The sequence below is a fragment of the Scyliorhinus torazame genome, chromosome 3 (genome assembly GCF_047496885.1).
Source record: "Scyliorhinus torazame isolate Kashiwa2021f chromosome 3, sScyTor2.1, whole genome shotgun sequence".
In the NCBI taxonomy this organism is placed as follows: domain Eukaryota; kingdom Metazoa; phylum Chordata; class Chondrichthyes; order Carcharhiniformes; family Scyliorhinidae; genus Scyliorhinus; species Scyliorhinus torazame.
The window spans coordinates 97,026,550-97,098,638 of NC_092709.1; the positions used below are offsets into that span (position 1 = coordinate 97,026,550).

At 49.8% G+C, this 72,089-nt stretch overlaps 1 protein-coding gene and 1 non-coding gene across 2 annotated transcripts; both read right to left on the minus strand.

Moving 5' to 3' along the window:
- Positions 1-24,292: 24,292 nt before the first annotated feature.
- On the minus strand, positions 24,293-56,089 carry LOC140408598 (toll-like receptor 2 type-2). Its single transcript, XM_072496014.1, has 2 exons — positions 55,970-56,089; positions 24,293-27,502 (listed from the first exon to the last, which is right to left on the minus strand). Exon 2 carries the CDS (start codon positions 27,481-27,483, stop codon positions 25,111-25,113), a length of 2,373 nt encoding a protein of 790 aa, XP_072352115.1. The 5' UTR covers positions 27,484-27,502; positions 55,970-56,089; the 3' UTR covers positions 24,293-25,110.
- LOC140409700 (U6 spliceosomal RNA) lies at positions 40,324-40,428 on the minus strand. The gene has a single exon (XR_011940487.1). It is a non-coding gene; the product is annotated as a U6 spliceosomal RNA (small nuclear RNA).
- Positions 56,090-72,089: the final 16,000 nt, after the last annotated feature.

Sequence of the window (72,089 nt, forward strand, 5' to 3'; positions counted from 1 at the left end):
CTTCCCTTGCTACCAATGGTAAGTAGGCAGGTTATAACAGGCAGCACCACCCTTCTCCATCTCAAGTGACCACCTCATGCTTCAATGTATTCGTGCACAAGTGTGCGGTGGGTGCTCTGCTTCAGGAAAAAGTTCCAGTACCCGAGATGTGATTGACCTGGAACCAGAGACCAAGTCTGTGGGGCCATATGTTTTGACAGGTTGAATCCTGGTGATGCAGTCCATCCTGGCCAATACTCTCACCCTCCCATAATATGAAAAAATTCTTCAACAAGCTGGAGAGTTACATTGTTGATTCTGAGACTAGCATCCTGAATCTAACTTAAGGAAATCAAGACATAAGGCGCAAGTTGGCTATGATTGATTGAGGAGCATTACTTAAAGGGATGACAGAGGATATGCAATGGCAAACATTTAAATAGCACATGAGTAAACTGCAACAATTGTTCATTCCTATCTGGTGCAAAAAAAACCAAGATGGGCAAATCATGCTCACAAGGGAAATTAGAGATTGTATTAAATCCAAGGAAGAGGCATACAAATTGGCCAGAAAAAAATAAAAGAACTTAAGAACTAGGAGCAGCAGTGGGCAATTCAGCCCCTCGAACCTGCTGCACCATTCAATATGATCATGTGATCATGGCTGATCCCCTCTCAGCCTCAACCCTACCTTCCTGTACCTTCTCCATAACCCTTCAACCCATTACTAATTTAAAAATCTGTCTATCTGCTCCTTAAATTTACTCAATGGCCCGGCATCCACCGTACTCTGGGATAGTGAATTACACAGATTCAAGACCCTTTGAGAAAAGTAGGGCTGGATTCTCCGATTGCTAAAGCCAAAATTGCATTCGGCGATTGGCCGGAGAATCCGTTTTGACGTCTAAATCGGGGGCGGCGCTGTTTTTCGGAATCTCCACCATCTCAAAAACGGTGTCATCTCTGAGTACGCCGCACACCGTTGGAACGGCCTCAGGACGTCACCTGAGACCCTCCTCCGATGCCCTGCCCCCGATGGGCCGACTTCCCGATGGCGTGGGACATGTGTGCTCACAGTTCTTGGGGACCTCGCGTGGCGGCGACGGACTGTGTTCAGGGCCGCCACAGTCGGGAGGGGGGTGCGGGGGGCGTTCCGCTGGCTGCGGGGGGGGGGGGGCTTTGGCGGGGGACTGGTGGGTGGTGGTCCAGGGGTGGCAAGGGATGTTACAGGGGGGCACTATCTGGTAGGTCGGGTCCGGGCGTGGCCAGCACCTTGTTGTACAGCGCGACCGCTGCAGATTGCTGCATCGCACATGCGCAACCATGGACCTGGCAATTGTCCTTCTGTATCTGCAGGTACTGCCGGGGGCTTCATGTGGCGCAGCTGCTAGCCCACCGCCGGGCGGAGCATCGGTGCAGGGGCGGCACCGACGTTTTGCTCGTAAGACTAGACACATGCTCCAGACATAGCCTCAAAATCGGAGAATCGAGCCCATAATTTCTCCTCACCTCTGCTTTGAATCTGCTACCCTTTATCTTAAATCTATGACCTCTCATGCTAGATTCCCCCACAAGAGGAAGCATCCACTCTACGTCTACTTTGTCAATACCTTTTATCACCTTATATACCTCAATTAGATCATTGTTCTAAACTTGAGAGAATATATGCCGAAGCTGCTCAACCAGCCTTCGTAAGACAAACCTCTTGATCGGGATTCTCCATCCCCAGGACACCCAGAATGCGTACTCCGACGGGGCGGAGAATTGGGCGTCAGAGCAAAATCGGGATCAGCGCCCATGCTCCAATCTCTCGCTGCCGGCGTGAATAAGTTCCACGCCGCATGCCACGGGAGCATGGAAATAAATGCAAATGGGACATAATGATCCATTTGCATCTATTTAGCGGACTCAGGGCCCTATGCTCCGCCCTCCCATGATCCTCCAGTTCCCGCGGCCGGGAATCACCTGGGCGAGGTTCATTTGTGGTCTCAGCAATCGTGAACCTGACATGGTGGACCTCACAGTGGGCCAAGGGGGCAACTATTGCCCCCTTGACCCACCGCAAGGTTCACCATGCCAGGGCCACCATTGTAGAGACCGTCCGAGGTCATCGCCCCGCACCACACAGCAACCCCCACCAGCCGTATTGCCTCAACACCACACCCCAAGTGTGAGGGTGACCCTCCCTGTCCCCCACAGGGACCCCTGTAATAGGGGGTCCCCCATAGCGATCACTGTAATAGGGGGACCCTCTGCCTAAAGGAACCCCCTTACACAAACCCCCCCCTCACACAGACCTCCCACACACAGATCCCCCCATACACATTGCCCACATCAAAGAGATGGCAATTGCCCTAAGTACATTCCAATCACTCAAGCGAGTGGTTTTATTGCACTTTCCTCTCTTTGATGTGAGCAATGTTTACAAACATTGGGGATTCACCACTTAGGCCACTGCAGGTGAAAGGATATGAATGGATCAAAGCTGCAGATGGATTTTACGAGTTTCCAATCAGACCATTACTCAGAAGCCATGAATGGATTACAGGCAGTGAATCTGTGTGAACCAATGGCAGGCACAGCTGCTTATCTTCGAGCAATGGACACTGCAAGGTAAGTAGTACAGCTACAATGCTTCCCACAGAACCTGTGTGGACTGCTCGCTAGCTTCCAGACAGGGGTATTTTTTTCTGGGGGCGGGGGGGTCTTTGTAGAGGTGTGTGTGTGTGTTGGGGGGGGGGTGTTGGTTGGGGGATTCTGTGTATGGGGGGGCCCGCGTGTGGGGGTTCCTTCAGGTACGGGTCACTATGGGGAGTCCCCCTATTACAGAGGCCCTGTGGGGATCCCCCTATTACAGAGGCCCTGTGGGGATCTCCCTATTACAGGGGTCTCTGTGCGGGTCCCCCTATTACAGAGGCCCTGTGGGGATCTCCCTATTACAGGGGTCTCTGTGCGGGTCCCCCTATTACAGAGGCCCTGTGGGGATCCCCATATTACAGGGGTCTCTGTGCGGGTCCCCCTATTACAGAGGCCCTGTGGGGATCCCTCTATTACAGGGGTACCTGTGAGGATCCCCCTATTACAGGGGTCACTATGGGGAGTCACCCTATTACAGAGGCCCTGTGAGGATCCCCCCTATTACAGGAGTCTCTGTGAGGATCCCCCTATTACAGGGGTCCCTGTGAGGGTCCCCCTATTACAGGGGTCCCTGTGAGGATCCCCCTATTACAGAGGCCCTGTGGGGATCCCCCTATTACAGAGGCCCTGTGGGGATCTCCCTATTACAGGGGTCTCTGTGCGGGTCCCCCTATTACAGAGGCCCTGTGGGGATCCCCATATTACAGGGGTCTCTGTGCGGGTCCCCCTATTACAGAGACCCTGTGGGGATCCCTCTATTACAGGGGTACCTGTGAGGATCCCCCTATTACAGGGGTCACTATGGGGAGTCACCCTATTACAGAGGCCCTGTGAGGATCCCCCTATTACAGGAGTCTCTGTGAGGATCCCCCTATTACAGGGGTCCCTGTGAGGTTCCCCCTATTACAGGGGTCCCTGTGAGGATCCCCCTATTACAGGGGTCCCTGTGAGGGTCCCCCTATTACAGGGGTCCCTGTGAGGATTCCCCTATTACAGGGGTTTCTGTGCGGGTCCCCCTATTACAGGGGTCCCTGTGGGGATCCCCCTATTACAGGGGTCTCTGTGCAGGTCCCCCTATTACAGGGGTCTCTGTGCGGGTCCCCCTATTACAGGGGTCTCTGTGTGGGTCCCCTTTTACAGGAGTCTCTGTGCGGGTCCCCCTATTACAGGGGTTGCTGTGAGAATCCCCCTATTACAGGGGTCTCTGTGCGGGTCCCCCTATTACAGGGGTCTCTGTGTGGGTCCCCTTTTACAGGAGTCTCTGTGTGGGTCCCCCTATTACAGGGGTCCCTGTGAGGATCCCCCTATTACAGGGGTCTCTGTGCGGGTCCCTCTATTACAGGGGTTCCTGTGGCGACGCAGGTCGGGTCACCTCTGTACTTGTGGATGGAAGGGGCACCAAGGCAGTCCAGGGGTGGGGGGGGGGGGGGGGGGGGGGGGCGGTGCTGCCGTGCAGCGCGGGGAGGGACGTCATGGCCAGTCTGCAGTGCGGGAGGGCTTTGTGTCAGGTCAGCAGTGCAGGGGGTGCCAGCTATGGAAATCTGCAATCAGGCCGCCCGTGCAAAATGGCGGCCAGATGTCGGGATCCCCTGGGAATCTCCTTGTAATCCATGCCATGCATAAATTTGCATGCTGCTTTACAACCACAAATGAATCATAAAACTAGTAAAATTCATCTCCGGTAGGGGAACAGTCTCCCAAACAGAGTTGCCTGCCCCTCATCTCTGGAATCAATCTAGCGAACCTCCTCTGAACCATCTCGAGTGCAACTACATCCCTGCTCAAATAAGGGGACCTAAACTGTACACAGTACTCCAGGTGCAGTCTCACCAGTGCCTTGTACAATTGCAGCAACACTTTCCTACATGTATACTCTATTCCTTTAGTTATAAAGGCCAAAGTTCCATTTGCTTTCCTTGTTACTTGCTGTACCAGCATGTTGGTTTTCTGAAATTCATGCAGGAGGATACCCAGATCACTCTGCATCAAAGTAATCTGAAGTTTCTCTCCATTTAGATAATAAGCTGCCTTTCTATTTTTCCATCCAAAATGCATGACCTCACACTTATCCACTTTAAACTCCATCTGCCGAATTTTGGCCCATTCTCCTAACCTATCTCAATCTAGTTGTAAGTTTCTTATTTCCTCATTGCAACTTACTATGAGCCGCACATTATGCACGTCTGCACCTGATGCCCGGGTAGTATGCATGATGCCTTCATCCTGGCACACTCGACAGTTCTGCCCTCTTTGAGGTGGCCCCTCATCTGAGGGGTTGGCTCCTGGGTGACAGGGGTTATCCGCTGTAGTTGTGGCCGATGATGCCTATCCGGGGTGCCGGGGGCCACAGGACCGAAGCGGACACCCGCTACAATGCTGCCCATGCAGCGACCAGGGGTGTGATTGAGCGTTTCTTTGGCCTCCATGAAGATGCGGTTCAAGTGCCTGGACTGCTCTGGGAGGGGCTCTCTAGTATGACGCTGAGAGGGTTGCCCGCATCGTGGCGGCCTGCTGCATCCTCCACAACATCGCACAGCAGAGAGACGACATGCTGGAGGAGGAGGATGAACACCAGGCCTCGTCTGATGAGGAGGCTGCACGGGAGGGGGAGGATCGGCAAGATATGGGGCCCAGGTAGGCGAAAGAGGCCACACAACGTGTGCGCCAGAGCACAACCTGCACGGATGCTCTGATCGCCTCCAGTTTCATCAACGTGGTTACAGGGAAAGCAGGTCTGGAATTGAATATCCAAGGATTGGCAGTATTTTGGAATGATAGGGTGAAAGGAAAAGGAGGTGGCGCAGCCCTGCTGGTGAGGAAAGGGATCAGTGCTGGTAATGAGAAATGACATAAGCACTGGAGATCAAGATGTCGAGTCAGCCTGGGTAGAAATAAGAAATAACAAAAGGAAGAAATCCTTGGTAGGAGTAATCTATAGGTCCCCCAAACAGTAGTTCTACAGTGGGGCATAGTATAAACCAGGAAATACTGGGGGTTTGCAAGAAAGGTTACAGCAATAATAATGGATCATTTTAATATGCACATAGACTGGAAGAATCAAATTGGCAAGGGTAGCCTGGAGGCAGAGTTCATTGAACGTATTAGAGATTGTTTCCTGGAACAGTATGCTGGGGAACCAACCAGGGAGGAGGCTACTCTTGATTTGGTTTGTGTAATGGAGGAGGGATTAATCAATGACCTCATAGTTAAGGATCCACTCGGAGTAGTGACCACAGTATGGTAGAATTTAAGATTCAGTTTGGTGGAGATGCAAGTGGAGCCCCACGCTTGTGGTTCTGGAATTAAACAAAGGAAATGACATAGGCTTGAGGTCAGATTCGGCCCGTATGGACTGGGCAGGGAGGCTAAACGTCGGACAGCTGAAGAGCAGTGGCAGTTGTTTAAGGAGATACTTAATTCCTCACAACCTAAAATATATCCCAATGAGGAAGAAGGATGGGAAGAGGGGTAAAAAACATCCATGGCTAAAACAAGGATGTCAAGGACATTTTAAAGACAAAAACCAAGTTTTATCATAGTGCAAAGACAAGTGGCAGGACTGGAAGATTGGGAAACTTTCAAACGTAAACAAAGGGATATTAAAAAAGTAATAAAAAAGCTAAGGTAAATTACGGAAAAAACCTAGCACAGAAAATCAAAAAGGATAGCAAAAGTTTTCTACCAGGTACATAAAAGGGAAAAGAGTCGCTAAGGTGAATTGTTGGCCCTTGTTGGTGAAACTGGTGAGTTTATAGGGGGGTACACAGAAATGGCAGAGATGCTAAATCAGTATTTTGCCTCAGTTTTCACGGTGGAGGACACTAGTACCATTCCTATTGGAACAGGCAAATCAGAGATAATAGAAAGGATGGAACTTGGAACAATCAGCATCAATAGGGAAACGGTACTCAAACTGTTGGGATTGAGGATGGACAAGTCCCCAGGGCCTGATGGCCGATATCCTAGGGTGTTAAAGGAAGTGGCAGCAGAGATAGTGGATCCATTGGTTATGATATTTCAAAATTCATGGACCGGGGAAGGTTCCTGCGGATTGGGAAAATGCTAACGTAACACCCTTATTCAAAAAGGGAGGGATGCAGAATGTGGGAAATTACACACCAGTTAGTTTAACATCTGTGTTGGAAAATTGTTAGAATCAATTCTCAAAGATGTAATATCAGGACATTGGAAAGCCAAAGCACTATCCATCAGGAGTCAGCATGGTTTTATGAATGGCAAATCATTGTTTGACTAATTTGCTTGAGTTCTTTGAACATGTAACAAGCCATGTTGATAATGGGGATCCTGTAGATATAGTATAGCTGGACTTCCAGAAGGCGGTTGATAAGGTGCCGCACAGAGGTGAGGTCACATGGGATTAGGGGTAATTTATTAACTTTGGTAGAAGACTAGTGACGGACAGGAGACAGAGTGTCGGGATAAATGGGTCTTTTTCTGGATGGCACGATGTAACTTGGTGGGGGTAGCCGCCGGGTTCGGTCCTTGGGCCTCAGCTATTTACAATCTATATTAACGACTTGGATACAGGGATACAAGGTTCTCTAGCGAAATTTGCAGATGACACAAAAATAGGTGGGACAATAAGTTGCAATGAGGAAATAAGAACCTTACAAATGGATATAGATAGGTTAGGAAAGTGGACCCAAGATGTGGCAGATGGAGTTTAATGTGGATAAGTGTGAGGTCATGCATTTTGGTGAAGAAATGAAAAGGGCAACTTATTATCTAAATGGAGAGAGACTTTGTGGTGCTCCGATGCAGAGGGATCTGGGTGTTCCCGTGCAGGAGTCTCAGAAAACGAGCATTGCAGGTGCAGCAGATAATAAGGAAAGCAAATGAAATGTTGGCATTTATAGCAAAAGGAATTGAGTATAAAGGTAAGGAAATGTTTTTGTAACTATACAAGGCATTGGTAAGACCGCACCTGGAGTATTCTGCACTGTTTGGTCCCCCTATTTGAGGAAAGATGTCGTGGCATTGGAGGCAGTTCAGAGGAGGTTCACTAGATTGATTACAGAGATGGAGGGGCTTGTCGTATGAGGAGAGATTGAACAGTTTAGGCCTATACTCTCTAGAGTTTAGAAGAATGAGGGGAGATCTAATTGAGAAATACAAGGTAATAAAAGGTATGGATAAATAGATGTGGAGCTGTTGTTTCCTATTGTGGGGCATTGTAAATGAGAGGTCATAATCTTAGAATAAGATTTTGACTTCCAGCAGGGGAAGAGAGCGGCTGCGGGCAGCAGAGCACCTGAGGGGGGAACACAGTCGCATCCCGTTCCCCAGAGAGAACTTGAGCCGCTGCGCAGAAACTGGCCTGACTGCATGCCTCCCCCCCCCACCCCCCCCCCATTGGCGTGTGTTGCCTGCTAGTGCGGGTGACCCCCCCCCTCCCGGGGGTTACTGTCTCGCTTCTCCCTCGCCCGACCTCTACGGTTTTCTGCTCGCCCTTCCCCATCCTACACCACACTCCTCTCGCTTGCTCTCCCTTCTCCGCTACTCTCGTTCCCTTGTGCTGGGGCCTGGTCTCTCACCTGAAGCGGGTCCCTCGGGTAGTGGTTTGCTTTTTGTTTTGGATGAGCTCTCCGTGGGGGGGGGGGGGGGGGGGGGGGGGGGGAGGCCAGGTGTTGCCTCACCCCTCTCCCATCCCCCCCCCCCCCCCCCCCCCCCCCCCATTGGCGTGTTGTTGCCCTTTGCCAGGGGCCCCTTATCTCTACACTTGTTGTCGGTTTTCCAGCCCACATTCCTCGACAAACTTATTTGCTTCGGCGGGGGCTGTGAAGAAGTATTCTTTGTTCTGGTAGGTGACTCAGAGTTTCGCTGGTTACAGCATACCAAAACGTATGTCGCTCTTGTGAAGGGCTTCTTTTGCTCTATTAAATTTGGCCCGTCTCCTGGCTAGGTCTGCCCCAATGGGCGGAATTCTCTGACACGGATCGGGTCGGAGAATCGCCGGGGGGGGGGGGGGGGGCGCGATTCACGCGACGCTGCCCTGACGCCCGTCCGCCGATTCTCCGGTCACCCACCCAGGAGAGAAGGAGTTCTCCTTCTTCTCCCCAGTACACCAACGTAAATACCAGAATTGACTTCTTTGTGGTGGGGAAAACGGTGCTTCCGGGATTGGTCAAAGCAGAATACTCCGCAATTGTGATGTCCGACCACGCACCACACTACATGGACGTGAGGTTGGAGACGGGCAGGGCAACGCCCCCACATGGAGGTTGGACACTGCCCTACTAGCAGACAAGGCCTTCAATGAAAAGATATCGCAGGCCATACCAGAGTACACGGAGACCAACCAAAACAGGGAGGTCTCAACCTCCACATTCTGGGAAGCGCTAAAGGCCATAATAAGAGGACAAATTATCGCTTTCAAAGCACGAAGAGATAGGGAGGAAAGAGCGGCTAGGCAGCAGCTGGTCGAGTCCATTCTGGAGGTAAATCGTAAATACTCCGAGGCCCTGACCGTAGAGCTTCTAGCAGAGAGGAAAGAGCTACACAGGAACTTCGATCTGCTTTCCACTAGGAAAACAGTGCACCAACTGCGTCAGGCACGGGGGAGCCCTATACGAACATGGAGCTAAAGCTGAGAAAGAAGGCAGCCACCTGAGAAATTGCACAAATCAGGGATACCAGAAGCACATTAGATATATTATTTCTTATGTCCTAATAAAGCTCCAGTTGAAGTAAATGCTTTATTGAGTAAGTTTGTTCTCTCTCCAGAGCTTATACTAGAAGTTACTGGAGAGGTGCCTGTCTGTGTCCTGCTCACTAGCTGCCGTTCCTGTGAAGAGTGACTTCCTGGTTTTCATCTGCTTATTTATACATCTCTAGTGCTCCCTCTAGTGATTACTTAGTTGCAGTGTATTTACATTAACCCCTTGTGCATATACAGTGATGCAGATCACTACATCACCCCTTTTTTCTTTTTACATATTTTCTGTACTTTGTCAAAGAAAATTGTACAAAACAGGTAGATAAATGATGATATATACAAGTTGTGATGATATTGATGATTATACAAAGCCAATTAATATTTATGAGTCCAATCTTAATAAAAAAACTTCATGAATTTATTCGGTTGAGTTTCTTTCTTCTTCTGTTGTTAACGTGGTGATGTTGGTATTGTAAGTTCTTTGTGAACGTCATCAGTATTCTTGTGTTTAAGTAACCAATAAGTCATCATGTGGTGTTCGAATGTTCAAAATTACTTTTTTTGGCTGACCTGGACTTTTTCCTGTGCTTGCGGTAATGATTCTGTATGTCATCCGCCTTGTCTGACCTAGACTTTTTTCTGTGCTTGTGGTATTGATTCTGTATGTCATCTGCCGTGAAAACTGGTTTGCTTGTTTGTTGTGGAGCAGATATGAATTTGTAAGATTCGTTGTCATGCCATGTTATGTTTGTATTCTTGCCATTGTTTTGGACTGTGCTGTTACATTATCCTTGACGTGCAGAGTTGTACCATGTCATACAGGTCGTTGTTTCATTGCTGTTTTTATGTCGTTTCTGTTCATTGTTGTTCTTGTTGGTATTTTTGTTGTGCTTGTTGTCATTGTTTTTGTTCTTGTTCTTGTTGTTTTTGTCGTGCTTGTTGTTGTTGTTTTTGTCTTTTTAGTTGTTGTTCTTGTTTTTGTTGTGCTTCTTGTTGTTTTTGTCGTTTCTGTTGTTGTTCTTGTTTTTGTTGTGCTTCTTGTGGTTTTTGTTGTTGTTCTTGTTGCGCTCAATGACTATTCTGTGTGGATATTTTGAGTCATTCTCAAAGTTATTGGTGTCAGTGTCCTTTGTGGTATCTGAAGGTTGAGTATCTTTCATTGGGCGTTTCTTATTGAGAATTGTGAGAATGATCTGATGTTGCATTGATCCTGGTCACATCAGTCATTTGTGGTTGATGTGATTCCTCTTTGATTCCTTGGTGCTCCTCTTCTGGAGTCACTTCTGCTTGATTTGCTCCATCATTGGTCTCTTGGTGCTCCTCTTTTGGAGTCATTTGTGGTTGATTTGCTTCATCTTTGACCTCTTGGTGCTCCTCGTCTGGAGTCAACGTCGTCAAGATTTCAATTTCTTGTGGGTTGTCAAGAGTGGATGAGGTTTTTATTGATGCGGTCTCACTGGACTTGAGAGTAGTTTCACTTTGATTGTTGAGTGCTTCTGCACAGACGAGCTGAGATCTGTCAGTCTCGCTGTGATCTTGCACATAGTGTATGTTGATTGTGATCACTGTGTCACTATTCGTACATATAGTGGTTGGGCATGCATCGTCGTCTTGTTCATGTGTGCTGGGTAGACTTTCATAAACTTTTTGTTGTTCACGTAAGCTTGGTAGACTTTCATAGTCTGCTTCTGGTTGCTCAGATAAGGTAGATAGATCTTCATGGTCTTGTTCATGCATGGATTTCGCTATGGAGTCTTTAGTTGCATCCATGTTGGAGTCTGTCAACGAGCTCTCTGTAGAGGCTTGCGTCGTTCTGTGTGTGGAGTCTTTCATCGCTCTGTGTGTGGAGTCGTGCAGTGTTCTCTCTGTGGAGTCGATTTGTGCTCTCTCAGCGGAGTCGGTCAGTACTTGCTGTGTGTCGTCATTTTCTTCTTCGGTATTTGACAGATTGCTGTCATCCAATATATCGACAATCTGCCATTGCATCATGGTATTAGATTCATCTGCCAAGAGTAGAGTCGTGTTGAGCTTTTCGAACGTATCGCTGATGCTTTTATGCTCATATCCGAACAACTCAGCCATGTCTGAGTAGTATTCTTTGATACGCAAATCATCTTCTGTTGTTTCGGATTTGTTATTAAGCATTTAGCTTTTAATTAACAAATCATGTTCTTTGGCTTTGCATTTGTTATTGAGCTCTTCACTTTTTGTGCTGCAAATTGCTAGTTCCGGGGTGCGGCAGAAGTTATTTTCAACTGCTGGTAGAAGTTCAGGCAATTTTGTCTCTTCGGAGGTTAAATTGTTTGGTTTTGTGCCTTTAAGAGTCTTGTTTGTGATTTTCGGGCATTTCCCATTAAGTGGGCATGGTCTGAGTCTTCTGACGTCATAACGCTCGTGACGTCATGCGTAGCAATCGATTGCGCATGCGCAAATCGATTTTCCTTTAATGTGCAATTTTTCTTCAACTGCGCATGCGTAAGCCAAAGACTTGAGCACAAATTCGGTTTCCTGCGCATTCGCAGAACCAGATTTGCGTCTTTTGTTCCCCGGGCAGTTTAAAATGTGTTTGGACGGCATTTTGACTTCCCTAGACTCATGGAGAAGATTTTTCCCAGCGCCCTATCTCTGTGAAAACTTAAGGTACTGACTATTATATTTTTCTTGCGATATGCACTTTTCAATCGCGATATCTATCATTAAATCTTTCCATTTTAATGGTGAGTCCGTGATCATGGATTCCTTGTCCAATCTGGTCTCTGAGCATTAAATTTCTTAAAGCATCATTGTTACTGGTGTTACAGTGATCTTCAATTTTTTTGAGTATTACTTCTAATTTGGTGTTGTCTTCACCTTTCAAGCAATTAAAGCAGTTATAGATTTCTCTAGCTTGATGTCCTGCTAGTAGCAGTGCTATTTTTGTTTCTTCAGAGGCCGTATTCAAATCATTAGCTATGATATATATTTCGAACATTTGTTTAAAATTTTCCAGTTATGACTTAAATCACCGGTTGTTTCCAGTTGCGGTGAAGTTCCACCGAGTTCCATCGAATCAGCGAAGTCGCCCTACGTCGAATGTCCGGTACGAGTTTTCTTCTCATTTCGATCTTTCTTGCTGCATCTTGTGTAATTTGTCTAGTAAGCGTTATGAAGCCAGTTCTGGTACCATATATTATTTCTTATGTCCTAACAAAGCTCGTAGTCTTCCAGTTGAAGTAAATGCTTTATTGAGTAAGTTTTTTCTCTCTCCAGAGCTTATACTAGATGTTACATGAGAGCTGTCTATTTGTGTCCTGCTCACTCGCTGCCGTTCCTATGAAGAGTGACTTCCTGGCTTTCATCTGCTTATTTTTACATCTCTAGTGCTCCCTCTAGTGATTACTTAGTTGTAGTGTATTTACATTAACCCATTGTGTACCTCCAGTGATGCAGATCACTACATTAGAAACAGAAGCAGAAAAGATCAACAAAATCCTCAAGGCCTTCTACCAAGGGCTGTACACCGCAGAGCCCCCAACAGAGGAGTCCGGGATGAAACCGTTCCTTGATGGACTGGACATGCCAGTCGTGGGGAAGGGCAGTAAATGGGGCCTGGAAGCACCACTCGCACTGGGAGTGACAGCATTAGCTCCATGCAGACGGGGATGGCACTGGGACCAGACGGATTCCCGGCGGACTTCAACAAGATATTTACGACAGCACTGGCCCCACACCTGCGGGAGATGTTCACAGACTTGCTGGCTAGAGGCACACTGCCCCCTAGACCAGCACAGGCCTCAATCTCGCTGATACCTAAGAAGGATAAAGACCCAACGGAATGTGGGTCATACTGATCCATCTCACTGCTAAACGCAGGTGCCAGAATACTGGCCAAAATCCCAGCCAAAAGGCTAGAAGACTGCATAGCAGAGGTGGTCACAGAGGACCAGATGGGCTTTGTCAAAGGTAGACAGCTAACCTCGAACATCAGGCGCCTGCTGCACGTGATGATGACCCCATCCGGGGACAGAACACCAGAGGTGATTGTCTCCCTGGACGCAGAAAAGTCTTCGACAGGGTTGAATGGAAGTACCTCGTAGAGGTACTGGAGTGGTTCGGGCTTGGAACAGGGTTCACCCCCTGGGTAAAGCTCCTATACAACGCTCCCATGGTGAGCGTACGGACAAACAACACCAACTCCCGATTCTTCCAGCTACACAGGGGCACCAGACAAGGATTCCCACTGTCCGGGATGCTGTTCGCCCTCGCGATCGAACCATTAGCAATTGCTCTCAGAGCAGCAAAAAGCTGGAGGGGGATCGGAAGGGGGTGCAGAGAGCACAGAGTCTCACTCTATGCAGATGACCTGCTCCTCTACATTTCTGACCCACAAAGCAGCATGGACGGAATCATTGCGCTCCTGAAAGAGTTTGGTGCCTTCTCGGGCTACAAACTCAACATGAGCAAAAGCGAGATCTTCCCGGTACACCCACAAGGAGGGGGGGCAGCATTAACGGGACAGCTGTTTAAACAAGTCCGACACAAATTCCGCTACCTGGGGATCCAAATAGCCCATGACTGAGAAAGGGATCCACAAATTGAACCTCACCAGTCTGACAGAGGAAGTCAAAAAGGACCTGCAAAGATAAAACATAGAACATTACAGCGCAGTACAGGCCCTTCGGCCCTCGATGTTGCGCCGACCTGTGAAACCACTCTAAAGCCCATCTACACTATTCCCTTATTGTCCATATGTCTATCCAATGACCATTTGAATGTCCTTAGTGTTGGCGAGTCCACTACTGTTGCAGGCAAGGCATTCCACGCCCTTACTACTCTCTGAGTAAAGAACCTACCTCTGACATCTGTCCTATATCTATCTTCCCTGAATTTAAAGGTATGTCCCCTCGTGCTAGACATCACCATCCGAGGAAAAAGGCTCTCATTTTCCACCCTATCCAATCCTCTGATCATCTTGTATGCCTCAATTAAGTCACCTCTTAACCTTCTTCTCTCTAATGAAAACAGCCTCAAGTCCCTCAGCCTTTCCTCATAAGATCTTCCCTCCATACCAGGCAACATTCTGGTAAATCTCCTCTGCACCCTTTCCAATGCTTCCACATCCTTCCTATAATGCGGCGACCAGAATTGCACACAATACCCCAATTGCGGCCGCACCAGAGTTTTGTACAGCTGCAACATGACCTCATGGCTCCGAAACTCAATCCCTCTACCAATAAAAGCTAACACACCGTACGCCTTCTTAACAACCCTCTCAACCTGGGTGGCAACTTTCAGGGATCTATGTACATGGATACTAAGTCGTTGCACCCGACTTAGTGGTGGGGCACTCAAAACGCCTTGCGAGATTTAATGAAATTACTGGGCGTGATCCCAATCTGCATATTTAAATGAGCCATTTGATGGGACTCTACCGGCACCCGGCACCTAATGGTAGTGCAGGAAGACCTCGTCAACAAACGTGGACCAGTCATAAAGGCAACTGAGGGAGTTTCCCAAGCCATTAGAAACTCCTTGGTAGTCAGGGACAGGGCAGGGCACTTTGGTACTCCGCCTGGCACCCAGACCCCTTGGACTGCCAGGTTGGCACTGCCAGGTTTGCAAGGGCCACTGCCAGGATGCCAGTGTAACTAGGTGCCCTGGTGCCAGGTTGGCACAGTCACCAATCGGGCCGCGGGGGCCTCATCCGCTGGAGGAGGGTCAGCAGGTGTTCCTGGGCACCTCACTGAGATTGGGGGGGGGGGGGGGGGGGGGGATGCTGAAAGGCTGGGGTAACATCGGGGCAGCCAGACAAAATGGCCCCTCGTACTAAGAGAAGCCTTTCCTGCTCGGCTTCTCAGCAGGAAATGATTCAAATGCAGAGTCGGCTGAAAGAAACTCCCTGAGGCCAAATAACAGGGAAATATACCGTTGAATAGATGAGTGTTCCCCGGAGCTGTAGCTGGCGAGAAACACTCTGCTAAACGGCCCAAAACCAGACAAAGATTTGTTTTCCATTGAATCGTGCCCCAAGTTTATACGTGATGCGATGATGGAAGCGATGGAAGCGAGCGGAGCCATCACAGAGGCCGTGGCCTTCAGTCAAGTGGTGGCAGAGGCTGAAGCTGTGAGCAGAGTGGTCACAGAAACAGACCATAAGGGAGTAGTCACTGAGGTTCAGGCTGTGAGCAGGGCGTTCTGTTCACAGAGGCTGAGGCCTTGAGTCTTGCTCTCTCACTTTCTCAATCTGTCCCCCTCTCTCTTTCTCGCTCTCTTTCTTGCTCTTTCATTCTCACTCTTTTGTGCTCTCTGTTTCGTGCTCTCTCTCTCATTTCTGTGAGTCTGAGATTGGAGCTGAAAGAAACATTCACATCGATCATCACAACACAATAAGTGTGTTCGGGTGAAATCCGTTTTTAAATATTTGATTTAATATAAACAACCTAAATACAAGTTGGATCAATAATTAATTAAAAACTAAAAAGTAAATTTGATTAAATGTATATTTTACACATTGCACAGTGTGTGAACCCACGCAGACATGGAGAGAACGTGCAGACTCCGAATAGACAGTGACCCAAGCCGGGAATCGAACCTGGGACCCTGGAGCTGTGAAGCAACAGTGCTAATCTTACTGTGCCGCCTAGTAGTCCACCTATTCCTAAAACGCTGACCCATCCTCCATCCAGACACAAACAATACAGACACACGGTAAGTGGGTAGGGGAAGAATTAGAATAACTGGAATTGAAGGAAAAGATTTGTGATGAATCTTTGGTGCTTTTGTTGTGGCCTCTGTAGGCACTGGTCATCTATGAATGCGACCCAGGGCGGCGCGGTGACGCAGTGGTTAGCACTGCTGCCTGACAGCACCGAAGACCCGAGTTCGATCCTGGCCCGGAGTCACTGTCCATGTGAAGTTTGCACATTCTCCCGGTGTCTGCGTAGGTCTCACACCCACAACCCAAAGATGTGCAGGATAGGTGGATTGGCCATGCTAAGTTGCTCCTTAATTTAAAAAAAAATCTCTGAATGCGACCCTCTGGGGAACGGATTTATACGAGAGATTCAGGACGGTGCAATTCTGACCTTCGACCACCAGATGGAGGCTTACACAAGAGATTCAGGTTGGTGCAATTCTGACCTTTGACCACCAGATGGAGTCTCCATCTCACTGAGATATTACTGGAGCTTTATACCTGAAACTTTGACAGGCTTTTCTGTTCACCTGATCCCTGTGTAGAAACCCTGGCTATGCTATGAAGGGAGTTCTCAGTTTGGGCATTTCCCAGTCATTTGGGGGCAGCACAGTAGCACAAGTGGATCGCACTGTGGCTTCACAGCGCCAGGGTCCCAGGTTCGATTCCCTGCTGGGTCACTGTCTGTGCGGAGTCTGCACGTTCTCCCCGTGTCTGCGTGGGTTTCCTCCGGGTGCTCCGGTTTCCTCCCTGATGCACTATCAATTACGACGAGACGAGAGTAGAATGTAATCGAGGCTTTATTACACAGAGACGTGTGGCCTCCTACAGCAGCTTACGAAATGGCTGCTGTTCGGAGAGCACACACATTTATACTCCACCTACTGTGTGGAGCCAGCAGGCAGGGATCTACCCCCATACCTGTAGTACAGGGGCCTTACCGTACTACCCATATATAGAGCGGAGGTGCTGATTGGCTGTTGTGGGGAGAATTTGCATCGGTGCATTGCGGTCACTGCATCCAGAAAGCGTATCTGAGCAAGACACCCTAGGTGTTCAAGTGAAGGCAAGCATCCAGCAGAGGGCAGTAGAGCAGAGCTGCTGATTGGCTGTTGCGGGGAAAATTTGCATCAGTGCATTGCAGTCACCGTATCTTGAAGGTGGTTTATGGAGGAGCTGTTGTCAAGTGACAGTTAAACCAGAAACACTTCTTCAGTGTTTCCCTCCCTACCTCCTCTAACCAAAAAAAAAAGACAATCACTGTAAGGATCCCAGCCGAGTAAAGATCAAGAGGGAGACTCGAGGGCAGGTAGAAGTTGAACCATGATATCACAGTCTGCAGGCAAGTGATTGGCTGGTGACTGGTAAGTAGTTTTTCTTTTCCCTAAGGTGTTATCATGCGGACGCAGTGGTTGCTGAGTGAGTGCTTGCTGAGAAGGGGAGTACATTTTTAAAAAAAAATTACTGTTGGGAGTTTGCAGCTGAATCCGGTCAGAGTGAGGACAGAGTGACTGCTGGGTCAATAGTAAAGATTTAAATTGCTTGCGCAAGGCCATAACAGCTGATTTCTGTTCTCATGTGGGGCGCAGTGGTTGCTGGTTAAGTATTTTATTTTTACCTGTATTTAAGTTGGGCAGTTTCTAAACCCTAGACACTACACTTGTCGTGTCCCCCCACCCTTTCACCTCCTTCAATCTAAGGGGTAGAGTGAATAACAGGTAAGCTTTTTCTTTTTCTTTATCTAGAGGGGATGGCAGGGAAGGCAGTGCAATGTTCCTCCTACAGAATGTTTGAGGTGAGGGACACCGTCAGTGTCCCTGCTGATTTCACCTGTGAGAAGTGCACCCATCTCCAGCTCCTCAGAAACCGCATTAGGGAACTGGAGCTGGAGCTGGATGAACTTCGGATCATTCGGGAGGCAGAGGTGGTCATAGATAGTAGTTTCGGGGATGTAGTTACTCCGAAGAATCAAGGTAAACGGGTGACGGTGAGACGGGCTGGGAGGAAGCAGTCAGTGCAGGGATCCTCTATGGTCGTTCCCCACAGTAACAAGTATACCGTTTTGGATACTGTAAACCCACAGGGGTAAGCCATGGTGAACGGATCTCCAGCACTGAGTCCGTCCCTGTGGCTCAGAAGGGAAGGAGGGAGAGCAGGAGAGCAATAGTTATTGAGGACTCGATAGCTAGAGAGACAGATAGACGGTTCTGTGGCAGCGAAAGAGACTCACGGATGGTATGTTGCCTTCCAGGTGCCAGGGTCCCTGACGTCTCGGACCTTGTTTTCAGAATCCTTAAAGGGAAGGGGGAGCAGTCACAAATACACATCGGTACCAACAACATAGGTAAGAGAAGGGATGGGGAATGTAGGGAGCTAGGGTGGAAGCTGAGAGCCAGGACAAACCATGTTGTCATCAATGGTTTGTTGCCGGTGCCACGTGCTAGTGAGGTGAGGAACAGGGAGAGAGTGCAGATAAACTCGTGGCTGCAAGGAAGGTGTAGGAGGGAGGGTTTCCGGTACGTGGATAATTGGAGCACATTCTGGGGAAGGTGGGACCTGTACAGACAGGACGGTTTGCACCTGAACCAGAGGGACACCAATATCCTGGGAGGGAAATTTGCTACGGCTCTTCGGGGGGGGGTTTAAACTAATTTGTCAGGGGGCTGGGAAAATGAGCTGTGTTCCAGAAGCCAGTGTCGAGAGTAGTGAGGTACTGAGGAGGGTATCAAGGTCGCAGGAGTGTACCGGCAGGCAGCAAGGTGGGTTGAAGTGTGTCTACTTCAATGTAAGGAGCATCCGGAATAAGGTAGGTGAACTTGGAGCATGGATTGGTACTTGGGACTACGATGTTGTGGCCATTACGGAGACATGGTTAGAACAGGGACAGGAATAGTTGTTGGAAGTTCTGGTGTATAGATGTTTCAGTAAGAGTAGGGAAGGTGGTAAAAGAGGTGGAGGAGTAGCATTGTTAATCAAGGATAGTTTAACGGCTGCAGAAAAGCAGTTTGAAGGGGATCTGCCTACTGAGGTAATATGGGCCGAAGTTAGAAATAGGTAAGGAGCGGTCACATTGCTAGGAGTTTTCTATAGGCCCCCAAATAGTAATAGAGATGTGGAGGAAGAAATTGCAAAACAGATTATGGATAAGTGTGAAGGTCTCAGGGTAGTTGTCATGGGTGACTTTAACTTTCCAAATATTGATTGGAACCTCTATAGGTCGAACAGTTCGGATGGGGCAGTTTTTGTACAGTGTGTACAGGAGTGTTTCCTGACACAATATGTGGATAGGCCGACAAGAGGGGGGGCCGCATTGGATTTGGTACTGGGTAATGAACCGGGCCAAGTGTTAGATTTGTTTGTGGGAGAGCACTTTGGAGATAGTGACCACAGTTTGGTGTCTTTCACTATTGCAATGGAGAGGGATTGGGCCATACGGCAGGGCAAGGTTTATAATTGGGGGAGGAGTTATTATGATGTGATTAGGCAAGAATTAGGGAGCATAAGATGGGAACAGAAACTGTCAGGGAAAGGCACAAATGAAAAGTGGAACTTGTTCAAGGAACAAATACTGCGTGTCCTTGATAGGTATGTCCCTGTCAGGCAGGGAGGAAATGGCCGTGTGAGGGAACCATGGTTCACAAGAGAGGTTGAATGTCTTGTCAAGAGGAAAAAGGAAGAGTATGTAAGGATGAGAAAACAAGATTCAGTAGGGTCGCTTGAGGGTTACAAGGTAGCAAGGAATGAGCTGAAAAAATGGCTTAGGAGAGCTAGGAGGGGGCATGAGAAGTCCTTGGCGGGTCGGATCAAGGAAAACTCCAAGACTTTTTACTCTTATGTGAGAAATAAAAGAATGACCAGGGTGAGGGTAGGGCCGGTCAAGGACAGTAGTGGTAACTTGTGCATGGAGTCAGAAAAAATAGGAGAGGCATTGAATGAATACTTTTCTTCAGTGTTCACAAAGGAGAGGGGCCATGTTTTTGAGGATGAGAGTCTGATTCAGGTGGGTAGGCTGGAGGAAGTAGATGTTCTGAGGAAGGATGTATTAGCAATTTTGAAAAACCTGAGGACCGACAGGTCCCCTGGGCCAGATGTGATATACCCAAGGATTCTTTGGGAGGCAAGGGATGAGATTGCAGAGCCTTTGGCTTTGATCTTTGGGTCCTCGCTGTCCACGGGGATAGTGCCAGAGGATTGGAGAGTGGTGAATGTTTTTCCTCTGTTCAAGAAAGGGAATAGGAATGACCCTGGTAATTATAGGCCAGTCAGTCTTACTTCGGTGGTCGGGAAGATAATGGAAAAGGTCCTGAAGGATAGGATCTATGACCATTTGGAAAGATGCAGCTTAATCCAGGATAGTCAACACGGATTTGTGAAGGGTAGGTCTTGCCTCACAAATTTGATTGAATTCTTTGAGAGGTAACTAAGTGTGTAGATGAAGGTAGAGCAGTTGATGTCGTATACATGGATTTTAGTAAGGCGTTTGATCAGGTTCCCCATGCTCGGTTGGCTCATGAAGAAAGTAAGGAGGTGTGGGATAGAGGGAAATTTGGCCAATTGGATAAGTAACTGGCTATCACATAGAAGACAGAGGGTGATGGTGGATGGAAAATTTTCAGACTGGAGACCAGTTACCAGCGGTGTACCACAGGGATCAGTGCTGGGTTCTTTGCTATTTGTGATTTTTATAAATGACTTGGAGGAGGGGGCTGAAGGGTGGGTCAGTAAATTTGCTGATGACACCAAGATTGGTGGAGTAGTGGATGAGGTGGAGGGCTGTTGTAGGCTGCAAAGAGACATTGATAGGATGCAGAGCTGGGCCGAAAAATGGCAGATGGAGTTTAACCCTGATAAGTGCGAGGTGATACATTTTGGTAGAAAAAATTTGAATGCGGATTACAGGGTCAACGGTAGGGTTCTGAGGAATGTGGAGGAACAGAGAGATCTTGGGGTTCATGTCCACAAATCGCTGAAGGTTGCCACGCAAGTGGATAGAGCCGTGAAGAAGGCTTTTAGTGTGTTAGCGTTTATTAACAGGGGGTGTGAGTTTAAGAGCCGCGGGGTTATGCTGCAACTATACATGACCCTGGTGAGACCACATTTGGAGTATTGTGTGCAGTTCTGGTCACCTCATTATAGGAAGGATGTGGAAGCATTGGAAAGGGTGCAAAGGGGGTTTACCAGGATGCTGCCTGGTTTGCAGGATAGGTCTTATGAGGAAAAGTTGAGGGAGCTAGGGCATTTCTCTTTGGAGCGGAGGAGGATGAGAGGCGACTTAATAGAGGTTTATAAGATAATGAGGGGGATAGATAGAGTGGACGTTCAGAGACTATTTCCTCGGGTGGATGTAGCTGTTACAAGAGGGCAGCACGGTAGCATTGTGGATAGCACAATTGCTTCACAGCTCCAGGGTCCCAGGTTCAATTCCGGCTTGGGTCACTGTCTGTGCGGAGTCTGCACATCCTCCCCGTGTGTGCGTGGGTTTCCTCCGGGTGCTCCAGTTTCCTCCCACAGTCCAAAGATGCGCAGGTTAGGTGGATTGGCCATGATAAATTGCCCTTAGTGTCCAAAATTGCCCTTAGTGTTGGGTGGGGTTTCTGGGTTATGGGGATAGGGTGGTGTGGGCTTGGGTAGGGTGCTCTTTCCAAGAGCCGGTGCAGACTCGATGGGCCGAATGGCCTCCTTCTGCACTGTAAATTCTATGTAAAAAAAAAAATAACTATAAGATTCAGGGTGGGAGATATAGGAGGGATGTCCGAGGTAGGTTCTTTACTCAGAGAGTGGTTAGGGTGTGGAATGGACTGCCTGCTGTGATAGTGGAGTCGGACACTTTAGGAACTTTCAAGCGCTTATTGGATAGGCACATGGTGCACACCAGAATGACAGGGAGTGGGATAGCTTGATCTTGGTTTCGGACAATACTCGGCACAACATCGAGGGCCGTTCTGTTCTGTACTGTTCTATGTTCTATAATACAACAGTGGTGACTACCATATTCACCCCCTGTTAAAAATGAGTCCAGCGGGGGTGGTGGAAAATTATATACAAACAGATTGGTATTAAAATTACAGAGAAGGTTACAAATTTAGACGATTGGGCGCCTTGATCTGTCGTTGAGAGCGCCGCAGTGCTGATGGCGACTCAGGCGTCAGCTCGGTCGTCGGTGACTCCGGGAGCGTGTCGAAATCCTCTTCATCCCCGGGTGGGAGCAAGGGGAGGACGGATTGTCCTGGAGCGGGGGCTGCGGTGGGGTGCGCCGGGGAGGGGAGGGTGGTGCCGGGGCGGGGGGGGACCCAGCTGGTGCCAGATCCCTGAGGGAGACTGTGTCTTGGCGACCGTCGGGGTACGCTTCGTAGGCGTACTGCGGGTTCGTAGGGAGTAGCTGTACCCTCTCAACCAACGGGTCCGCCTTGTGGAGCCGCACGTGCTTGCAAAGGAGAACGGGTCCTGGAGCTGCCAGCCATGTTGGGAGCGAAACCCCGGAGGTGGACTTCCTGGGGAAGGCAAAGAGAAGTTCATGGGGGGGTTCGTTGGTCGCGGTGCACAGGAGCGACCAAATGGAGTGAAGTGCGTCGGGGAGGACCTCCTGCCAGCGGGAGGCCGGGAGATTTCTGGGCCATAGGGCCAGCTGGACAGCCCTCCTGACCTTCCCATTCTCCCGCTCCACCTGCCCGTTTCCCCTGGGGTTGTAGCTGGTCGTCCTGCTCGAGGCAATGCCCCTGTTGAGCAGGTACTGGCGCAGCGCCTCGCTCATAAATGAGGATCCCCGGTCGCTGTGGACGTAGGCGGGGCAACCGAACAGAGCGAAGATGGTGTTAATGGCTTTGATGACGGTGGCAGACGTCATATCGGAGCATGGGACGGCGAAGGGGCATCGGGAATACTCGTCGACCACATTAAGAAAGTACGTGTTGCGGTCGGGTGAGGGGGGGGAGGGGCCCTTTGAAGTCCACGCTGAGGTGTTCAAAGGGGCGGGAGGCCTTCACCAGGCGCACACGATAGGCATGTGGTTTACACTCCGCGCGGACCTGGCAGTCTCTGGTGATAGCCCTGACTTCCTCGATGGAGTAGGGCAGATTGCGGGCCTTAATGAAGTGGTAAAAGCGCGTGACCCCCGGATGACAGAGATCGTCGTGCAGGGTCTGGAGTCGGTCCACTTGTGCGCTGGCACATGTACCTCAGGACAGGGCATCGGGGGGCTCGTTGAGCTTACTGGGGCGATACAAAATCTCGTAATTGTAGGTGGAGAGCTCGATCCTCCACCTCAAAAGTTTATGATTTTTGATCTTATCCCGCGTGTGTTGTTAAACATGAAGGCAACCGACGGTTGGTCAGTGAGGAGAGTGAATCTCCTGACTGCCACGTAATGCCTCCAATGCCGCATAGCTTCAATGATCGCTTGGGCCTCTTTTTCGACGGAGGAGTGCCGAATTTCAGAGGCATGGAGGGTGCGGGAAAAGAATGCCACGGGCCTGCCTGCCTGGTTGAGGTTGGCGGCCAGAGCGACGTCCGATGCTTCGCTCTCGACTTGCAAGGGAAGCGTCTCGTCGATTGCGCGCATCGCGGCCTTGGCGATGTCAGCCTTGATACGGTTGAAGGCCTGGTGAGCCTCAGCCGTCAGTGGGAAAGCGGTGGATTGAATGTGTGGGCGGGCCTTGTCCGCATAGTTTGGGACGCACTGGGCGTAATACGAAAAGAACCCCAGGCATCGTTTGAGGGCCGTGGGGTAGTGGGGGAGGGGGAGTTCCATGACGGGGTGCATGCGATTGGGGTCGGGCCCTAGAACTCTGTTCTGAACCACATAGCCGAAGATGGCTAATCGGTTCGTGCTGAACACCCACTTCTCCTTGTTGTAAGTTAGGTTGAGGAGTTTGGCGGTGTGGAGAAATTTGGAAAGATTAGCGTCATGGTCCTGCTGGTCGTGGCCGCAGATGGTGACGTTGTCCAGGTACGGGAAAGTGGCGTGCAGCCCGTATCAGTCAACCATTCGGTCCATCTCCCGTTGGAAGACTGAGACCCCGTTGGTGACACCGAAGGGAACCCTAAGGAAATGGTAAAGGCGGTTGTGCGGTCGAGACTGGTCGATCGTGACCAAGGCGAGACGCGGCTGGTCGTCGGCGGTTGCACGCGATGACTAGCAGCATTTTAAATCACCTGGCAGAGAGAGAGAGTGTCTTCCAGCTGCTTCCTTCCTGTGTCTTCTCACAGAACTCAGGACAAAAATGGAGCTCTTCACATGACCTGGTTTGTATGTGGGAGAGTGGCTGGTGAAGTAACCTTTTGATAAATGATTCCACTGTAAGTCAAAATCTCATTTTATTTTTCCTTTTTTAAAATTAAAAACCTGTTAATTGCGAACAATCAAAATGAACCAACATAATTTTTAATGTACAATCCATTTATTTTCCATGAAGGCATGGCCCGGACCCCTCCACTTAGAAATGCACAGCCAATTTTATGCCTTTAACATTTGACTTACACCTCAAGTTTTCTAGTAGTTATGGATTGTTTTTCCTCAGTCCAGTTGAAGGGACGCTGTATATGTCTTTCTTTTGAAGCACAATTCCAGTGTAACCACTTTTTCCCCCCCCCCAACTAGGGCCCATATGAGTTGTCAGTTTTTGATGACTGCATCAGGTATGTTGTCAGTTATCTAGTTGGCATGCAAGTGAAGCAATGATTCTGCAGAGAAAAGACCAAGCTGGAAGTTGAGAGCTGACGGTCATAACTGAGTAGACAATTCTGGGAATAGAGAGATTTCTAGAGTTCCCCATGACTACTTTACAGATCAGGAATCTTAGATACAAAACTTTCCAGCAGCAGATTTAATAAGATGTTTTGGAGTCTGTGATAGCTTGGATGATGTGTTTGACAAGCCAAATACATTTGTTCATCCTTTTTGATCTTGCCAAACCAGAGTTCCAAATGCCTGTGCACAAAATAATTTTCGAAACTTTGTGGTACAGAAGTGGTTTGGAGTCGATTATAGCCGATTCAGTTCGAAGACAGTTCTCTTCAATTTAGTTTGTTGACATCACAGCATCACCGTCATGTTAGTGATTGATCCAAGCTGAGGAATCACTGCTGCTGCAGTTTGGGTAATGTTATTCAATGATGAGGCTTTCTTTACTGGGAGAAAATATTGAAACTATAAACTAGAAGTGTTATCTCCTTGTAATGCAACTCTTAAATTAAACCAGAAGATTTGCTGTTCTACTTCATCCTGTGGCCATTCCAAATAGGTTTTTGTGTTCATCAGTTTCCGAAGTTTGCAGAATCTCTGAGGAATGGTCTGCTTTGGAATCGACTCCAGCAGAACAAGTATGGCTGTATCATCGTTTTCATCAAATAGACGGAAATGGGTATAGTCAAGCTCATACTTGCACCATTCACTTTGAACAAAATGTTGAGACAAAACAAACAGGGTTTTCCTGCTTTTCTCAATGGACTCGATAATGTTGTCAATAATCCACTTTCCTGGGATGAAATCACGCTTATGAAGGCAGAGTGTCAGAGGTGGATGAGCACTTTCTAACTCTCTTACCAGGAAGCTTTCCACCCACTCGGAGTCCATCTCACTGTACGAAACAAAGGCATCATAACAAATATCATTATTCCTCACTTTCTTTGGTTTCCTCTTTGCCTTCAGCCATGCCCATGTCATTTGGATATACCAGATCCAATGGTACTTGTAGCACAGCATCCCAATAATGGCTATTGCCAAACAAATGCCAGCACACAATAAGGCTAGAGACAATGTTGTATGACAGTCAAAAAAAGAGCGCTTAGTATTTTGTACCACCATTCCCCTGAGAAACAGAGGTGAATCGCAGATGTAATTCTCTGTTCGGTCCAACAGTTGTACGGTTATAGCGTTATTCATATAAAACAGGAATTCACATGAACAAATGTAATTATTTTTCCCAGCCTCTAAAAATTGAAGCTTCTTAAATATCTTAATTTCTTCACCTGTGAGTGAGGTAAGTTTATTATTGCCAATCTTCAGAATTTCCATCTTTGGTAAGTGGCCATCACCTGGTAACCTTTTAAACTTATTATTGGACACAATTAATTCTTTGAGCAAAGGGAGATTAACATCAAAACTGCGGAGGGCATTGTTACTTAAATCCAATACTTCAACGTTTGGAGGGATGCATTCTTTTATATGTTTTATCTCACAGCTCGAAAGGTTCAGAAATTGTAGATTTTCTGACCATTTGCATGAAGTCATGTCATGAAACCTATTCTGACTCAAATCTAAATGGGTAAGCTTAGAAAGTGTGGATAATTTTGAGCTTGTTATATCCAGGTTTTTCAAATCATTCTTTCTCAAAATAAGATAACGCACAGAAGGCCAAGCACCTGAACACACAGTTTCCTGCATACCACCATCTTTGAGCAAATTGTCAGTTAAATCAAGGAACTCAACATTTTTTAACATTTTGGATACAGTGCAAGGCATCAGGTGCATGGTTAGCTTTGTAAGTTTAGCTATTTTAATGGATACAAGTAAAGAGCTAATACCTGAAAGATCATAAAATAAATAAAACTTTTTAATGGATATGTTACTTAATGTTAATGAATGTAAAAAGTTGCTTCTTATGGATTTTTCAACTTTCCAGTTTCCAGTTCCTGAAAGCTCACAATCTACCACGACCAGTTCAGATAATTTTGTATTTACCATCGAATTCATAAAACTAAGCACGATACTATCAGTAAAAGAATTATTTCTGAAGGTAAATTTCCTCACTGCTGAATTGTTCACTGTGGGAAATATTGGGTTGTCCATTTTGTCAGGAAATGCTAAGTCTCTCAGCTCTATGTGGGTGGTGGATCCTAACAAATCAGCAAGAATCTGCTGAGCTTGGTCTGGTTTATTCTGAAATATGTTGTGCAAACTCAAGGCAGCATGACTTATATTTCTGAATGAACTGAAACTTCCATTCTGATACACAAGTAATTTCTCTGCCGTTACAATGAACTCCTCCAACTGCGTAACTCCTACAAAGTCATCTTCCTTTAGACAAGATAGATAAGGGTTGCCAAATTCTAACCATCTGAGTTGTGTCAAATTTGAGAAAATTCTCCCTGGCCCCAAATCTGTGTAATTATTCCCTGAAATGTTGAGAGATAGTAATTTGGAAAGATATTTAAACCAATTGGGTGACAGTTGAGTCAGAAGATTATTTGACAAGTCAAGATACTCCAGTTCTGTGCTGTGCTGGAATGCCTGGTCAGCAATAGACCGGATTTGATTTGATTGCAATACGAGTCTTTTCAGTTTCACATATCTTATGAAATCAGCGTCGTTAATTTGTGAAATCCTGTTGTGAGACAGATCAAACCCACGCACATTTTCCGATACATGTGGAATATTCTCTATCTTCAACGAAGAGCAGTTGCAGAAGTTGTCAGAGTTGCATTTTTGACAGGCATCATATAGGGGAGAGTTCCTTTCTAAGAAAACTGTTGGTATAAAAATACATACAACAAGAAGGATCCACAGAGATGGAGCTCTCATTGTTCTTCTTCAGAGGTGCCTGAAATTTAAAAAAATTAAAACTTGAAATGCTGATCCAGCTACTCAGAACTGCAGAATTAGCAATGATAAGCTACAAATACTTTCAGTGGTCTGACAAATCAAAATATGCCACTTACTGAAAAACTTCAATTTTAAACTGTGTTCATATTGTTTTTCTAAATTAACACATTGTAATTGAAACCATGGCTTCCACCATGTCTTCTCAGGGTGGCTACATCCTGACCAGCCTCCCCCTCTAGTGCTGCCTGCTGCTGGCATTATGATATCTATTGACTGTTCTGACAAGAGCCATACTTTGTTACACCTCTCCTCTTGCCCCTAAAGTTGCATGAATATTGGCATTTTGAGACCAATAGGCATTCCAGCAATTGAACTTTGTGATGAAGGTGGACAATGTAATGGGAATACACATATCCATGGATTTCACACATTGAACTGTTGAGCAGTGAGAATTTTGACCCTTCCATTGTCCGCAACTAGAACTCCACCCAGGAAGGCAGGCCCTTCATCTCCTCCTCCATGTTTCCCCTCACCCCTCTCCACATAACTTTCCGCCACCCCACCGACTCACCTTTGCCACCCCCGAGCCTCCATGCAAGCTGCCATTCTCTTGCTCTCCTCCCATGTCCCACAGAATTCAGGAAAAAAATCCAGGTTTAAGTGACCCATGAATCAGGTGCCAGCAGATTCTTGTGCGCCACTTGCTTTATCTTGAAGTCAGGATGTCAATCGAAAACGTTTCGCACTAATGAGTATATATGGCATGCAAATATGTTGCACGTGAGAGCCCACCACAGACCAACATGAGCTCAACATGCTCCAAACACATTGCTGTCTTAATCTTGGCATTTAAACCCACGTCGGGGAATCAATATTTTGGGCTCCCTCCTAATTCAGTCAGACTGCAAACTGAATTTCCCGGTTTTGAGGGCTCACTCTCCGCCCCCCTCCCCTGTGATTTGTAAGATTGCAGTTCCACACCTTCCTGAGCAACAAGGCAAAATGGTGCTCACTGTGGTCCCTGTAATTCCATCGATCCTTTTGGACATTAAGGGAAACTTTGACATGACCAATCCACCTAACCTGCACATCTTTGGACTGTGGGAGGAAACCGGAGCATCCAGAGGAAACTGTGAGGTGCTGTGAGACAGCAGTGCTAACCACGGAGTTACTCAGTAAAGAACAGAGTCTGTGGCGTTTCACAGTAACTTCATTGAAGCCTACTTGTGACAATAAGCGACTATTATTATATGTGTTTTTTTTAGTATCGGGGACAGCCCCTGCTGTGGAAGCAGTAAACTGGTGGCAGTGAATCAGGCACCTGTTGTAGGTTATCTGTTTTAGTAACAATTCCCCTTCTGTCTCCACAACTTGAAGGATCAAGCTGAGGGACTGCAGAAATCATTAGAACTGGGCACTAAGAGTTCAACAGACTGGGCAGGGTTTAACTAAATGGGAACTAAGTCCCATCGCAAAGACGTTTAGCTGTGAGTTCCCCGGCCCTCGCAGCGCCGAGAAACACATGGCTATAAAACCCGCCTTGCATTTGATAAGGGGCCAAAGTAAGGGAGGCATGGCCGAGTCCACACATAGCCCCATTTTCTACACTGAAGATCTCCGCTCGCCGGTGTGGTAATATGCCTGTGAATAGTATTGTATATATAAAAGGACACATTTAGCAGGCATATCATGTTAATTGAAGTACAGTTAAATCTGTATATACATATGCCACATGAATTAAACGATAATACAAATCATGTTTCTGTGTAGAAATGTTAACATCTCCGGAAGGGGGAATGTGGGGATATGCCTGTGAATAGTATAATACGTAGTTAGCAATGTGACCTCCAGCCAGCTGGTGATGTCAGACATCGCTCACATGATGTGGGACACTCGCCAGTTGGTAGTAAGGCGTGCAACAGGATGGTCGCACAGAGGGCGTTCCAGGAGAGTTCATGGCAGTCAAATAGTAGCCTAGTCTGTATAGTATTCTGTTTGTTATCTTTCTACGTGTTCATCAATAAATCATCATTCTCGTTAAGTCACCAAATGTTCTGTGTGCATCATTGCAACGGCAAGACCACAGAACACAACATGGTACCAGGAGTTTTAAACATTTAATAGTAACAGCAGAAAAGACAGCAGCAAACCGGCTGAAGAATGAAAAACAGAAGATTCTTCCGCCGACCTGGTGAACTACGCCCATTGACGACTCAACGCAATAAACGGTGAAGTTTGAGATGGAAGGTTTAAAGGCACCAGTCTCAAGTCTCGGGTAATGTAGCCAAAACTGGCGTCTTTCGAAATAGCAGTTTAAGCTCTTGTGTTTCAGCCCTTGGCCTGCAGGCACATCCTGACAAGAGGCGCATTGAATTGCTCTTCATGGTTGCAGGTCCAGAAGCAATCAAAATCTACGATACCTTTGTTTTGATGGCAAAGAGGAAAGCAAGAGATATGATGAGGTGATAAAGTACTTTAATTGGCTTGCTCTCCCCAAAAAAATGAAACATTTGAAAAACACATTTTTCGTACGTGTATCCAGAACCAGGCAAATCTTTTGTCAGCTTTGTAACCGACTTGAGGCTGAAGGCCCAGTCCTTCAATTTCAATAATCTAAAATAATCGATGATCGGCGAGCAACTAGTATTTGGCACATCGAATGATATGCTCCTTGAGAGATAGCTGGGGAAGAAGACTGTAATTGTAAAACGCGATTAAGATTTGTCATGTGAGTGAGTTGGTGCACAGCAGATCAGTACACTCAGTTTGAAACATTTTGGCGCCAACATGGAAGACGACGTTTTTTATTAACACAGTTCAATAAAAAAGGTAGTCTCGGTGCAAGCAGCTATTTTAAGTGGCCGACCGGAGCTACCATCTTAATCCAGAAATGTGGCAACCAACACGGCCAGGTCCAGCATGTGGAAAAGTGTGCTCCAGGTGTCCGTACAAATCATTTTGCGAAACAATGTTTTTTGCCTCCTGCATTGGGCCAAAGAGGGTCAATCAATGTAATTGATGAGATGCCCCTTGAAGAATTATTTTTTGTTGATCTAATTTCAACCAAGGACACGATGAGTCCGAATGTAAACGAGGAAGAAATCTTAATGACCAGTTGGAATAACAGTGATGGTCCAGCTGATGCCGTCGAAACCAGTGACGCTGAACCACACACTGATAAAATGCAAGCTCGACACGGGGGCGAGGGCAAACCTCCTCAGTCGGTGCAATTTGCACCGCTGCGCGTTTCACCGAAAGTTGTCAATCAACCAAGACTGCTGATAGACTAGAATGGGAATGAGAGTGAGAAGCTGGGGAATGTGAACTCGAAGCATGGGTACACAACAGAAGTCACATCGTACCATTTTCCATTGTGGACACAAAATGTGAGTCCATCCTAGGGGCGGATGCGTGTGAGGTCCTGAACCTAGTCGAGTGGCTGTACATCCCAGTCAGCGAGGCGACTGAAGATTACTGCGAGTCGCAGCTCGATACAGTAACGCAATTATCCAATGAGATATGAGCGATAGTGAAAGTGGAGGAAGATCAACCAGAGACAGGTGGGGGATCCAAAGGAAAATGCAGAGTTCTGGTTAGCGGTCTTCAAAAATGAGGATATGCTCAGTGACATGGTGAGCCCATCCTGCAGCATCTACAAGATGTGGCTGTTAATTTCTCAGATCCGGGACAGCCAGTCAGTTTCAGTGTGGAGTTCAAGTTTGAATTGAATGAGTACTTCACAAGTGAGGTGCTTGCAAAGACATACCAGATGGAATCGTGGCCTGATGGGTCAGGCTTCTTCGTTTTTACAATCACAGGGTGCACAGGCTGCCCCATCGACTGGAAGAAAGGAGAAAATGTCACACTGAGAACTATGTAAAGGAAGCAGTCGCACAAGGGTTGGCCTACTCATTACGAAAACTGCACTGGATTACTCTTTTTTTCAACTTCTTCACTCCTGAGGTTCCAGAGCATGGATTGTTCGATGGGAGCTCTGCAGCAAGACTCGCTGCTGATTTGAAAATAGGTCAATTCCTGCATGAACACACAATTCCACGGGCAGTGTTATACTTCACAGAAGACGATGATGATGAGTAGGATGATATTGACTCCGATGATGAGGACTACGATGATATTTATGAAGATGATGATTATGATGATATTGACTCTGATATTTACGAAGACCATGAATACGATGAAGAAGTAGAGGCTCGAAGGGTGAGCAGATGAGGATATCTATGAAAGGCTGGTAAGATTGTTTGGTGAGAATGATGAGTTGATCGCAAGGGTCGCCCAGCCTGCGCAGGACACCGAGAAGTGACGCAACAGCAAAAAGCATCGCCTAAAGTAATTAAAGAAGCTGGTGAAGCAGAAGCTGATGGCACAGGCATGGCCAGCAAGGATACCGGTTTTCAGGACGCATCGCTCCAAAAGGCTAAGGCAGAAAAGACTGGCACGGAAACCAGTCTTCCAGAAAGCTGACAAGAGCCCAGACGACCAGCGGGGTGATCCCGTGGGAGATGCTCAAGGGACACATTTAGCAGGCATATCATGTTAATTGAAACACAGTTAAATCTGTATATACATATGCCACGTGAGTTGAACGATAATACAAATCATGTTTCTGTGTAGAAATGTTAACATCTCCGGAAGGGGGAATGTGGTGATATGCCTCTGAATAGTATAATACGTAGTTAGCAATGTGACCTCCAGCCAGCTGGTGATGTCAGACATCGGTCACGTGATGTGGGACACTCGCCAGTTGGTAGTAAGGCATACAACAGGACAATCGCACAGAGGGTAGTTCCAGAAAAGTTCACGGCAGTCAAATGGTAACCTAGTCTGTATAGTATTCTATTTGTTATCTTTCCACGTGTTCATCAATAAATCATCATTCTAGTTAAGTCACCAAGTGTTCTGTGTGCATAATTGCAACGACAAGACCACAGAACACAACAGCCGGACGTCCTCAGTATTGCGAGAGATTGGGATGCCACTTGTAAATGGTGTCACGTTCTCTTAGGCCCCTGACGTGACCCCCCACCCAAGCCCCAATGCACGATGGGAGGCTCCCCGCACCCACCCCACACCTGTGCAGTGGCCCCCTGCCTGATCGCCAGCACAGAAAAAATACCATCCTGGCACCCTGACAGTGCCACCTGGGCACCTTGGCAGTGCCAGGCTGATACCCAGGCTGGCAGTGCCTGGGTGGCATCAGCAGTGCGAGGACCACCCTGCTCAAAGGTCATGCACCTCCTCCATCTCAGTACTGAACAACGTCCGTCCGAGGTCTCCGAGATGAAGGATGTATATCCCATGCCGCGGGTAACTCAGGAATTTGCCCATTAAAGTGACACTAGCTGTCTCGCTTTAATATGCAGATTTGCCTAAAAATGATCCTGCCCACAATGGGTGGGATTTACATTGCAACGTCTCGCAAGATCACGTTAGATCTCGTGAGGTGTTGCGAGCCGGGTAGATCCGCGCGGGGTCTATCAGCCCTGCTGCGTCGCGGCGAGCTGCCTTTCGGGCGGAGCATGGCCATTCGATTGTGCCCAGAGTTTAATGTTTGCAATGTTGCTCTTCCCTGTCTTCATCAATAGTCTGTGAGAAGAGATTGGAACAATTGACTACATATTCACAGACACTAAAAATATTTGTACAGGCAGATTACAAGAGGGATCCAGGCGGGAGGCAGCGATAGGCAAATATATTTGAACGGCAATGTTATTGACACATGTAGGGGGAATGCCAAGTATATTTACATCCTTCAGGGTTTTATGATTAAGGCCGAACAAAAAAGAACCAGTACATTATGTCTGAATGTTCATATCAGTTTGTGTGACTGTTACTTTAAGTTTTTTCGAAAAACATTTTTATTAAAGGAATTTTGCGTACATACGTAGAAATATCAGAAAACCAGAAATCTACAGAAACAAAACCACACAGGCGCACAACAACCCCTGGTACCATGCCCACAACTCTTCTCACCACCCCAAAACAATTACAAAATCAGAAACAAACTCCTAAATCACCCACTGCTGATGGCTTAATTCACCTTCAAGAAATCAATAAAAGGCTTCCACCTCCGGGTGAACCCCTCTTCCACTCCTCGTAAGGTGAACTTGGCCGTCTCCAGGTACAGGAATTCTGCCAGGTTGTTCACCCACACCCCTACCTTTGGTGGTTCCGAGTCCCGCCAGCTCAACAAAATCTATCTCCGGGCTATCAGGGAGACAACGGCCAAGACATCGGCCTCTCTCCCCATCTGGACTCCCAGATCTTCCTTTACTCCAATTATTGCCACCTCCGGACTCGGGGCCACCCCTACCCCCAGAATCCCGACATAACATCCGAGAACCCCTGCCAGAACCCCCTCAGCTTTGGACATGCCCAGAACATGTGGATGTGATTCGTAGGCTCCCACGGACACCGCCCACACCTATCCTGCAATGAACCAGCTCATCACCTCCACTGTAATATGGGCCCTATACATTACCTTAAGCTGGACAAGGCTTAACCTCGCACATGACAAGGATGCGTCCACCCTCCGCAGTGCTTCCTTCCCCATCCCACCCACACCTCCTCCCATTTGCTCTTGATCTCCTCCACCGGAGCGCCCTCCTCTCCATCAACTCTCTATAAACGTCTGACACTCACCCCTCCCCAATGTCATCCTCAGACAACAGCTTATCTTGCAGCACTGGAGGCAGCAGCCCCGGGAACGATGGCACCTCTCTCCTCACAAAGTCCCTCACCTGCAGGTACCTGAACCCATTCCCCTTAGGCAACTCGTATGTTTCCTCCAGCTCTTCCAGGCCTGCAAACGTTTTCCATACAAACAAGTCCCTGAAGTACTCATCCCCATTTGCTGCCACCCCGGAACCTTTCATACAGCCCCACCAGTACAAATCTATGATTATCGCGCCCACAGAGACATGCCTTCCAACCCTAAGTGTTGACTACACTGTTTACAAATTCACAATGCTGAGACCACTACCAGGCTCACGGAATACCGGACCAGCAAGAACAGAAGGAGCGCCAACAAGTGTCCTCTAACTCGGCCCCTTCATGACGCATCCTCCATCCGCTCCCATACTGATCCCTCCTCCACTGCCCATTTCCTAACCATTGTGATATTCGCAGCCCAGTAATAGTTCAAGCTTGGCAATGCCAGCCCCTCTCCCTCTCCAAAAACGCCCTTCTCAACCGCGGGGTCTTCCCGGCCCACGCAATCCCTGAAATTATCCCATTCACCTTCCTAAAAATGACTTGGGAACAAAGATGGGTTGGTTCTGGAACACGAACAAGAACCTGGGCAGCACTGTAATTTTCACAGTCGGCATGCGCCCAGCCAGTGACAGCGGCAACACATCCCAATTCTTAAAGTCCACCTTAATTCCATTCACCAGTCGTGCCAAATTCAATTTATGCAGCTGGGTCCAGCTCTGTGCCACATGTATCTCGAGATACAGAAAACTGGCCCCCACCACCCGGAACGGCAACCCCCCATGCCTCCTCTCCTGCCCTCTAGCGTTAATTGGGAACACCTTGCTTTTACCCATGTTCAATTTACACCCTGAAAAACAGCCAAATTTCCTCAGGATCTCCATGATCCTATCAAAGCTGCCCACCAGGTCCAAAATGTACAACAGAAGATCGTCCACATACAACGAGACTCTGTGTTCGACCCCTCCCCGCGCAATCCCTCTCCAACCCCTCGACGCCCTATGCGCCATTGCCAACGGCTCTATTGCCAGAGCACAAAGCAGTGGAGAGAGCAAGCACCCCTGCCTTATGCACCGATTCAGCCCAAAGTACCCCAAACTCGTCCTGTTTGTCCGGACACTAGCCATCAACGCCTTTTTTAGCAGCCGAACCCAATACGCCAAACCAGAATTGACCTAGCACCTCCAATAAATTTGCCAAGTCAGCCAGGCAAAAGCCTCTCCGCATCCATTGCCACCACCACTTTTACCTCCTGCCACTCCGACGTCATCATAATGACATTGAGCAACCTGCGGACATTTGACGATAGCTGCAGCCCCTTCACAAACCCCGTCTGTTCCTCCCCCAACGCCTTTGCTAGCAACTTCACATCCATGTTTACAAATGTTAGCAATGAAATTGTGCGGGATGACCATACTGATCTGGATCCTTGCCTTTCTTTAAGATCAACAAAATGGACACCTGCGACAATATGGGGGTGATCCCCCCTTCTCCTTGACTCATTGTACACCCACTCTAGCAGAGGCCCCAGCTCCACACCAAATTTCTTGTAGAGCTTGACTGAGAAACCCATCCGGCCCCGGGGCCTTCCCGCCTGCATGAAGCCTGAGCAGTCCATCACCTCCCAAAGACAAACTGGGGCCCCCAACCACTGCACCTTCTCCTCCTGCACCCTTAGGAACTCCAGCCCATCCAAGAACTGCCTCATGCCTTCGTCACCAGGTGGGAGCTCCAACTCATACAAACCTCTGTAGAAGGCCTCAAACACCACATTTACCCCTCTGGGTCCGACATCACCTTGCCTCTCTCATCCCTCGCCATTCCAATCTCCCTCGTCGCTGCCTCCTTCCTCAGTTGGTGCAATAATATCTTGCTCGCTTTTCCCCCATACTTGTACACTGGCGTACTGCAATTGCCCTACCGCCTTCCCCGTAGCCACCTACCCAGACTCCACCTGGAGCCTCTGCCTCTCCTTTAGTAGCCCTTTCTCTGGCGCAACCGAATACCTCTGATCCACCCTTAAAATCTCATCCACTCCTGTCGCTCCACCTGCTCCCTATGTGCCCAAATCAAGATAAATTCACCCCTAACTGCCTTAAGTGTCTCCCACAGCGTGGAGGCTGTCACCTCATCCGTGTCATCACACTCCACGAGACCTCGGATGGCTGCCGCACCCTCTCGCACCCCTCTTCCGGCAACAAGTCCACATGTAACGTCCACTGGGGCCGCTGGGCCTCCCCCGTACCATCCGCAATCCACCCAATGCGGCACGTGGTCAGAAACCACGATCACCGAATACTCCGAGTCGGCCACTCCCATCAGCCAGCAGTGCCTTATCCATCACAAAAAAATCTATCCGGGAGCACACCCGGTGCACGTGCGAGAAGTACCAGAACTCCTTCACCTCGGTCTCCCAAACCTCCCTGAACCCACTCAGCTCACTCACCACTGCCGATACCTTCCAACAACCTGGGACACGACCAGTCCATCCCCTGAATTAAAACAGTGTTCAAATCGTATTGTCAACCCCTCCCCCACCCCCCTCCCAGCATCGCCACCTCCCTCGTCCTCATCTCCAACCCCGAGTGGAACACCTGCCCCACCCAGCCCTTCCTCAGCCTCATCTATTCTCCCAGCTTCAGGTGCGTTTCCTGAAGAAACACGCCATCCGCCTTCAAACTCCTCAAGTGTGCAACAACACCCAACCGTTTAACCGGTCCATTTAACCCCACACTTGCCATGTAACCAACTGGGTTGGGGGCTCCCCTTCACCTGCCGATCAGCCATAACCCCTCTTTAGTCAGCTCCCCTGGTCCGTGTCTCTCACTTTTCCAGACATGCCCCAAGTTGTCTGCCACCATCCCTCCTTAACCAGGTGCACCACACCCCCATTAGCATCCCTCCCCATGACCAAACAAAAAACCAACCCATTCTTCCTCCCCCAATCTCTCCTCCTGGCAACCCCTCATTTCACTCCCCTTAACTAGCCCAACCAGCTGGCATAGTGGCCTCCACCCGGGGCCTCTGACTACCCATCAATCCCCCCTCCCCCAATCCGCCCTTCAACCCCAATCCCTCCAAACAAACATGCAAGGAAAAACAAAAGGCTCACTCACTCTCAACGCAACCCCCGTCATAACCTTCTCCAATCCACATATCCTGATTGCCCACATTTTATACAAACACCACTCTAAAGTTCAATGTCCTCATACTCCTCCCAGTCCATAGTCTCTCATTACATCCTTCACCTCCTCCGACGAGTCAAAATAGAACTCTTGGTTCTGGTGCATAACCCGCAGACGAGCGGGGTACAGAACACCAAATTTCATGCCTTTCTTGTAGAGGGCAGCCTTGATCCGGTTGTACCCAACCCTCCTCCTGGCCAACTCCACTTCCAGCTCATCCTCCTCCCAAATGCACTTCTTTGTCTGCCACGCCGACATCAAAATCATTTTCTTGTCAAGAAAACGATGTAGCCTCACAACCATCACCCTTGGCAGTTCCCCCATCGGCAGCCTCCTCCTCAGCAACCTGTGTGCTCGATCCACTTCAAGAGGATGGTTAAAGACCCCCTTCCCATCAACTTCTCCAGCATGTTCGGCACGTACTTGGCGGCCTCCACTCCTTCAATGCCCTCAGGCATCGCCACGATCCAAAGATTTTGCCTCCTGGAGCGGTTCTCGAGATCCTCCAGCTTCTCCCACAGCCTTTTCTGACTGCTCGTCACCATCCTCATCTCCGCCTCCAACGAGGTCAACCGACCCTCATGCTCTCCCCCATTGTCTCCTCCACCTTTTAATCGCCAGGCCCTGTGTCTCCTGCCTCTGCTCCACGTGCTTAATTGGCACCCTAAGCAGCTCCACTACCGTAGCCAGGTCCTCTAAGGCCTCCTCTGCTGCTGGAGCTTTCTGTTGAGAAATTCCACCAGCCACTCCATAGACCATTGGGCGGGCAGTGCTGCCCCTCCCTAATCGTCGCCATCTTCTTCTGTGTCGCACCACAAATACTCTCTTGCTCAAGCTGCTGCCTCTTTCTCGTAGCACCTCTCGTCCGATTCGCCATAAACCAGTCCCACCAGAGAAGTTTTACATTCCCCCAGTTCTCATGCACCTTTTGCCATCCAACGCCACACAGTTCGGGTGGGAAAGGACAAAAAAAATCCACTTCAAGCGGGAGTCAGCAAATGTGCAACAACTCACTCCACGGCCGCCGCCGGAAGTCCTTGTGAGACTATTGTTAAAGGGAATAGTATGTTGGGATGTATTGTCCGGGTGAAATGAAAAATACTAATGTTTGTATGCTGCCTTTAATAAGAAGGTGGAATACCCAGTCCAGTCCAGTTTTAGCCTGCTGACATAGAAAACCTGTGGAAAATATTCGGAAAGAGCCAACTGACTGGACTGATAACTAGTTTAAATTTCCACGAAAGATTTAGAGAGCTTTTGTGTTTTCCATTCATGTAAAACGGAGGCTTTGAATAATTTTGATTGCTGTCTTTAAGATAATGAAAAGATTATATTGGTACCATTTGGATGAGGTGTTTGATTTGGATGGGTTAAGAAGGGGCAGAGAACACTAAAGTAAGCTGTACAAGCAGATAGCTAGGTGAAATGCCAAGTGACATTTCCTTTCTCAGAACCTATGGGAGAAGTTACCAGTTCATGCACTGAGCATGGATGTGCTCCTGATCGCAGCTGACATAACCTGCATACGGAGGATCAGTAGGTGTTGGTGATCTCTTTGTTACCATGGTTTCTTGGAACTTGTTTAATCATCCCGGTCAGCAGGTCTTCGAATGACAGGCACTGTCGGTAAACGTGAGGTCTCGTGCGGCGCCACCTTTGAACCTCCTCCTCCTCCACTTGTTGGGCGGCCCGCTCTCCATCCTGGGTGGCTGCCTCCTGTTCCTCAGGGGCATGCTCCGCTGCTGCAGCTTTCTCCTCCTCGAGCAGTGCCAGCTCGTACAGCTTCAGGGATCCCTAGAGCTGCAGCGACTAGGAGGAAGACTACCATTGCTGGTTGAATTCTAATATGCATTGTCTGCAGGGGTGAAAGGCAGAACCGTTATCATGGCACGTACCCCCGTACCCAACCAGGTCCAACGGCCTTCACGGCGGCCCCGGCTGACACTGCGGACCCTTCCCCCTCACGTCGAACCCCCCCCCCATCACCGCACCCCTGGCCTCGTTGCTGCCCAGCACCTTAGGGACTCTGGCCCTGGTGCCCATCCCTGCTGTCAGTGCTACTGTCGGCTTGCGTTGCCTTGTCAGTGGTACCCGTCCATGGCCCCCGTCCGGCGCCCCCATAGGGGATACAGTGGGTGTTGCCATGGGTGGGCTGCCTGATGCCTCCCTGTCAGGTGGCGGCCGGTTGGGTGGTGGGTATAGCAGAGGGTGGAGTGCAGGGGTGGAGGCACCTATATGGCCGGCGTCACTCTGCAGAACCAGGGGCCAAGGTGGGTGGTCAGTAGGGTGCGCAGCAAGATGGGTGCCTTGCAGGCCGTGGCAATGGCGGTCCTTGCCTGGACACTGCCCAAGTCCCATCGGGTGTCAACCCGGCCACACGGGCCATTCCATCCCCCCCCCCCCCACCACACCCAAAGTCCTGGCAGGGTCCCCACCCCAGCCAGCCCGGCCAGTGCCAGGACCGGCAGCCCACGGCCGCGTTTTCCGTGCCAGACCTCCTCACTTCCTCAACAGCCACGCGCTGGTTTCACGATTTATAAAAGCACAAGTGACCTGCGCCGCCGGGAATTCGGCCCATCCGAGGCGGAGAATCGTGGAGGCCCCAAAGAATACCAGGTTGTGCCCGCTAATGATATGCCAACGGCATTTACTGTACGTGCGTCCTGGAACACATTGCTGCTGTCGAGGCGACAGAGAATTGCGATTTGGCATGAAACCGGCGCACCCTGCGATTTTGGAGCCGGAACCTATTCTCTGCTCAATCACATTTCCCGATTCCGGTGTCGGCTGAAGGAGAATCCCGCCCCATACGTTTCAATAGCCAGTAAAACTAAGACAATAATTTTAGGGCCCAAGATATATGTGAATGTTAAAGTACATTGGTGCTTGTTTTTTTTTGAAAGTGTAAAATATGGAATACTTCACAAATTTGTGTGTCATCCTTGCGCAGGGGCCACGCTAATCTTCTCTGTAGCGTTCTAATTTTAGTATATGTGCTGCCGAAGGGGGCTGGTGGAGCTCAGTGGGCTAGACAGCTGGTTTGTGATGCACAACAAGGCCAGGAGCGCCGGTTCAATTCCCGTACCAGCTGAGAATTCTGAATTCTCCCTCTGTGTACCCGAACAGGTGCCGGAATGTGGTGACTAGGGGCTTTTCACAGTAACTTCATTGCAGTGTTAATGTAAGCCTACTTGTGACAATAAAGATTATTTATTTATTCACATTGGTGCTTATCAAAGATTGACTTGGAAAGAAACTTTAGGCAAGATTGCAGCAAATAAGTTAATAGATTTTCCTTAAGCAAATTACTTTTACTTGATATGTTGAGGGAAAGAACATATTGCTGATAGGAATTTTCATTGGCCAATTCTCTGCTGCAACAGCATTATTAATATTCATCAGATGGAAACTGATATGCAGGAAGAGAAAACCACAGGCAGTAGGCTCTACATTAAAGAACTACAGTTGGTTTATTCAGGAAGGTCTGGGGCAATATTTTAATTGAGAAAGGGTCAGAAATAATGGCATCCACCACGTCAATGATATCACTATATTAGTCTCAAGTCTCACATGCCATATTTCAGAGGTGTCACACAAACTGTTGATGTCGACGTATAGGTGGACCTATGAAGCCTTGAAAAATATCTTAAAAACGAGGTGGACTTATAGCCAGAGTATAAAAGTGAACCACCAGTGTGGGTATGAGTGGTCAACAACTTGGTTATTCACCACAGAGGGTTTGCTCTGTGCATGTGGTACGTTGGCACAGTGGTAGCACTGCTGCCTCACAGCGCCAGGGACCCGAGTTCAATTGCCGCCTCTGTCTATGTGGAGTTTGCACATTCTCCCCGTGTCTGCGTGGGTTTCCTGCGGTGCTCCTGTTTCCTCCCAACAGTCCGAAGATGTGCAGGTTAGGTGGATTGCCCATGCCAAATTGCACCTTCATGTCCAGGAATTTGCAGGTTAGGTTCTGGGTTACAGGATAGGGATTTGTTTATTGTCGCATGTACTGAGGTACAGTGAAAAGTATTGTTCTGCTTAGAGTCCAGACAGATCATTCCATACATGAAAAAAACATAGGGCAAACATAAATACATAATGTAAATACATAGACACAGGCATTGGGTGAAGCATATAGGAATGTAGTACTACTCAGTAGAGCAGATGTGTGAAGAGATCAGATCAGTCCATAAGAGGGTAATTTGGGAGTCTGGTAACTGCGGGGATGAAGTTGTTTTTGAATCTGTTCATGTGTGTTCTCAGACTTTTGTATCTCCTGCCCGATGGAAGAAATTGGAAGAGTGAATAAGCCGGGTGGCAGTGGGAGGTGTAGACGGTCAGTGGATGGGGGGGTGGGTTCGCGAGATGGACTGGGATGGTCTTGGGCCGAGCAGTTGCCATACCAGGCTGTGATGCAGCCAGATAGGATGTTTTCTATGGTACATCTGTAAAAGTTGGTCAGAGTCAATGTGAACATGCCGAATTTCCTTAGTTTCCTGAGAAAGTATAGGCTCTGTTGTGCTTTCTTGGTCTTCGGCGTGGGTGGACCAGGACAGATTGTTGGTGATGAGCACACCTAGGAATTTGAAGTTGCCAACTATCTCCACCTCTGCACCATTGATGCAGAGAGGGGTGTGTACGTTACTTTGCTTCCTGAAGTCAATGACCAGCTCTTTAGTTTTGCTGACATTGAGGGAGAGATTGTTGCCATTACACCACTCCAATAGATTCTCTAACTTATCGTATTCTCACTCATCGTTGTTCGAGATCCTACCCACTACAGTTGTGTCATCAGCAAACTTGTAGATGGAGTTGGAGCTGAATTCTGCAAAACAGTTGTGACTGTGTTTCGAGAGTATAGTAGGGGGCTAAGTACGCAGCCTTGCAGGGCCCCAGCATTGAGGACTATCGTGGAGGAGGTGTTTAACCTTACTGATTGTGGTCTATCGGTCAGAAAGTCGAGGATCTAGTTCCAGAGGGATGAGCCAAGTTCTAGGTTTTGGAGCTTTGATTTGAGCTTGGCTGGGATTATGGTGTTGAAGGCGGAGCTGTAGTCAATGAATAGGAATCTGTCGTAGGATTCCTTGTTGTGAGATTCACCAGGGATGAGTGTCGGGCTAGGGAAATGGTGTCTGCTGTGGACCGGTTGTGGCGGTATGCGAATTGATAGGGATCTAGGAATTCTGGGAGTGCGGAGTTGATGCGCCTCATGACCAAACTCTCGAAGCACTTCATAATGATCGATGTCAAGGCCACCGAACGATAGTCATTGAGGCATGTTGCCTGGTTCTTCTTTGGCACCGGTATGATGTTGGTCTTCATGAAGCAGGTGGGGACCTTGGAATGGAGTAGGGAGAGGTTGAAGGTGTCTGCGCAGGATCTGAGTATACGACCAGGGACTCCGTCAGGACTCGTCGCTTTCCGACGGTTCACTTCCAAGATGGCCGATCTGACTTTGGAAGGTGTGACGGTAGGTATGGGTGTGTCCGAGACTGATGGGATTGTTGATAATGGTATGATGGTTTTCTGTTTGAACCGAGTATGGAATGCATTGAGTTCATCGGTGATGGGTGCACTGCTGCCGGAGATTATACTCGGCTTCGCTTTGTAACTCATTATGTTGTTTAAGCCTTGCCACAACCGACGAGAGTACATGACATTAGTCTGGGACGCTAGCTTGGTCTGATATTGTCTCTTGACATCCCTGATAGCGTTGTGGAGGTTGTATCTGTGGTGATATGCATCACTGTAAAAACACAAGGGGTTAATGTGAACACACTACACCTAGCTAGACACCAGAGGGAGCACCAGAGACATCATGACACACAGACATTCAACCAATAGGTCAGTAAGCTAGGACACGACCAATGGGCAGTCAAGACACACCCAGGCGTGACACTACCACAGGGGGGCATTACACCAACCCATATAAAGGGACACAGCACACATGCTCAGTCTCTTTCCAGTGGAGACACTTAGTGAGTATAGACAGGGTTGATTGAAACACATCACACCCACCAGGTGGATTGTAGCAGACTGGTTTGTCAGTCTGAGTAGCTATAGCAGGATTAACAGTAGAGTCGAATCCAAGTAGGAGAATCATTAACAGTTAAATAAATGTGTTAAACCTATCTCCAAGTCTGAACCTTCCTTTGTCAGAGTATACATCAAGGAAGCAGCTTAGGCTACGTCAAGAGCATAACAAAACATGATACCAGAGAGTGACTGTTTAAATCATTATAGCTCAACTCAACAAAACAGTGACAACCAGCAACAGCACCCAGGCAAGATGATCGAGATTCCGGTTCCACAGCGGCTCAGGTGCCACGGCAATCTCAGTGCAAACTGGCGTGCATTCAGGCAAAGGTTTGATATCTTCCTGGTAGCAGCCAACCTACAAAATGTGGCCGATGCTGAAAAGACAGAGCTTCTGCTCACCATCGCGGGTGCAAGAGCAGAAGAAATCTTCAAAACATTCAAGTACTCCAGAGGCCAAGAAAAGAGAGACTTCCAGACAGTCCTGGATAAGTTTGAACGATACTGCAAGGAAAACACAAAGAAACCAACAGAAAATGGTAAAAGAGGCACCGATACTAACCACGAGGCCGAGGTACCGGAGCAACGAATGACAATTTTGATTGGCGGCCATTTTGGAAAAGGTGCCGCACATGCACAGTTGAGAGAAGGGCGCAAAGTAAAGGAACAGCGATCTGCACATGTGCAATTGCTTCCCAAGCTCTACGTCACAAGCTTCGTGATGTCAGAGGCCCCGGACCACGCCCACTTAAAGGGGAAATGTCCCAAAACAAGAAAAAAACTTTTTAAAGCCTCAAAACAAAAGTATTTCACCTGGAACGACAGCACAATGCCTGAACTTCGACCAGTAGCTGAAAGTAACCTCTGCAGAACCCTGCAACAAGCAGTTAGCACTGCCCAAAGAGATGATACAGTCCTTGAAGACTACGACTCACACCTTGATTTCTTCTTTGGACATCGCGAGCCCAATGCCAGCTCCGACACAAAACGTGATGATATGGTCCTAGAAGACTACGACCCAGACGATGATTTCATCTTTGGAGATGGCGACCCCACTACCAAATCCGAACCACAATGAGATGTGTTCTACAGTGAAGGATCCGACACAGACGCGGATGTGTTCTTCGGATTTGAGGATCTTCAGCCCAGCATATATGACATCCCGACTCGTGAGTGCAGGATTATGCTGCGGCCTGATGCCAAGAGACAGAGAGCGGTACAAACCCACAGAGAGCGGCCTGCTGCCACATAGAGAGTGGTCCACGCACCGCGAAGGGTTCCCAACTCCACACAGAGAGTGGTCCATGCTCCACAAAGGGTCCCAGCCTCCACTCAGAAAGCGATGAAAGACTCCACAGCGAGACAACTGCACGTCTCCACACAGAAAGTGACTCCAGTGGCACAAGCCTCCCCAGCGAGCTCGTGGACAGCCCCCACGATAGAAGCAAAGCAAGACTCCAGAGCGCAGTCCTTGCATGAACAAGAAGTGATGACAGTCTCCACAGCGAGACCAATGCATGATTCCACACAGGGAACGCTGCAAGACTCCACACAGGGAGTAACCCAAGCCTCCACAGCGAGCTCGTGGACGGACTCCACGATGGAAGGAATGCAAGACTCCAGAGCGCAGTCCTTGCAGGAACAAGACCATGAGGGTCTAGCAACCAGCAGCAGACGATGCAGGTCTGCCATGTTCAAGCAAACAACAGAAAGACTATGACAGTCTGCCACGCTCCAGTGAACAGCAAGAAGACACTGAGGCTCTACCCACTGTATGTGCGACAAGTGATGACGACATCCCCCTTCCCATACAAGATGTGCAACGTGACAGACCTCAGCTAGAATGTACAGAGGCACTCGACAATCACAGTGAGATTACTGGTGACTCCAGTGACACCTCGTTAATTCAATCCTCATCTGCTCGAGCCTCTCCACAAGCAAATTAATTTCTGAACGTTTTGACTCCGGACGTGGAGCATCAAGAAACCTCAGAAGATGCAAGTGAACCTGAAATGACTCCGGACGGGGAGCATCAAGAAACCAAAACTGACTCAGGTGAAACAGACCAGACTCCAGACGGGGAGAATCGACAAGCCAAAGCTGATTCAAGTAAGCCGGACATGACTCCAGATGGGGAGCGCCGCGAACTCAGTGACGGCACGCTCAAGGAGACAGCAGATGCCACAAAGCACGCTGACACGAGTAACTGTGTGAAGGACTCGTATTATCCACAGAGGGTGGTGCTTGAGCGCAGCAAACACAATGATACAACCTATGAAAACCACATCAAAGACAATAACAAGAAGCGTACCAAAGGCAACAACATCAACAACAAGCACGACAAAAACAACAACAGTGGAACTACGACTGGCACGACATGGTCCAACTCTGCAAATGAGGGACACTGTTACTGCTCAGCTCAGTACAATGACATACCATGGCAGGACGATGCATCTTACCAATTCACGTTTGCTACACTACCAACAGGCAACCCGGCTTTCAGGACAGATGCCATCGAAAATCGCCACCACAAGCATCGAAAGAAAGAAAGAGTCCACATCAGACAACAAAGTAATTTGGCCACTTCTTGGTTCTTTATGCACAGGAACACTGACGGCGTTTACAAAGCAATGCCGCCTTCAACATCACCAACTCACCAACCAAACAAGAAAGCCACTCGACCGTACTAATTAATGAACTTTGGACTTGTACATATGATTTGGACTTATTGTGTAATCATCACTCATCATGATTTGTATATGTCACCACTTATCTACCTATTTTGTTCAATTTTCTTTAACACAGTACAGAAAATATGTAACACGTAAAAAGGGGGGATGTGGTGATATGCATAACTGTAAATACACAAGAGGTTAATGTGAACACATTACACCTAGCTAGACACCAGAGGGAGCACCAGAGACATCATGACACACAGACATTCAACCAATAGGTCAGTAAGATAGGACACGACCAATGGGCAGTCACGACACACCCAAAGGTGACACTACCACAGGGGGCATTACACACACCCATATAAAAGGACACAGCACACGTGCTCAGTCTCTTTCCAGTGGAGACACTTAGTGAATACAGACAGGGTTGATTGAAACACATCACACCCACCACGTGGATTGTAGCAGACTGGTTCGTCAGTCTGAGTAGCTATATCAGGATTAACAGGAGTGTCAAATCCAAGTAGGAGAATCGTTAACAGTAATAAATGTGTTAAACCGATCTCCATTCTGAACCTTCCTTTGTCAGAGTATACATCAAGGAAGCAGCTTATACTACGTCACGAGCATAACAAAACAGTACCTGGATTTCTTGCATAGGTCAGGGTCGCCAGTCTTGAACGGCTCAGAGCTGGCCTTCAGTAGGGAGTCAATCTTCCGATTTAAGCAGGTTGGGGAACGTACGTTTGGCACGCAATCCAGGACAGGGTGGACTGGGGAATATAAATGGGTAGAGTCAAAGGGTCGGTGCTGATTCAATGGGCCAAGTGGCCTCCTTCTGCACTGTAGGAATTCTATGTGGACCTGTATTAAGCTGCCACACATCTTCGCGGCACATTCCATATCGCCTCTTTGGTCCCTAGTATCCAGTGGTAAGATACCGAGAAGTAAAACATTTATTTGTGGCACGGCAAATTGAGCTTGACTAGTGATGTGAGTATAGAATGTCGGGGCTGAAAGACATGGATAGGCATTTACGCCTAGTATATGCAAAAACGTGATTTATGATACATGACAAACTTTGACCAGGGTTCTCCAGGCTCGTTGCGCTGTCGCTGAAGCAAAATGAGGCCCTGGAATAGTGGTAGAGGCCGAAAACGAGAACCGTGCCAGGCTCCAAACAGTTTGTGGTGCAATTGGCCCACTCCCGTAAACAAAATCGGGATCTCGCCGTAGCTTGGCGAGAAACTAATTATCACCACTTAAGACCCATTCCATGCAATTAACAGGAGCCAATCCATATCCAGCGGTCGCCTGTGATTCATCGGCCTCCCCAGCAAGTGGTCTCGCTGGCATAAATTAGCATGTGCGGGTCATTGCCCAGCATCCCAATCAGCCCGTGATGCCTGGACACTGTGGGAGGCAACACTACACACGCAGCAACCGAGAACCGAACACCCAGGGGATGGGACACAGCTCTGGAGAGTGGGTGGGTGCCACGGGGTGGGGACCTGCATCCGATCCAGATGATATGAGCAGATGCCCGGAGTTCAGAGTTTGGGGTCTGGTGAGGGGAGCCCGCTGCGGTCAGGAGTGCATGGCCAGTGAATTCCGGGTGGGGGGAATCAATGGGGGAATGGAGGGTCCCGAGGTGGGAGCCACCACTGTTTGTCAGTCTAACACCCTCTCCCAATGCCACACAGAAATTGAACGCTATGGCAGGGATTTTAGACCCAGAACTTGCCCTCGTGGTGTGCTGCTAGGCCAGGCGGCCAGACGCCGGAGATGGCGACGTCAGCAGCAGCGGCAGCAGATGCTCAAGACGGCAGCCCATGTGCCAGACCTGGCCACCCATCAGGCCAGAGAGGGACCCAGAGGGGGAGTCCCACGATGGCCCAGGGTGTACAGGTATCGCTGGTCAATTGAACAGAGGACGGACAGCGTGTGTCGCAGGAGACGCCGCCTCATCAAGGAGTCGGTGCAGCATCTGTGCCAAGAACCTCGCGGACCTGGCACCACATGGAGGAGGAGGACACCTGGTGGGCGTCAAGGTCTCCGCAGCCCTGAACGTTTACGCATCGGGATCATTCCAGGGCTCGAGAAGGGACCTGTGTGGTATCTCGCAGGCCACAGCCCACAGGTGCTTCCGTCAGGTAATGGATGCTCTGATTTCCCGAGAGGAAAACGACATCATCTTTGACATGGACCAAGCACAGCAAGGTGCCCGTCAGCCAGATTCTCCACCATCACTGGTATGCCCCTGGTCCAGGGGCTGATAGACTGCACGCATGTTGCCCAATGCTCACCGGGTCATCTGGGAATACCCTACGTTAATAGGAAAGGGTTCCACTCCCTCAGCATCCAGCTCATGTACAACCACACACGAAGATCATTCACATATGTGCACATTTCCTGGGGCGTGTCCACAACCACTACACCCTGGGGCAGTCGGTCATCCCCGGCCTCTTCAAGGACCACCCCAGGACGGGCAACTGGCTCTTGGGGGATAAGGACCTGGCTAATGACGCCAGTATAGAGGCCAGAGACCAAAGCGGAGACCGGGTACAACGAGGCCCATATGGCGACCCGGGCTGTCATTGAGTGGTGCTGCTCAAAATGTGATTCCAATGCATCGACCGCTCCGGTGGTGCACTTCCGTACACCCCCCCGGAGGGTCGCCCGCTTTGTGGTGATCTGCTGTGTGCGCCACTACCTCGCACAACAGCGGGGCAACGAGATGGAGGTTGGTGATGAGGAACATGTGGCCACCTCTGAGGAGGAGGAGAGCGAGGATGATGAGGCAGCGCCGGACCAGCAGAGGCTGGACGACGAGACAGGGAAGGAATCGGAGGACCAGCCGGAGGGTGCACGACAGGCGGTAGCCACGAGGGTCCGGCAAGCCCGAAGGGCCAGGGAGGACTTCATACTCGCCTGATTCACTTAGGATGTAGCCTGGTCTGTCATCGCTATCGTACCCATCCCCATCTCTTTATGTGTTACATCACTCCAGGGTGCTGGGACAGTCGGCACTGTCAGCGGGTCACTGTGGAAGGCAGAGCGGTGATAACCTGCAGAGAGCTGGTGCCAGTGCTCCTCAATCTATGCCATAGTCTGACTCCACGGGCGGGATTCTCCCCTACCCGGCGGGGCGGGGGGTCCCAGCGCCGAGGAAAGGCGTGAACCACTCCGGCGTTGGGCCGCCCCAAAGGTGCGGTATCCTCCGCACCTTCAGGGGCTAAGCCTGCCCCAGAGTGGTTTGCGCCTCACCGGCCGGCAGGGAAGGGATTTGGAGCCACGCCAACCGGCGCCGAAGGGCCTCCGCCAGCCGGCGCATGCATGGGAGTGCCAGCATGTGCTGGCGTCATCCCAGCGCATGCGCAGGGCGGGGTCATCTCTGCGTCGACCATCGAGGTGGACCACAGCGGCCGACGCGGAACAATAGAGTGCCCTCACGGCACAGGCCCGCCCGCGGATCGGTGGGCCCCGTTCGCGGGCCAGTCCACGATGGGGGTACCCCCCGGGGTCAGATCCCCCGCGCCCCCCCAAGGACCCCGGAGGCCGCCCGCGCCGCCAGGTCCCGCTGGTAAGGACCTACTCTAATTTACGCCAGCGGGACCGGAAAAATGCGGGTCGCCACTCGGCCCATCGCGGACTGGAGAATCGCCGGGAGGGCCGCTGCCAGCGGCCGCCGACTGGCGCGGCACGATTCCCGCCCCTGCCAAATCCCCGTCGCCGGAGAATTCGGCAGCCGGCGGGGGTGGGATTCACGCCGCCCCCCAACGATTCTCCGACCCGGCAGGGGGTCGGAGATGTCTGCTGAATGCTCACTCACACCCATCACCTGCGTGCGGTGTGCCAGGGGGGGAGCGGGGGTGTGCGTCAAAGGTTCAGAGGTCGGCACACATTGCAGAATGTGGTAGTCACCATTGTTGTATTATATTGTATATATGGGTATTACGGTAAGGCCCCTGTACTGGAGGTACGGGGGTAGATCCCTGCCTGCTGGCTCCACCCAGTAGGCAGAGTATAAATGCGTGTGTTCTCCGAACAGCAGCCATTTCGTAAGCTGCTGTAGGAGGCCGCACATCTCTGTGTAATAAAGCCTCGATTACGTTCTACTCTTGTCTCGTCGTAATTGATCGTGCATCAATTTATTACACAGAGATTTTTCAGAGATGCACCTCCGCATCAAGCAAGCTGGATCGCCTGCAGCTGCATCCTCAAGCAGACAACGCCAAAAACAACACGTGTGACTCATGGTGGCCGGCACCTTGGCCATCCTCCCCCACGCGGCCGGCCACGTGCGATCCATGGGGGCCGCCATCTTGGACGCCATCGTCCGCCATGCTCGACCAACGGGGGCCGCCATCTTGGCCGTCATCTGCTACGCCGCTCGACGCATGCGACCTACACGGACAGCCATCGCGGGGCCGCCCCGGCACCTCCGATCACGCCGCCGGCTACCCACAACTCAGCGCTGTCACCCTGGATCAGTCGCGACCTAAGCACCTCCGGAGCTCCATGATTGCCGTCCGGGTTAACGGGTATGAGACACTTTACCTTTTCGACTTCGGGAGCACAGAGAGCTTCATTCACCCGGACATGGTAAGACGCTGCTCGCTCCCAATATTCCTGACGCAACAAACCATCTCCCTCGCTTCTGGGTCGCACTCGATGCAAATCCAAGGGTGCACTACTGCAACCCTAGCGATACAGGGCGCTGAGTACATTAACTTTAAATTATATGTGCTCCCAGACCTCTGCGCTCCTCTCCTTTTGGGACTCGACGTCCAGTGCAACCTCAGGAGCCTAACTCTTAAGTTCGGGGGGCCCCTGCCCCCACTCACCATCTGCAGCCTCACGACCCTAAAAATTGACCCCCCCCCGCCCCTCTTCGCAAACCTCACCAACGATTGCAAGACAGTAGCCACCAGAAGCAGGCGGTATAGCAGGCAGGACAGGACGTTCATTAGGTCCAAGGTCCAGCGTCTCTTGCGGGAGGGGGGTCAAAGAGGCCAGCAATAGCCCCTGGAGAGCTCAGGTGGTGGTCGTCAAGATCGGGGAGAAGCTCCGGATGGTGGTTGATTACAGCCAGACCATTAACTGGTTTACGCAACTCGATGCGTATCCCCTTCCCCAGATTGCAGACATCGTAAATCAGGTCGCGCACTACTGCGTGTTCTCCACGGTGGGTCTGAAGTTTGCGTACCACCAGCTCCCAATCCGCCCGGAGGACCGCCACTACATGGCGTTTGAGGCAGACGGCCGCCTTTTCCATTTCCTCAGGGTCCCCTTTGGCGTCACGAGCGGGGTTTCGGTGTTCCAACGAGCGATGGACCGAATGGTGGACCAGTACCGGCTGCGGGCCGCGTTTCTGTACTTGGACAATGTCACCAGCTGCGGCCATGATCAGCAGGATCACGACGCCAACCTCCACCGCCCAAAAACTCAACCTCACCTACAACAAGGAGAAATGCGTTTTCCGCACAACCAGACTAGCCATCCTCTGCTACGTCGCGGAAAACAGGGTCCTAGGGCCCGACCCTGACCGTATGCGCCCCCCCTACAGCCCCTTCTCCCTCACTGTCCCAAGGTCCTAAGGAGGTGCCTTGGATTTTTCTCCTATTACGCCCAGTGGGTCCCCCAGTATGCGGACAAAGCCCGCCCACTATTTAAGGCCACCCTCTTTCCACTGGCAGCCGAGGCTCGCCAGGCCTTCAACTGCATCAAGGCGGACATCGCCAAAGCCGTGATGCGTGCGGTGGACGAGTCCGTCCCCTTCCAGGTGGAGAGCGACACTTCAGAGGTCGCTCTCGCCGCACCCTCAACCAAGCAGGCAGACCGGGAGCATTTTTTTCACGCACCCTCACCACCTCTGAAATTCGACACTCATCGGTCGTAAAAGAAACCCAAGCCATCGTGGAAGCCGTGCGGCACTGGAGGCACTACCTCGCTGGTAGGAGGTTTACCCTAGTCACCGACCAACGATCGGTTGCCTTCATGTTTGACAATACGCAGCGGGGCAAGATCAAGAATGATAAGATCTTGAGGTGGAGGATTGAACTCTCCACCTATAACTACAATATAGTATATCGTCCTGGGAAGCTCAACGAGCTCCCAGATGCCCTGTCCCGCGGCACATGCGCCAGCGCGCAAGATGACCGACTACGGGCTATCCACGATGACCTCTGCCACCCGGGGGTCACCCGGCTCGCCCATTACATCATGGCCCGCAACCTCCACCGAGGAGGTCAGAGCTATAACCAGAGACTGCCAAATCTGTGCGGAGTGTAAACCGCACTTCTATCGACCGGATAAGGCCCACCTGGGAAAGGCATCCCGGCCCTTTGAGTGCCTTAGTATCGATTTCAAAGGGCCCCTCCCCTCCAATAACCGCAACACGTACTTCCTTAACATCATAGATGAGTTCTCCCGCTTCTCGTTGCCATCCCTGCCCCGATATGACCAGCCCCACTGTCATTAATGCCCTGCATGGTGTCTTCACCCCGTTTGGTTTCCCCAGTTATGCCCACAGTGACCGGGGCTCGTCGTTCATGAGCGACGAATTGCATCAGTACCTGCTCAGTAAGGGCATCGCCTCAAGCAGGACTACCAGTTATAACCCCAGGGGAAACGGGCAGGTGGAGAGGGAGAACGCGACGGTCTGGAAGACCGTCCACTGACCCTACGGTCCAGGAATCTCCCAGTTTCTCACTGGCAGGAGATCCTCCCCGATGCGCTCCACGCTATTAGGTCCCTCCTTTGCACAGCTACAAACCAGACCCCTCATGACCGCTTGTTTGTTTTCCCTAGGGGAGCTACCTCAGGGGCCTCGCTTCCGCCCTGGCTGATGACACCGGGTCCAGTCCTCCTCCAAAACACGTTCGGAGCCATAAGACTGACCCCCTGGTAGAGAGGGTCCAGCACCTGCACTCCAACCCACACTATGTGTACGTCGAACACCCCGATGGCCGGCAAGATACCGTCTCCCTCCGGGACCTGTCGCCCGCAGGCTCCACCACCACTACCACTACTGCAATCCCCACACTATGTCCCCTCCAACCTCCCATGTTCAGCGCCCCCACCCCTATATGGTTCCCCCGCTCCCTCCCACCCGCCGCGCCGGTCCACAGGAATGAAGCTCCGGAAGAGCTGCTCCCGGAGTCCACGCCTGTGCCCGCACCGGACGCACTTCCACAGCCACCCGAAGCGGCTGCAACACCAGTGCTTCGGTGGTCGCAACGTACGATCCGGGCACCGGACCGACTGAATCTATGAGACCGTCACCCCCGCCGGACTTAATTTTTAAACAGGGGGTGAATGTGGTGAATGCATAATTACTGATAATTCACTAGTGCACTGTATCGTTATGTTATTAACCCGGTGGGCTCCATCTATGGGCCATTGTGTGGCTTCACCCACAGGGGGAGATGTTGGGGCATGTACGGGCTCCGCCCATGGCTCCACCCCTTTAAAGGAAGTATAAGAGCAGCTGACCTGCGGGGCCGCCTTCAGTATTGTACCGGTCGCAGGCAGGCACAGTTCTAAGGTGATTAAAACCACGGTTTACTTCTCCACGTGTCTTTGAGTGAATTGATGGTCGCATCAATTTGCATAATCATACTACTTTAAGACAGTTGCAAACTGTGGAGGCAAATGCTTGTGCTCTGTACTTAAAATTCCTCCCAAAATCCCCAGCCAGTTTACAGTGAACAAAGGCTTCCCAATGATTTATCTTACATCAGATGCAGATCCCTTTAAATTGTGCTCAGAATCACATCCTCCCAATTTAGCGATGTTCATGGTTTCAGGGCGTGTTTTAGCATTTTAATATAAGGATCTGGATTCTCCGGTCCGCCAGTCGGGGGTTTCTCAGGGGCGTGCCGTTTCTGGGGGCAGAATTCTCTGTTCCTGTCGCTTGTCAATGGGATTTCCCATTGAGGCCACCCCATGCCGCCCCGAAACCGGTGGGCGGGGGTGCACTGCTGGCAGGAAAAGAGAATCCCAACGGCCTGAGAATTCCTACCAAAATTTACATGGTTAGGACCCACCCTAAGACATGAGTCTCACAGACCTGTGCAGCTTCCAGCATACTCCTGCCCCGTTATATTTCCACCAAATTGGTTGCCTATGAAGTGAATTTTAACAAGAGCATGAACATATCCTGGTTATCATACAAGCTAATTGGATAAGATTCCTTGCAGCTAATTCCATTTCTGGAGTTGCATAAAGTAAATCTCTACAGCTGTTAAAAATAATGGGCGAGATTCTCCGACCCCCCGCCGGGTCGGAGAATCACCGGGGGCTGGTGTGAATCCCGCCCCCGCCAGTTTCCGAATTCTCCGGCACCGGAGATTCGGCAGAGGCGGGAATCGCGCCGCGCCGGTTGGTGGGCCCCCCCCCCGCGGCGATTCTCCGGCCCGGATGGGCCAAAGTCCCGCTGCTAGAATGCCTGTCCCGCCGGCGTGGATTGAACCACCTACCTTACCGGCGGGACAAGGCGGCGCGGGCGGGCTCCGGGGTCCTGGGGGGGGCGTGGGGCGATCTGGCCCTGGGGGGTGCCCCCACGGTGGCCTGGCCCGCGATCGGGGCCCACCGATCCGCGGGCGGGCCTGTGCCGTGGGGGCACTCTTTTCCTGCCGCCTTCGCCACGGTCTCCACCATGGCGGAGGCGGAAGAGACTCCCTCCACAGCGCATGCGTGGGGATGCCGTGAGCGGCCGCTAACGCTCCCGCGCATGCGCCGCCCGGAGATGTCATTTCCGCGCCAGCTGGCGGGGCACCAAAGGCCTTTTCCGCCAGCTGGCGGGGCGGAAATCAGTCCGGCGCAGGCCTAGGCCCTCAAGTTTGGGGCTCGGCCCCCCAAGATGCGGAGAATTCCGCACCTCTGGGGCGGCGCGATGCCGGACTGATTTGCGCCGTTTTTGGTGCCGGTCGGCAGACATCGCGCCGATACTGGAGAATTTCGCCCAATATTTTGAAAAAAACCCAATGAGAAGAATATTTTAGATATTAATCTAAAATTGGAGCTATAAGTAAAGATTTTTTTTTTTAAAACACAGCAATTGCAGTGTAAAATAGCTAGCCATTAGGGCATCATGTTGGCGCAGTGGTTAGCACTGCTGCCTCACGGTGCCGAGGTCCTAGGTTCGACCCCGGCTCTGGGTCACTCTCTGTGTGGAGTTTACACATTCTCCCTGTGTTTGCATGGGTTTCGTCCCCACAACCCAAAGATGTGCAGGGTAGGTGGATTGGTCATGCTAAATTGCCCCTTAATTGGAAAAACTGAATTGGGTACGGGTACTCAAAATTTACATTTTTTAAAAATAGCTAACCATTAAAAATCAATCTTGAAATTAGTCTGTTGAGAATTAGGTGAAAGATTTGATGATCAAATGTAACAAGTTCCTTTACGGTCTTGCACACAACACGCATAATGTAACGCAAAATCTGAAATCCAAAATTGTTCATTATGTTGCAAATAATTGTGGAAGTCTTTGGAACTTATATAGATCCACATATCAAATTGCTAGCGAATTATTTTTTCAAGCCATCAATTACGATTGCCATTTTTAGACCTTCAAAGTAGTCAAAATATTTCAGTCAACAGCCTCCTTTAATCATTTAATCATGAAGGTGTTTAAAATTGCACTTAATTAATATTTTGTCTCGACAATTATTTCATTACTTATTAAGTATGAAGTGTGTTCCCTAGACTCCTCAAGACCCCTTTATTTAGAAACTGAAAAATTATGAAAATATCAATTGATGTCAATTTTAGATGATCCTAATTAATTCTATACTTTTTGCCTGCTTAAAAACATGTAACGGTTATTCTTACCCTGCGTGTCTTCAAAATTGAGCTTTCTAAGTCACAACCGTGTCCCTCGTAAATCCAACAAAACGAAATGAGTAAACCATGACGCTGAGCTGACTCTGAAGCAAATTGAAGGGTATAATATACCGGATAACCTTTTTTGCAGAACTACTATCAAGTAATAAATATGCAGGAAGCAGATGTAATCTTCATTTAGAGTAAGGCCATTTATAGCAGAGGTAGTCCCTAATCTGCATTGGGTTATTATTTTAAAAAAAATTTAGAGTCCCCAATTCATTTTTTCCAATTAAGGGGCAATTTAGCGAGGCCAATCCACCTGCACATCCCTGAGCTTTGACAAAGAGTCATTGGACTTGTAAAGTTAGCTCTTTTCTCTCCTGACAGATGCTGCCAGACCTGCTGAGATTTTCCAGCATTTTCTCTTTCGTTTCAGATTCCAGCATCCGCAGTAATTTGCTTTTATCCAGTGTTTAACTCTCTGCCACCTCTCTTCCAGGAATTCCTACCCTGAAGAAGTACTGCTCTTCTCTCCGACAGGATTTCCGTATGTCCCTCCCCCACTATCCACCTTCACTGCTTTCCATTTCTCTTAGTGTTGGACAGCTTTGACAAAGAGTCATTGGACTCGAAACGTTAGCTCTTTTCTCTCCCTACAGATGCTGCCAGACCTGCTGAGATTTTCCAGCATTTTCTCTTTTGTACCCGGCACATCTTTGGGTTGTGGGGGCAAAACCTACATAAACACGGGGAGAATAAAACAGCAGATTTTCTAACAAATGATTCATTTTTTATTGCACTACAAAAGGGAATTAATTCTCAGAAGCGAAAGTAAGAAAACTGCAATGTACAGAAACGGTTCACAAATCGAGGATGTGGTGTTATTTACACTAAACAGAAGGTAAAATGTCAGGACTTGTCCATTCTCGAGTAGGTGATATTTTAACAACCTCTTTGGGATTGAAAATTCACTTTTACAAGTATGACGTCTTATCCCTTCACATTTTAAAAAACTTTTCCCATCCTTTATTTCTTTCCTTTGATGATTCTTGTTGCACATGATTCGACATTGACATATTGTAACTCACACTTGCTAGTTCAGACTCTGCCCTGGAATTCTCTGCAGGGGAACTTTAATCACATGAACGATAAAATAGGACTGAGTCAGCACGGCTTTGTCAAATGGAGATCGTGTCTGACAAATCTATTAGAGTTCTTTGAGAAGGTAACAGGAAGTTAGACAAAGGAGAACCAGTGGAAGTGATTTATTTAGATTTGCAGAAGACCTTTGACAAGGTGCCACATAGGAGACTGTTAAATAAGTTAAAAACCCATGGTGTTAAGGGTAAGATCCTGGCATGGATAGTGGATTGGCTGACTGGCAGAAGGCAGAGAATGGGGATAAAGGGGTCTTTTTCAGGATGGCAGCCGGTGACTAGTGGTGTGCCTCAGGGGTCGGTGCGGGGACCACAACTTTTCACAATATACACAAATGATCTGGAAGAAGGTACTGAAGGCACTGTTGCTAAGTTTGCAGATGATACAAAGATCTGTAGAGGGACAGGTAGTATTGAGGAAGCAAGTGGGCTGCAGAAGGATTTGGACAAGCTAGGAGAGTGGGCACTGAAGTGGCAAATGAAATGTGGAAAAGTGTGAGGTTGTGCACTTTGGAAGGAGGAATTTAGGCATAGACTATTTTCTAAATGGGGAAATGCTTAGGAAATCAGAAGCACAAAGGGACTTGGGAGTCCTTGTTCATGATTCTCTTAAGGTTGATGTGCAGGACTTCCGGTGGCGGCCATGCGAGGGTAGGTCGCGAATTCGGCAGCTCCCGCCGTGAACGGACTTACAGGCCCTTTTTAGGAGTTTCTGCGGCTCCTCCTCGGTGAAATTCGGTGGGGCAAGCAACGCTGGCAAGGTTCCCCGCATCGGTTCATGGAGGGGACCAGGAGCAGAGCGGCAAAGCAAGCGAGTGCTGGGAAGCGGGTGGAACAGGCGCGAGAACACAAAATGGCGGCCGGCTCAGATCAGACAGCGTGGGCCCAGTGGTCGCGGGAACAACAGGAGTTCCTCAGAAGCTGTTTTGCAGACCTAAAAACGGAGATGCTGTCCCCGATGAAGGCCTCAATGGAGAAGATGGTTGAGACCCAGAAGATGCAGGAGAAGGCGATCAAAGGGATCGAGAAAAAGGTCTCGGATAACGAAGATGAAATACTTGGTCTGGCGGTCAGGGTGGAGGCGCACAATGCCTTGCATAAGAGATGGCAGGAGAGATTGGAAGACCTTGAAAACAGGTCCAGGAAACAAAACCTGCGATTTCTGGGCCTCCCTGAGGGTGCGGAGGGGTCAGACGCGAGTGCATTTGTGACCACGTTGCTGGGGATGGGAGCATTTCCTCGGCCTCTGGAACTGGACAGAATCCTCGCAAGGAAGCCCAAGACTAACGAGCCGCCGAGGGCTATGGTGGTACAGTTTCATCGCTTCTCAGACAAGGAACATGTCCTGCGATGGGCCAAAAAGGAGCGGAACGGCAGGTGGGAGAACAGCGTAATTCGCATTTACCAGGACCTGGGAGCAGAACTGGCCAAGAGGCCGCTGGATTCAACCGGGCTAAGGCGGCCCTCCACAACAAAGGGGGGAAGCTCGGACTGCTGCATCTGGCGAGGCTTTGGGTCACGTATCAAGACCGGCATTACTACTTCAATACACCGGACGAGGCGTGGAGTGGACATTTAGCAAACAGGGAAAGTTGGACTCGAGCTAAAGGACAGCCACACTTTGATAATACCCTCTGGTGGGGATGTGTAACATGGTGTTGTCCTAACATAAGGTTGGGAGTAATGTTAATTGTTTGAGGGGGCTGGGGAGGTGGCTGGAGGGAGCTATGTTATGTTGTTTCCCTTTTCTGTTCCCTGTTTCTCTGGCCATGCTCTCTGCTTTTGTGGAGTTCGGCCACAGAGGGAGGAGAGGGGCCCTATACTTAGGGCTGCTCTTCAGGCATCTGGAGCCATTTCTTTTGTGGGGCCGGGTTAGCGCCCAGGGTTTGTTACTTGTTTCACTGGGGAGGGGGGGGGGAATATTCTTTAGGGGCTGTAAAGGCGGTTAAAACGACTTTCCATCGGAAGTGAGGGGCCCGAATAACGAGGCAACAGGATGATCGGAGACAGAGGCGGGAGCATCCGGGGTCAGCATGGGTCAGCTGACTCACAGAAGCGTAATGGGGGGAGAGTTAGTGTTAAGCTGGTGCTTGACTTGGGGGATTAGGATCATGGGTGTGCTGGGGGGGGTGCGGGGGGTGGGGGGGATACTGCTTTGCTGACAGAAGAGGAGCCAACTTTGGGGAACAGATGGAGAGTCGGGGGGGGGGGGGGAGCCTCCAGTGGGAGGGCTCAAGTAAGCGGGGGATGCGGGGTTGTGGCTGGCCAAATAAAGGGGATGGCTAGTCGGCAGGGGAGGGGGAGGGGGGGTTAACCCCCCTATCCAGGCTGATCATGTGGAATGTGAGGTGTCTGAAAGGGTCGGCCAAGAGGGCTCGCGTGTTCTCGCACCTAAGGGGGTTAAAGGCAGATGTAGTCATGCTACAGAAGACACACCTAAAACTCGCAGATCAAACAAGATTGAGAAAGGGGTGGGTGGGCCAGGTGTTCCATTCGGGGCTGGATTCAAAGACCAGAGAGGTGGCAATTCTGGTCAGTAAACAGGTGGCATTCGAGGCAGGGAGTATTGTGGCTGATAAAGGGGGCAGGTACATAATGGTGAGTGGGAAGCTGCAGGGGACCGGGTGGTGCTAGTGAACGTCTACGCCCCAAACTGGGATGACGTGGAATTCATGAGACGCATGCTGGGTAAAATTCCGGACTTAGACTCACACAATTTGATCATGGGGGGTGACTTCAACACAGTCATTGACCCGGTATTGGACCGGTCAAAGTCCAGGTCGGGAAAGCGACCAGCGGCGGCTAAGGAACTGAGGGGTTTCATGGAACAGGTGGGGGGCGTAGACCCATGAAGGTTCACTTAGCTGAGGGCGAAGGAGTTCTCTTTTTTCTCCCACGTCCACAAAGTTTATTCTCGTATAGATTTTTTTGTTGTGAGCAGGGCGTTAATCCCAAGGGTGGAGGGGATGGAATACTCGGCCATTGCAGTCTCTGACCATGCTCTGCACTGGGTGGATTTGCGACTTGGTGAAGAGAGAGGACAGTGCCCATTATGGAGCCTAGATGTGGGACTGCTCGCGGATGACGAGGTTTGTGGGCGGATAAATAGGAACATCCTAAACTACTTGGAAACTAATGATACGGGAGAGGTAACGGCGACTCCGGTTTGGGAGGCTCTGAAGGCAGTTATTAGAGGGGTGTTAATTACTATCAGATCCCATAGTGAGAAGAAAGAAAGAGCGGAGAGAGAGAGGCTAGTTGAGGAGATACTCAGAGTAGACAGGAGTTACGCGGAGACCCCCCGAGACAGGGCTACTGAAAGCACGCCGGAGACTGCAGGCGGAATTTGATCTGCTGACCACAGGGACAGCGGTAGCACAGCTGAGGAAGGTAAAAGGGGCTGTCTATGAGTATGGAGAGAGAGCGAGTAGAATGCTGGCGCACCAACTTCGTAGGAGAGAGGCGGCCAGGGAAATTGGGGGAGTTAGGGATAAGGAAGATAACACGGTCTTGGACCCAGAGGAGGTGAACAAAGTCTTTCAGGTGTTTTATGGTAAACTGTACGAGTCAGAACCCCCGGCGGAAGGGGAAGGGATGAAGCAATTCATGGACCAATTGCGGTTTCCAAAGGTGGAAGAGGATCTGGTGAAGGGACTGGGGGCCCCGATAGAGTTGGAGGAGATTGTTAAGGGCCCAGGGAGAATGCAGTCGGGCAAGGCCCCAGGGCCGGACGGCTATCCTGTAGAATTATACAAGAACTTTTTGGAATTGTTGAGTCCACTCCTGCTAAGGACCTTCAATGAGGCTAAAGAAAGTTGGACCCTCCCCCCAACAATGTCACAGGCCTCGACCTCTCTCATTCTCAAACGGGAGAAAGATCCGCTACAATTTGGGTCCTACAGACCGATATTGCTCTTGAGCGTAGATGCCAAATTGCTGGCCAAGATTTTGGCCGCTAGAATAGAGGACTGTGTCCCAGGGGTGATAGGGGAGGATCAGACAGGCTTCGGTAAGGGCAGGCAATTGAACTCCAATGTACGGAGGAGGCTCCTAAACATTATTATGATGCCCTCAGAAGGAGGGGAGGCAGAAGTAGTGGCTGCGATGGATGCAGAGAAAGCCTTTGACCGGGTGGAATGGGAGTACCTGTGGGAAACGCTAAGAAGGTTTGGATTCGATGAGGGATTCATAGAGTGGGTCCAACTACGATATCAGGCCCCCGTGGCAAGTGTATGCACGAACAGAGTGAGGTCGGAGTATTTTCGGCTTCACCGAGGGACGAGGCAGGGGTGCCCCCTCTCCCCGTTACTATTCGCCATTGCAATAGAGCCATTGGCCATGGCTTCAAAGAACTGGCAGGGGTTGGTTCGGGGGGGGGAGGAGCACTGGTCTCGCTCTGTGCGGATGATCTGCTCCTGTACATTTCGGACCCACTAGATGGGATGGGGGAAGTCATGCAGATTTTGAGGGACTTCGGTAATTTTTGGGGGTACAAATTAAACAAGAAGAAAAGCAAGATGTTCGTGATCCAAGCTAAAGGGCAGGAGAAGAGACTGGGAGAGCTTCCGCTTAAGATGGTAGACAAGAGCCTTCGGTACCTAGGCATACAGGTGGCTCGAAACTGGGATGCCCTACACAAGCTTCACCTATCCCGACTGGTAGAGCAGATGGAGGGGGACTTCAAAAGGTGGGACATGCTCCCGCTGTCTCTAGCGGGGAGTGTGCAGGCCGTTAAGATGGCGGTCCTCCCCAGATTTCTGTTTGTCTTCCAGTGCCTTCCCATCTTCATCCCTAAGTCCTTCTTTAAGCGGGTGAACAAGATCATTTCGGGATTTGTATGGGCAAATAAGACCCTGCGAGTAAAGAAATTGTATCTAGAACGCAGTTGGGGCGGGGTGGGGGGGGGGATGCGTGGGGGGGGCTGGCGCTGCCGGATTTTTGCAGCTACTACTGGGCGGCTAATATAGCCATGATTAGGAAATGGGATATTGGGGGAGGGGTCGACATGGGAGCGGTTAGAGGCGGCCTCATGCAAGGGCACCAGCTTAGGGGCACTTGTAACAGCACCTCTGCCGTTCCCGCCTGCACGGTACTCCTCAAGTCCGGTGGTGGCGGCGGCATTAAAGATCTGGGGTCAGTGGAGAAGACACAGGGGGGTGGAGGGAGCCTCAGTTTGGACCCCGATACGCAACAATCACAGATTTGTCCCGGGCAAGGTAGATGGAGGGTTTCAAAGCTGGCATAGGGCAGGTATTAAAAGGATGGGGGACCTGATCATAGACGGGACTTTTCCCAGCTTGAAAGCGCTGGAGGAGAAATTTAATCTGCCCCCTGGAAACGCCTTCAGATACCTTCAGGTGTGCTCCTTTCTAAAGAAACAGGTGGTGACATTTCCGTTGCTCCCCCCCACCTAGGATACAGGATAGGGTGGTGTCCGGCATCTGGGTAGGGGAGGGGAAGGTGTCGGACATCTACCATGTACTACAGGAGGCGGCGGAAGCCCCAGTGGTGGAACTTAAGGGCAGGTGGGAGGAGGAGCTAGGCGGGGAGCTGGATGCGGGCCTGTGGGCGGATGCCCTAAACAGGGTTAACTCCTCTTCATCATGTGCCAGGCTTAGCTTAATCCAGTTTAAGGTGGTCCACCGGGCACACATGACGACAGCGAGAATGAGCAAGTTCTTTGGGGTTGAGGATAAATGTGCGAGGTGTGCGGGAAGCCCAGCGAACCATGTTCATATGTTCTGGGCATGTCCGGCTCTCAAAGGATTCTGGCAGGGATTCGCTAAGGCAATGTCCAAGATCTTAAACGTGCGGGTGGTGCCGAGTCCAGAGATAGCGATCTTTGGTGTGTCAGACGATCCGGGAGTTCAGGAAGCGAAAGAGGCCGAGGTTTTGGTCTTTGCCTCCCTGGTAGCCCGGAGACGGACCCTTTTAATGTGGAGGGACTCTAAGCACCCGAGTAGGGACCTGGGTTGGAGACATGGCTGGGTTTCTCAGTCTCGGAGGTGGCAGCCATTCCTCGACTTTCTAGGAGAGCATTAAAATGTCAACAGCAGCAGCAATATGGGGGGGGGGGGGGGGGGGGGGGAAACGGGGTGGGTGGGGGGGTGGACGTTGCATATTCTTGTTTTCTTTCTTTATATAATGTTAACGTTCACCTTGTTTTCTTAAATGTTGTTAATGGTTATGTAAAAAATTTTGTTTTTGATAAAAATCTGAATAAAAATAATTTTTTAAAAAAGGTTAATGTGCAGGTCAGTCGGCAGTTAGGAAGGCCAATGCAAAGTTAGCATTCATGTCAAGAGGGCGAGAATACGAAACCAAGGATGTACTTCTGAGGCTGTATAAGGCTCTGGTCAGACCCTATTTGGAGTATTGTAAACATTTTTGGGCCCCGTATCAAAGGAAGGATGTGCTGGCCTTAGAAAGGGTCCAGAGGAGGTTCACAAGAATGATGCCTGGAATGAAGAACTTGTCGTATGAGGAACGGCTGAGGACTCTGGGTCTGTACTCGTTGGAGTTTAGAAGGATGAGGGGGGATCTTATTGAAACATACAGGATACTGCGAGGCCTGGATAGAGTGGACGTTGAGAGGATGTTTCCATTTGTAGGAAAAACCAGAACCAGGGGACACCGTCTCAGATTAAAGGGACGATCCTTTAAAACAGAGATGAGGAGCAATTTCTTCAGCAAGATGGTGGTGAATCTGTGGAACAATTGCCGCAGAAGGCTGTGGAGGCCAAATCGCTGAGTGTCTTTAAGACAGAGATAGATAGGTTCTTGATTAATAAGGGGATCACGGGTTATAGGGAGAAGGCAGGAGAATGGGGATGAGAAAATATCAGCCATGATTGAATGGGAGCTCCTATGTCTTATGGTTTTAGATCAAGTTGTGGTGTTGGGTGTTCTGACACACAGATGAGCCAACACGGTTGTATATGGTACAACGCTATTTTATTCAAACTTACTATGTACAGTTTTGTCTTTGCACTCTGCACGTGGGGGTTCCCTGCTTGTGATGTTGTAACAGCTCTTCTCTGTTTCTTTATCCCCAGACCTACTGACCACCAGGTGTCGTGCTCGTGCTTTTTATGTGGTTGGTGTTCTTGTCTGTGATTGGTTGTGGTGTTGTGTGCTCTGATTTGCCTGTTGGTGTGTCCATCATGATGTGTGTGTTTGAATATCATGACATCCCCCCTTTTTACAAAGATATGTGCCTACGTGGTAATAAATATGATCGTGTCGTGAGTGCATCTAAGAGTGTGTGTGTTTCGTGTGCAGCATGTGCACATGACGGAACTATGTACATGGGGCGATGTCGGGTGCGTCACATGAACCAAGTTGTACCATAACATAACATAAATGCAAACGAGAGAAGAAGGAAAAAAACTTGAACAGTTGTCCAGTCAGACGACATCTGGAACGATAAACAACAACAGGTTATCATGTAAAATTGTGCAACTTGTTAAACATATGAACGGTATTATAAGTCCAGTCTAATGGGCTTGCGACGAGTTTGGGTTGACCGTCAGGGTGGCACACCACTCATCGGCTGGATTGATGGCATTGACCTTGTTGACATCGATGACGGAAACGCGGAAGGCATCCTGGTCATCTGCATCACTTAACTGGAAGTCTTGATGCGTGGGCTGGACGGTCCTGACTTGTCTGCGAGATTGTCGAGGATGCGCCGGATCCATGGGTTGAGCCGAACGACAGTGGGCTGCGTAGTGGCCCATCTTGCCACATCTGAGGCACTGTCGGTTTTTTGCAGGACATTGCCCTTTTAAATGTAGAGCTCCACAATTGCCGCACGTCATGACGTCACGGCGTTCGTTGTGCCACTGCGCATGCGCAGTGCGATCTTGCGGTGGGCGCACCTGCGCAGTGCGTCCCTCGTTGTGGCCGTTATTTTTGGCGCGCACCTGCGCGGGAGACCGCGAAAAGCGCGGGAAGCGGCCGCTGTCGTCCGGGCCGTGGGTCGGGAAGTAATCGACGGCCTGGATGCGTTCGACGTCGTGGGCGGCCTGGCTTGCCGATTCGACGGCTGGGGACCCCCTCCGTGCCAACTCGGATGCCTGAAATCGGGCAAAACGGCAGGTAGCATTTTCGTGGAGGACACAGGCTTCCACAGCAGACGCTAAGGTGAGGCTTTTCATTTTAAGAAGCTGCTGGCGTAGGCCACTAGAGGCAACGCCAAAAACAATCTGGTCCCTGATCATGGACTCTGTGGTGGTGCCGTAACCGCAGGACTGCGCTAGAATCCGGAGGTGCGTCAAGAAGGGTTGAAAAAGCTCCTCCTTACCTTGCAGGCGTTGCTGAAAGAGGTATCTTTCAAAACTTTCATTTACTTCAACTTGAAAGTGCTGGTCCAGTTTGAGGATGACCGTGTCATATTTGGATTGGTTTTCGCCTTCTTCGAACACCAGTGAGTTGAAGACGTCGGTGGCGTGCTGACCTGCGTAGAAGAGGAGCATTGCAATCTTCGTGTCATCCGAGGCACTCTGTTTTTCGGTGGCACGGATGTACAGGTCAAATCGCTGCCTGAAGAGCTTCCAATTGGTACCTAGGTTCCCCGCGACTTGCAACGGCTGCGGTTTGTCGGTGCGGTCCATGTACAGAATGGCAGGTTAGTAGGCAGGTATCGATCCACTCCTGTACCATGTGGTGTTGGGTGTTCTGACACACAGATGAGCCAACACGGTTGTATATGGTACAACGCTATTTTATTCAAACTTACTATGTACAGTTTTGTCTTTGCACTCTGCACGTGGGGGTTCCCTGCTTGTGATGTTGTAACAGCTCTTCTCTGTTTCTTTATCCCCAGACCTACTGACCACCAGGTGTCGTGCTCGTGCTTTTTATGTGGTTGGTGTTCTTGTCTGTGATTGGTTGTGGTGTTGTGTGCTCTGATTTGCCTGTTGGTGTGTCCATCATGATGTGTGTGTTTGAATATCATGACACAAGTGATGTGTTGTTCATGCATGATGTGGGAGCTGGTGGACTACACTGTGGTTCCCAGTTAGCACTTCTGTAGTAAGTGTTGGTTGCTTGAGGCACTCCTGCTCAGAGTTGATGAGCTGACTCCTCTAGCAGTGGTCAGGATGTGGTGGCAGAAAATAAATCAGGAGATAGAAAAGGCATGTAAAAATGACAATATTACAAGGAATTTGTGAAATGTCTAAGAGATGGTTTTTTGGAGTAGTTTGTAACAGAGCCTACTGGGGATCAGGCAATTCTAGATTTGGTGATGTGTAATGTGGCGCACTTGATTAGGGAACTTAAGGTGAAGGAACCCTTAGGGAGCAGTGACTGCAATATGATAGAATTTATCCTTCAGTTTGAGAGGGAGAAGCTGGAGTCAAATGTAATGGTATTATAATTAAATAAGGGTAACCACAAAGACATGAGGGAGGAGCTGACCAGAGTTGATTTGAAAGTAACCTAGCAGGGAACAGCAATGGCAGAAGTTTTTGGGGGTTATTCGGGAGGCACACCAGAAATTCATCCCAAGGAAGAGGAAACATGCTAAGGGGAGGATGAGTCATCCATGGCAGACCAGGCAAGTCAAGGACAGCATAAAAGAAAAAGAAAAAGCATACAAAGTGGCGAGCATTAGTGGGAAGCCAGAGGATTGGGAAGCCTTTAAAAGCGAACAGTGGACAACTAAAAAAGCAATTGGAGAAGATGAAATATGAGTGTAAGCTAACTAGTAATATAAAAGAAGATAGGAAGAGTTTTTGTTCAATATATAAAAGGTAAGAGAGAGGCAAAGATAGACATTGGACCACTGGAAAATGAGGCTGGAGAAGTAATAATATGAAACAAAGAAATGGCAGAGGAACTGAATAGTTACTTTGCACCAGTCTTCACGGTGGAAGACACCAGTGGGATGCCAGAGCTCCAGGAGAATCAGGGGGCACAGGTGGGTGTACTGGCCATCACAAAGGAGAAGGTTCTGGGGAAACTGAAAGGTTTAAATGTGGATAAATCACCTGGACCGGATGGACTACACCCCAGGGTTCTAAAGGAGATAGCTGAGGAGATTGTGGAGGCATTGGTGGTGATCTTTCAGGAATCACTGGAGGCAGGGACGGTCCCAGAGGACTGGAAAGTGGCTAATGTAACACCCGTTTGAGAAGGGAGGGAGGCAGAAGACGGGAAATTTTAGGCCAGTTAGCCTGACTTTGGTCATTGGTAAGATTTTAGACTCCATTATTAAAGATGAGATCATGGTGTTAAGGGTAAGATCCTGGCATGGATAGAGGATTGGCTGACTGGCAGAAGGCAGAGAGTGGGAATAAAAGGGTATTTTTCAGGATGGCAGCCACTGACTAGTGGTGTGCCTCAGGGGTCTGTGCTGGGGCCACAACTTTCCACAATATACATTAACGATCTGGAAGAAGGAACTGAAGACACTGTTGCTAAGTTTGCAGATGCTACAAAGATATGTAGAAGGACAGGTAGTATTGAGGAAGCGGGAGCTACAGAAGGACTTAGACTGGCTAGAAGAGTGGGCAAAGACGTGGCAGATGGAATACAATGTGCAAAAGTGTAAGGTTATGCATTTTGGAAGGAGGAATAGAGACATAGACTATTTTCTAAATGGGGAAATGCTTAGGAAATCAGAAGCACAAAGGGACTTGAGAGTCCTTGTTCAAGATTTTCTTAAGGTTAATGTGCAGGTTCAGTCGGCAGTTAGGAATGCAAATGCAATGTTAGCATTCATGTCATGTGGGCTAGAATACAAGCAGGGATGCACTTCCGAGGCTGTATAAGGCTCTGGTCTGGCCCCATTTGGAGTATTGTGAGCAGTCTTGGGCCCTGTATCTACAAAGGTTGTGCTGGCCATGGAAGGTTTTGTAGCCACTTAAAATGGCCAACTCCCGATTCAAAATGGCGAATGGCAAAGGCTGATGGGAAAGTCAGCCAACAGGACAAAAACGAGCAGCTGCAGGTTGACTGTGTATTTACCTCTGGAAAGGCCAGACAAGATCGATACCAGCAACCATCAGCATAACAAAACAACAGCCATCTGCATACTAATGAGCAATCCCCGGGAACATTTAGACACACAAAGCAAAACCAGACTCTTCGGCGCCAGCAGAAGCCTACACAAAAGGAGGTGAACGAGCACCTCAAGACCGCCCATCGATCAGGGAACCGCTCCAGCATTGGAGAAAATCGAACCAAGCGATTGGGACAAAGTCCAATCACTTGGGACCAGGTACAGGGTCCACCCCGAAAGGCGGGAAGCCCCTGGGGACTATAAGAATTGAGCCCCAAGTTCAAGTCGCTCTCTTCCACCGCTTCCAGCTCTCTTCACTCGCTCTTCACTCTTGAACAGCCGCTCAAAACTGTAAGTCTTACTTCAACGCTCGCTACGAGATAGGCGCTCCGAGCTACCAATCTGTACCAACTTCGAATCCCGCAGGCTCAGAACCCGAATGAAAGGCCATTCGTTTCCCTGACCTGCTGGGCCAGTTCCAAGTTAAGTATTGGCCTGTTAGTCGTAGAAGTAGCTTAGACGTAGAATTTGTGCATGAGTAGCGGTTATTGTATATAATAAATGTGCTTTGATTTAAATCTTACTAAGCTGTGTATTGGATTATTGATCATTACTCGGACTTGAACCACGTGGCGGTATCAGAAAGATACCTGGCGACTCAAGAGCAAAGGTGATAAAACAGAGCAATTGAACTAAGGCAAAGTTAGCAACAATTTCCAGAGGAGGTTCACAAGAATGATCCCTGGAATGAAGAACGTGTCGTATGAGGAAATGTTGAGGACTTTGGGTCTGTACTCGTTGGGGTTTAGAAGGATTTTATCGAAACCTACAGGATACTGCGAGGTCTGGACGTGGAGACGATATTTCCACTTGTAGGTGGCATGGTAGCACAGTGGTTAGCACTGTTGCTTCACAGGGCTAGGGTCCCAGGTTCAATTCCCTGCTTCGGTCACTGTCAGCAGTTTGCACATTTCCCCGTGTCTGCGTGGGTTTCCTCCGGGTGCTCCAGTTTCCTCCCACAAGTCCCGAAAGACTTGCTGTTAGGTGAATTGGGCACTTTGAATTCTCCCTCTGTGTACCCGAACAGGCACTGAAATGTGGCAACTTGGGGCTTTTCACAGTAACTTCATTGCAATGTTAATGTAAGCCTACTTGTGACAATAAAGATAAAGATTATTATTGTAGGAAAAACTAGAAGCAGAGGACACAATCTCAGACTAAAGGGACGATCCTTCAAGTCAAAGATGAGGATGATTTTCTTCAGCCAGAGGGTGGTGAATCTGTGGAACTCTTTGCCGCAGAAGGCTGTGGAGGCCAATTCACTGAGTGTCTTTTAAGTCAGAGATAGATAATAAGGGGATCAGGGGTTATGGGGAGCAGGCAGGAGAATAGGGATGAGAAAAATATCAGCCATTATTGAATGGGGAGGAGATTCCAGGGGCCGAGTGGTCTAATTCTGTTCCTATGTCTTATGGGTCACCTTTTGATGCACATGTCACACATACTGCAGCACAACAGGTGGAGGTAGGAACCCCTGAAGGAGCGGGCAGTCGGAGCCTAATTCGGCTCCTGTCATATGGTGGAGCAAGGGATAGGGGAGCAGGATAGAGGGGAATGGTTGAGAGGGGAGCAGGTTAGACGGGAATTGGAGAGGGGAGCAAGGGAGAGGGGAGCAGGGAAGAGAATCAAGAAAGGAGAGAAGCAGAAAAGAGAGCAACAGAGAGGGGAGTATAAGAGTGGGAAGGAGAAGGAAAGGGAACAGGAGAGGGTAGCAAATCAGCAGGGTGAACATAGAAGGGAGCAACTCAGAGGAAGACACCACAGAATCACAAAATGATTAAAGCACAGAAGGATGCCATTCAATCAATTATGTCTGTGCCAATTCACGGCAGGTGCAGATTGCGTAGCCCCGTTTCCCCACATTTTTTCCACTCCACCCCGGTCAGAACAAAAGTGTCAATCCACGTCTCCCACCACCCCAACTTTACCACGGAGGTACCGGAGAGCCTCCCAGCCTCCCATCACCCGACGGACAATCATTGGATGCTCCCCCCTCCACCCAGGAAATCATTGGGGATTCCTGAACCACCATCGCGGAAGTATTGCCGCCATTCACCTCCCTCAGTATCCCCACCCCATCCCCGTGCCAGCAAGTTCCTCCACCACTGCCCGCTTCCCCCTCCCCCACTCCACAACACCTAAATGGAAACCCCAACTTCTCCCATGAGAGCCTTCCCTGCCACTATCCCCGGTATAAGGTGTGATGCGCAATCAATATACTCGCGACAAAGGTATTCAGTAACTGAGGCTTCAATGCACTAGAACTGATCCCCAGCAGCTTCGTTACAGAAGTGAAGGCTGCTGGGACGGCACCATCTCTTATACCCCACCTTCAGGGCGGAGCTACTTCACACAGCCAATGGTAGACTCCAGGGTCTCAACCAATGGCGTCGGCCTCTCAGGTACCGCAATACCTGGTATTACCACATTCACCGCCTGTTAAGAAGGAGTCCGGCGGGGGGGTGGTGGCCAGTGAAAAAAAAAATAGCCCTTCACATGGTAGGATCAGGTATTGAGGCACCTTACAATCGAGGATTCGATCAAAACGTTAATTTATTGTGAGAGTCAGGATGAAGCAATAAGTCGCTCTGGTGGCCTGATCGTCCTCCTGGAGTGTCGGAGCTTCAGTGGTGATCCTGGTGTAGGTCTCGGTGGTTGCGACTCCGGGAGCATAGTCTCGGCCTCCTCAGCATCTTCGTCACCCCTGGGCGGCGCTGTTGGGGCAAGCGGTTGGCCTGGGGGGGAAAAGGCTGTAGGGGGCGCCGATGAGTGGCGTCGCCAGGGCCGGAGTGGCGGGAGTACTGAGCCCTCCCACTGCTGCAGGGGTGGTGGAGGTGGGGGTAATGGGTCAGGAGCGCGTGGGGTTCCAGCAGGTGCAAGGTCCCGCAGGGAGACCGTGTCTTGCCTGCCGTCGGGGAACGCCACGTAGGCATACTGCAGGTTAGCGTGCAGCAGGTGGACCCTCTCGACCAACGGGTCCGACTTGTGCACTCGCACATGCTTCCTAAGCAGGATGGGTCCGGGTGTTGTTAGCCAGGTTGGGAGCGAGGTCCCGGAGGAGGACTTCCTGGGGAAGACAAGAAGACGCTCGTGAGGTGTCTGATTTGTGGCTGTACCGAGCAGTGACCGGATGGCATGAAGGGCCACCGGGAGAACATCTTGCCAGCGGGAGACTGGGAGATTCCTAGACTGGAGGGCCAGTAGGACGGTGTTCCAGGCCTTTCCGTTCTCCCTCTCTACCTGCCCGTTTCTCCGGGGGTTGTAACTGGTCGTCCTGCTTGAGGCGATGCCTTTGCTGAGCAGGAATTGACGCAGTTCGTCGCTCATAAAGGAGGACCCCCTATCACTGTGTATGTATGTGGGGAAACCGAACAGTGTAAAGACATCCTGGAGGGCCTTGATGACGGTGGTTGTGGTCATGTCTGGGCAGGGGATGGCGAAGGGGAGCCGGCAGTACTCGTCAATCACGTTCAGGAAATATGTGTTGCGGTCAGTGGAGGGGAGGGGGCCTTTGAAGTCCATGCTGAGGCGTTCAAAGGGACGGGAAGCCTTTATCAGGCACGCCCTCTCTGGCCGGTAGAAGTGCGGTTTGCACTCTGCGCAGATTTGGCAGTCCCTGGTGACTGTCCTGACCTCCTTGATGGAGTAGGGCAGGTTGCGGGTCTTAACGAAGTGGAAGAAATGAGTGACCCCCGGGTGGCAGAGGTCCTCGTGGAGGGCGCGGAGACGGTCCACTTGTGCAGTGGCACAAGTGCTGCGGGACAGAGCATCAGGAGGCTCATTGAACTTCCCCGGACGGTACAAGATCTCATAGTTGTAGGTGGAGAGTTCTATCCTCCACCGCAAGATCTTGTCGTTCTTAAGCTTGCCCCGCTGTGCGTTATCGAACATGAAGGCTACC

What these genes read in the sequence shown, in the direction of transcription:
- LOC140408598 (XM_072496014.1), bottom strand. Translation starts at nt 27,483, where the DNA reads ATGAGAGCTCCATCTCTGTGGATCCTTCTTGTTGTATGTATTTTTATA.